This window comes from Lactuca serriola, chromosome 5 (genome assembly GCF_051521515.1).
Source record: "Lactuca serriola cultivar US96UC23 chromosome 5, Lser_US96UC23_V15, whole genome shotgun sequence".
Classification (NCBI taxonomy): Eukaryota; Viridiplantae; Streptophyta; class Magnoliopsida; order Asterales; family Asteraceae; genus Lactuca; species Lactuca serriola.
The window spans coordinates 3,600,223-3,672,311 of NC_136412.1; the positions used below are offsets into that span (position 1 = coordinate 3,600,223).

Below are 72,089 nucleotides of genomic sequence, written 5' to 3' on the forward strand. Positions count from 1 at the left end.
CCCAAGAATTAGAATGGGGTGAGTTATTAGAAATGATAGTGTAAATACCTGCATGGTTGGGTTTAACTTTCCCATCCTTCACATCTTGCTGGTATTTTGGGCAGTTCTGCTTCCAATGAGCTTTTTCATGGCAATAGAAGCATTCAGCCTCTTTTGGGTCAGAAGAAGGAGTAATGAAACCTTTCTTGGTTCCACTTGAAGAAGAGCCATCAAGGGTCCGAGCCTTGGTACCCTTCGAGGATCTCTTTCTCTTCCTCCATCGATTCTTCCCAATTGCCAAAACCGGAGTAGAGTTTTGAGTAGGAGTGATAGCAATCGACTTCCCCTTAAGACCTGATTCTGCGGTCTTGAGAAGTCCCTGAAGTTTGCTGAGGGTGACTTCTTCCTTGTTCATGTGATATGTCATGCGGAATTGATCATAGCACGATGGTAAGGAATGCAAAATAATATCTATTGCAAGATCCTCCGGGAAGTTCACATTAAGCTTCAGCAAACGATCCACATACCTTTGCATTTTCTGCATGTGGCTCGTGACGGATTCCCCGTCCTTCATCATGGTTGTTATCATGGAGCAGATGATTTCATACCTCTCTTGTCTTGCACTTTGATGGTATCTTTCCATCAAATCTTGGTGCATGTCATAAGGGTAGAAATCCTCATAAGACTTTTGGAGTTCCGCTGTCATCGTGGCCGTCATGATGCAAGCCACTTTCGTAGCATCCCTTTCATGTGCCCGAAATTCAGCGATCTCCTGAGGAGTTGCAGTGGACTCATCAATCTCCTTAAGCTCCTTGTCAAGGACATATTCTTTGTCCTCGTAGCGGGTAATCATCCTGATGTTTCTGATCCACTCATTGAAGTTGGATCCATCAAAGGTGACTTTCCCACACAAGTTCATAAGGGTAAAGGAGCCATTAGGATTAGAGCCAGAAGCATTGTTGAAAGACATCTGAAGGAAGGAGGACAAGATTAGTTTAGATATAAGAGAGTCCTTAATAAAACACCCAAATGTAATATTAAGGCTAGGATCCAATCACAATATAATATAACTTAGAAGAGGTATGCCGTAATCTAAGCTATATCATATTTGAAAGGTAGGTGAATGACGATTCACCAATTTCCACCACGAAAACCGCAATATTTTAGTATTAGGTTTTTGAATGGTTCTTAGAAATTCCTAGATTCTTTGAGATTCAATGAACTTTTCAAAGGCATGTTTCAATCTCGAGTGTGCCCTCCAAGTTTTGTGACTGGGATACCGAGGATCACAAAACGAGGTGTGAAGTAACCATGCAAATCACTTGGTACCCTTAAAGTTTATCACTCAATCGATGTGCCGGTTAACCACACACGCTCCATCGATACTATAATAAACCCTAAGTCACCCTTTACCTACCTTGTTAAGTCCGAGTTAGTGTGCCGGTTAGCCACACACGCTCCACCAACGACTTAATCAAAGTGTAAAGTGTAATTTCATGGAATAGCACCTTATTCACATTTTTCCTAAAGTAACTAAGATTGGGAATTTAATAAACATTTAGTTACTTTATAATATTCATCATACTTTGAATGAGAATTAATAAGTCCTTGTCTTACCCGTTCGGCTAACGACCCTCCACCGATCAAGCAAGCGGTGGGTGAGAGTGGACACCCATTAAGTCACCATTTTATAGGCAACAACCTTATACCCACCTTATAGACCGGCTTCGTGAATGAGGCGTACTAGCGGTAAGACGACTTTGTTCTTATACATATATATATAATTATTAAATCATAATAATATAAGTATAAGGGTTGAATTTTAACTTTTAAAATTCTAGGGGTTGGAACTAAAGTTTTAACTTAACTTTACTTGTTCCAAAACTTGAGGGCAAGTTTTGTAAACTTTCAAAACTTTTCATTTCTTGTAACTTATGAGTTTAATAGAGTAATAAAATGAGGACTTTTCATTTTTCCTAACTCTTGTGTTCTTTTAATGGTTTTTAATCCAAGAGACTTTTGGTTTTTCCATAACTTGAGGACAAGTTATGGACTCCATTAAAACACATTATGATCATGAATTAATCTACCACATAGGTTACAAATAATTCCTATGATCATCTAAACATCATAAGAACAAGAATATGAATATGAACACTTTCAAGAATCAAAATCACATTTAATCTTTGTAATTTTGATAACTAGTTGTTGTAAATGAGTTAGAAAAGACATTACACCTTCTAAAACAAGTTTTCAAGTACCAAAACATTTTAGGGTAATGATTCTAATCCATTTCCAGCAACTCAAGTCGAAATTCTGCACTCTGTCGACCCTACTCGCCGAGTGCATAAACCTACTCGCCGAGTAGGTTAAAGATACACATGAACTCGACGAGTCCTCCCCATGGACTCGCCGAGTCCATCAGTCAGACAGCAGAATTTTCGACTTTCTTCAACTTTTAAGCACAAATAACAAACAAACAAGCCTAGGCTCTGATACCACTGATGGGTTTTGAGCATTCTAACACTTCCTAAGTGTACATGCAACCCTAATAACCTTGGATCTATGTTTGTCTAATTATCATGCAAAGTTGAATTCCAAGGTTATATTCCTATCTAGCATACATGGGGAACAATTTTAACTTGAATCATAGATAGAATAACTTACCTTGTTGTTGCTTGTGTTCCTTGAAACCTTGTGAGCCTAGCACCCCAAGTGTGATGCCTCAAATGCTTCACACAACACCAAATGCTCTTGGAAAGACTCTTGAGATAACACACACTTCTCAAAATCGGCCAAGCCCTCTAGTTTCTTTTGTCTAGCCGATTTTGGTGGAGAATATGATTCTTATATAGTGTTGACACATCTAGGGTTACACCATGTAAACCCTAATGTGTCATGACTCTTCATTTCCATGACCCATGGGTTTGTAACTCCCATGGAGCATCCATGGAGCATCCAATGGGTAGAACCCAACTTGATAATCCATGGAGCCTTTTAGCCCACTATACAAGATATGGACGATTTACATAATCAACCCATATATTTAATTAGTTATCCTTTGATCACTTAATTAATTCCAAATTAATTCTTTGATCAACTAATTAAATAATATTATTAATATATTAGAACTTATAATATATTAATAATCTCCAAGTGTTATTTCTCTCATTTAGTCTATCCAATTGCATGGTGCCATGCAACCCAAATGGACCATGCCGGGTCGGGTCAAGTACATACCAGAAATAGTTATGGACTTAGACACCTTATCCAACAATAACAAACAACCTCACTGGGTATTCTCATAAAAACCTTGTCTATGCACCAAATTCTGATATGGCTACCTACGTTACCCACATCAAACTGGGGGAAATCCAGCCAGGAATAGCTCGAGCAAGAAACACCTTTAGAACGGTTATCAATGCTCATGAAGATAGTTATCGATGACATTCCCCCAAGACGATAGAAACGCCACAACAGAGATGTCGTACACCAGCCCCGCTCCGCAATAACATTATTAGTAGCTTTGCTCCGCATAACACTGCCAACAACAGTTACGTGGCATCACACCAATCAGCTCGTACTCTTCTCAATGAAGGAATATCAAGTTAGCTCAAGCAGTACTTGGCTCATCACACAACCCCATGGCTTTCGTGGGCGAGGTTCAGTCGTTCTCTCTATTATTTAATGTATTGGTGCTTTATCTAGTCCGGTCCAATCTTCAACAACCCAATCGCATCAGACTAGGGGGACTTGACGACGCACAGTTTATATGACTAGTCCAGTCCGATGTCATTGGCCGCATACCAATAACACCAGACTGGGGGGACTTGATGATATATGGTCCATTAGCATGGCCCAGACTGCTCTAAGCGCACCAGCCTGGCCTGGCATGCTCCTGCCAGCCATGCCTGGCGTTCCCTTGCTAGCCTCGCTGGGGACTCTCCTGCTGGTTTATATGATTTAGTCCAGTCTGATGTCATTGGCCATGTACCAATAACACTATATGGTCCATTAGCATGGCCTAGACTGCTCTAGCATGCCAGCCTGGCCTGGCGTGCTCCTGCCAGCCCTGCCTGATGCTCCCTTGACAGCCCTGTTGGGGACTCCCTTGCCAGCCTTGATGGGGACTCTCCTACCGGCCCGGCCTGGCGCTCCTTTGCCTAGCGCCCCTTGCTAGTCTTTCCTGGTGCGCGCCTGTCAGTCCCGCCCGATGCCTCCGGGCGGCGTCACCCAACTCCTTGTTAGTTGGGCCTCAATTGGGCTGGACCAAGGATTGACCTAATTCCCCTTAACCTAATTATCCCCTATAATAGTACCTCCTCCCATGGAGGAGGATCTTCCCCTATGGCTCAGCCGCCACTATACTTCGGCCGGGTGGCTCAACCGCCACCCGCCACCGTCTGCCACCATACACCACCACCAGCACCAGGATGGTTCTCTCTAGCTATGGAGGACCATCTCAGATCTTCTAGTTGATCTAACTTGACCGTCGGAGTCCGTTCCCGGGGCACAATCCCTGGGACGGCTCTAACGTATCTCACTGATTGTGACTAGCAGATCTCCGCCGTAGCAGAAGACCAGAAGAATCGTTGGAGGTCCATGTCGCATCACATGACAAGTTAAATCGATACCCAAGGCAAGATAAAGAAATGATGCCCATATGTTCATATGTTTGTACCGAACAATGCAAAAAATATGCATATAACTAATATTTTATGAAACAAAAATGCACTAAAATTTTTAATTAATTAAACTAGAGTACAATTATATATTTATACCCTTCATAGTTAAATACATTACCAATGCACATCCTATGTTCAACCAAAACTAAAACAGAAGTTCAATCCATACAGTGGCTTTCCAAGCCATGCAGGGGCTCCAAACCATAGATCTACTCTTCGACAAGCCATCCATCACGTAAAGTGGCAAACTTTACGTGAATCCAAAGAGATCTAAGCATAAAATACTCTAGGGCTAGGGTTTGGGACAAAAGACCTTCACCAACAACTCTTGAGCATAGACTTTATGGCTTTCTGGATCATTAACAACCTAGATCTGAGGTAGCAACCTCAGATCTTACACCAAACTTGAGATGGATCTCATTTATGCCCCAAAAACCCCACAAATGAGAGATCTAGATGCACAAAAGCTCAAACAGAAGATTATTACATCAAATGAAAGCTCCAACTGATGAATAAGCTAAATCTTTGCAAAGCCTCTTGCTCCAACCTTCTTGTTCTTCAATCCTCCTCCAAGGCTCTAAATGCTCTCCAACTCTCTCACAACCGAAGGCTAGGATTTCTGGACTTCAAGGGAGAGTAAAGAGGCTGGGGAGAGGGTATAATGTCCTTTAAATAGGGCTCATCCTCCGAAATTAGGGTTTTCTCCACTCAGCACCAACTCACCGAGTCCACCCATGCGACTCACCGAGTTGGTCACTTATCATGCAACCTGAGACGTGACTCGACTCGCGAAGTCTAACCATAGACTTGCCGAGTCAACCTTCTTATTTACACTTTTAGCCCTTCAACTCTACTTGTGATTTTCCGGGATGTTACAACTTGCATCACTTCATGGAATTTATCTTGAGTGATCGTGAGACGGTAATATCATATAAATCTTCAAACCTAGAGATATGAGTTGTTGACTATGAGTTGGTTATTCATTGATTGTATGAAAACACATTGGTAGCTTGATGTTATAAAACGTGCCTTTATTAATAATTCAACAAGTAGTTAGTACAAGCATATCAGTCGAAGTTTATCTATTCCTTCTAGAAATATAAGCGATATATGGGCCCCTCGATGATTTGGTTTTGACCTATGTACCGGGCCTGGTCAGAACCTAATTGATGTGTTCAATTTATTTCTATGTCGAAACAAATCAGAGATCGAGAAACAAATGCTAGACAATAAGTAAGACCATGTTCCATGTGTTTCTCCGGCTGATATCATCAGAACAGAGGATTATATGATCACTTATCTTAAATGGCGTATCATCATCATCTCAGTTCCCAGAGACTTTGAAAGAGCTACGATTGCTAGTCGGATTTTGAAGTCATATTTGCAAATATAGTTATTAGACTTATCCAAGTGGGAGACTGTTGGATATAGTGTCTAAGTCCATAACATTATTTGGTATGTACTTGACCCGACCCGACATGATCCATTTGGGTTGCATGGCATTCCAATACTTAGATAGACAAAATGAGAGAAAGTACACTTGTCATTATTAATATATTATAAATTCTAATATATTAATAATAGTATTATTTAATTAGTATTGATCAAGTATTAATCTAGTATTAATTTGGTGATCAAAGTTAGACTAATTAAATATATAGGGTTGATTATGACAATCATCAATTCTTTTATGGTGGATTAATGATCCATGGTTTATGGGTTTGGTTATAACCATATGGAGCTCCATGGATAGTCCATGGGAGTTACAAACCCATGGGTCATGAGAAATGAAGAGTCATGACAATTAGGGTTTACATTTTTAACTCCTAATTATGACACACTATAAAAGAAACCCTATAGCATGCAAAATCGTCACTAGGGTATTCATAAGAGGGCATAACCGATTTTTGAGGCTAAGTGATATTCTCTCAAGTTATTCCAAGTTTGTAGTGTTGTGTGAAGAATTTGAGGCACAACATTTGGGGTGCTAGGCTCACAAAGTCTTGAAGGATTCCAAACAATAACAAGGTATGTATTTCTACTAGTTTTATGTTTTATATGTTCCCCATGCCATGCTAGTTAGGAAATAACCTTGAAAAAGAAATTTGCATGTATATAGAGAAAACATAGATTCAAGGTTATTAGGGTTGCATGTACACTTAGGAAGTGTTAGAATGCTCAAAACCCATCACTTATCCCCAGCCACCATCCCACAAAAAGAAACCCTACGAGAGCTATATCATCGTTCTAAAGCTTGTGTGTGAGTGTTCTTGAGCTAGAAAGTGCCTTTGTGTGATAGTAAAGAAGAAGAGGAGGTTCTTGTGGAGGCTAGAAGTTGGAGTTCAAGCTTGGATCTGAGTTCTACAGAGGGTGGAGCTTCACTTGGAGGTAAAAAGCTCAAAGCTTTCCTTATCACTTTTGATTTGTGCTTCATGGACCAATTTTTAGAGTTTTTGGTCCCAAGGTGGAGACTTTATGAGCAAATTGTCTACATAAGCTTAGATATGCCCTATTTCAGGGTAATATGAGTTGTGGGTTCATAAAAATCCAATCTTGGATGTTAAGATTAAGTCATGCATGAGTTTAGGGCTTAATGGGGAAAGAGGTTATATGTTTGAAGTGAATGGTGACCTTTACAGCCATGTAAAGGCTTAAAGGTTTCAACTTTATGGATTAAGAGGCATTAGTGATCTTAGATCTGGAATATGAGCCTAGGTCTTAATGGATTCAGACTAAAAATGAAGGAAATATGAAACTGGGACTTACGCTGGGTGTAATCCCAGTACGCGCCGTGTAGGGGGTCAAGTCCCTCGATTCTGGTTAGCCGGAGTACGCCCTGCGTACATGAGTTGGTACGCCCCGCGTACTGCTTGCTGTTGACTTTCGTTGACTTTTAGGGTTTTGGTCAACATGTGGACTTTTGAGTCAGGGAAGGGTAAAATGGTCTTTTACCCTTCTGTGGGATTATAGGAAGGGTTTAATCTAGCCTTTGAGAGCTGTTGTTTATCTGAGGAACTTGTTTATGTGGCTAGGCGGAGGCTAGATCAGTATTTGAAAGCGATATTATCCGAGTTACCCGAGGTGAGTCTTCTCACTATACATTACCTAGAGTGGTATCCATGTGTAGACCGGAGGGTCTTGTGTGCTATGTGTATGTATGAGATTATGTGCATTGTGATATATGTATGCTATGTGTTGTATAGATTGGACCGGAGGGTCCAACGATATAGACCGGACCGAAGGGTCCAACGATACAGACCGGACCAAAGGGTCCAGCGAGCTATAACCGAACCAGAGGGTCCAACGAGCTACGAGATTGGAGGGTCCCACTGAGACACATCGACCGAAGGGTCGTACTGTAGCCTCGAGTGGTGTATGTGTTGTATGTGGTATTTTGGGGAACTCACTAAGCATTTATGCTTACCGTGTTATGTTATATGTGTTTCATGTACCAGCGAGGATCACGGGAAGGCGCCGGCATGAGTTGTACACACTAAGGGATTTTATGTATAGAGATCTTGGGATTTGTTTTATTCGGATAATATGGGAAACATTGGATTTTGGGATTTCTTTATGAATGAAATTATGTGTTTAAAATGAAAAATTGTTTTCAAATTTTACGTTGTTACAATGTGATTAACTTGTCACAATCCCAAAAAATCGTAAATACCCTCAAAGTCATCCCTGGTTAAAGTCAAGGTCAACAGTCCATGTTTACCTCAAATCGTCGAGTGCATCCAACAACTCGTCGAGTTCCTTCAGAGTCCATACAACCGAAATCCCGAGTCAACTCGCTGAGTCACATGAGTAACTCGTCGAGTTCCTTAATGTCCAAGGGCCGAAAACTCTAAACCGAAATCTCTTGACCGACATCCCTTAATCAACTCACCGGAATCACTCAGGATCCTGAAAATGGGAAAATCCTCCCCGACTCGTCGAGTTGGCTAAGCAATTCATCGAGTCCCTTAAGCCCTTTTTGTGTTCAGCCCTACCCAGTGGTATCCAAGGCTCTAAATCACAGATCTAACCCCTTATGGTGTAGTTACCACGTAAAGTTGTAAGCTTTATGTGCATGCAAGGCCTCACAAGGCTAAAACCCTAAAACTATGGTTCCTACAAGGTTTTAGTGCATGGAAAGCACCTAAACTGGATAGAGGTGTCCATATTTGGAACCATATCCTTATGACAAGTCCAAATCCGAGTATAACACCCTTTTTGCACCAAAAGTGACCATATTCTTCCATAAGATGAGATCTAAGCGAAAGGAGATCAAGGTAGCAACTTTTTACCTTTAACTGGATGCTAACAACAGGTAGATTCCGGATCCAAAGCCTTCTCCTCACTTTATTCTCTTCACCCTCCAAGTTTCCTTCCAAAAAGCACAAAGTTCACTCTCCAAAGCTCACATACACTCAAGAAAGCACCAAAACGCGACTAGGGTTTCTCTTTGGTATGAACTTGACCTGACCCGACATGGTCCATTTGGGTTGCACTTCACCTAACAATTTGTATGGATATACTTTTGAGAATAAGATGTTTATGATCTATTAACATATTATAAGTTATAATATATTAATTTGAAATCATATTATTTAATCAGTTGATCAAGAATTGATTTTGGAATTAATTTAGTGATCAAAAGAGGCTAATTAAATATGGACTCTTAAATATATATATGGATTGGTCTAAGATTTATTTAGGATGGGCTGAGAGTATATGGAAGTCTATGGATAGTCCATGGAGCTTTTAACTAATGGATCCTAGGTAAATGAAGAGTCATAGGTATTATGGTTTAACCCTAATCCTCCATACTATATACAAAGGTCCTTGGTTCTAGAATTGGCACTAGTGTGCGTGAGAAACAAGAGTTGGCCGATTTTAGTCAGCATCATATTCTCTTAAGTATTTCCAAATTGTTTTGGGTGATTTGTGACACCACTTGAGGCATCCACACTATTGGTGCTAGGCTCAAAAATTCCAAGCAATCAACTACAAAAGAAAGGTATGTTATTCTACTTAAAGTTTTGTATTACAAGTACCCCATAACATGCTAGTTAGGTTGTAAACCTTGGAAAACAAATTTGCATGTATTTTAGAGAAAACATAGATCCAAGGTTTCTAGGGTTGCATGTACACCATAGAGTGTTAGAATGCTCAAAACCCGACAGTACCTACTTGGCTCGGCCGATCATGCATGTTGTACTCTCCTCATTCTCATTCTAAGAAGTTTTTAACTTTTACTTTTTTTAAAACAATTTTACCATTTCCTTAGTTTGAGTCATGACACACCCGAGAGTGTGCCCGAATCCCTCAAACCAAGGCTCTGATACCAACTTGTAACGACCCAATTTTTCAAAGGAATTTTTTCATTTTAAAATAGTAAAAAACATTTTCAATAAACCATAAAATCTCAAGTACATTTGTTTTCTAATTCATAACATCAAAAATATTATTCCAAACATTAGTGTACCCCATAAAAATGCCAGATAGATAGTGCATGCCGCGTCATGAAGCCTTGCCCTTGCCCTTAGGCTCAGATATACCTAAAACAAATCCATAAACTATAACTTAATGCTTAGTGAGTTCCCCAGAGCATACCCCACAAATCCACACAATCACATAATCATAATATCTATAAAAGCTACATAAACCACATAAGCCATGCATACAACATATAGGGATGCTTTGGGCTCGTCCCCAGGGTCTTACTCCAGGATGCGATGGGCTGCCCACATGGTCTTACACCTAAGTGTCATGGGCTCTCCACATGGTCTTACATTCGGGTTCCATGGGCTCTCCCATGGTCTTTAGTAAGAAAGCCATAGGCTCTCCACATGGTTTTACATCCAGGTGCCATGAGCTCCCCCATGGTCTTCCATACAAGCATACCACATATACAACTAGCATACTTCTTAGCACATAACCAACTATCATGTATCATAATATAACTTCATCTAGTGTACCACATATCATAAAATGGTCCGACCTTGGTGCCTTCGACCCGTTAGTATGGTGAGGAGACTCACCTCTCGTGAATGTTTAACTGACAAGATAAGATCATATAAGTCCCAACGCACAGCTCCAACTCAACTGCCTATAATCATCATGTGATTAACTTGTCACAATCCTGAAATACCATAAATACCCATAAGTCAACCCTGGTCAATGTCAAGGTCAATAGTCCATGTTGACCTCAACTCGTCGAGTACATCCAACAACTCGTCGAGTTCCTTCAGACTCCATATAACCGAAATCCCGAGTCAACTTGCCGAGTTACCTGAGTAACTCGTCGAGTTCCTTAGTCCAAGGACTTTAAACCGAAATCTCTTGACCGACATCCCTTAATCAGCCCACCAAATCACTCAGGATCCCGAAAACGGGAAAACCCTCCCCGACTTGTCGAGTTGGCTAAGCAACTCGTCGAGTCCCTTAAGCCCTTTTTATGTTCTGTCATTTCTAGTGGAATCCAACACTCCAAATCACAGATCCAACCCCTTATGGTGTAGTTACCATGTATAGTTACAAACTTTACGTGTATGCAAGGCCTCACAAGGCTAAAACACTAAAACTAAGGTTCCTACAAGGTTTTAGTGCATGGAAAGGGCCTAAACTGGATAAAGTGGGGAACTTTATGTCATTGAAGACCTAGAGATGTCCAGATCTGGAACCATATCCTTATAACTAGTCCAAATCCGAGTATGACACCCTTTTTGCACCAAAAGTGACCATATTCTTCCATAAGATGAGATCTAAGCAAAAAATAGATCAAGGTAGCAACTTTTTACCTCTAACTAGATGCTAACAACAGGTAGATGCCAGATCCAAAACCTTCTCCTCACTTCAATCTCTTCACTCTCCAAGTTTCCTTCCAAAAAGCACAAGATTCACTCTCTAAAGCTCACACACACTCAAGAAAGCACCAAAACGTGGCTAAGGTTTCTCTCCGGATTGTAAGAACGATGAAAGAGGCTACAAATGAGCCATAAGTTCTTTAAATAGGGTACAAACCCCTGAAAATTAGGGTTTTCCTTTACAACGCCTACTCATCGAGTTGGGGCCTTCTGACTCGTCGAGTAGGATCTAAATACCGCGTCCTCATAAATGATATCTACCCCAACTCGTCTAGTCCTAGCACAAAACCCTAAAAAGTTATAGAATTAAACGATACCTAGAACCGACGTTACATAAATAGTTAAAAATGATAAATTGTAGTGATAAATGCAAAAAACTAAATTGTAATCTCAATTTAACTAAAATATTTCCTAAATATATTTTTATAATCGTTAAAAGTTTTTATATAAGTAACTTAAAATAACTTACAATAACAATAGTTAAAAATAACTCTATATAAATGATTATATTGTTACTTTGAAAATTAAAAAAGAATGTTTGATGTTTTAAATAATTATAATGATAGAAATTAAAACATTAAGCAAATAAATTTTAAAAAATTAATTAACAATAACAACAACTATAAATAACATTAAACTTTATATTATATTTAATTTTATTCATGTGTAACTCGCGAGTAGAAGTCATTTTATATACTTAAAAATGAAGCATTTTTCTTTTCACCATCTTCATTTTAAACTCTCATGACTTTTCAGTTTATTTCTAATAATAATTATAAATTGGTAAATAAGGTTAAATAAATAGCAAACCTAAAGTGTAATCATATAAAAACTAAATTTCAATATTAAAATAATATCTTTATTTCAACTTATAAAGTTATGTTTTTTAACTTTTAACATATTATACTTAATTTATCAGTTTTACTATATTGTTGGATGTAAAACATTATTATTTTAAAGATACAATTTTGGAACAATTTGTATAAAATACTTAAATATAACATTATAGGGTTAACTGAAATATAAATTTTAGTTTAACTTAAACAAGTAAAAAAATAATTTGTAAACAATTAAAAATGATAAATTATAGTGTCTTTCTAATAATTATTATAAGTTGGTTAATAAGGTTAAATAAATATCAAACGTAAAATGTAATCATAAATAAACCAAATTTCAAAATTAAAATAATATCTTTATTTTTACTTATAAAATTATGTCTTTAACTTTTAACATTTCATACTTAATTTATTAGATTTAAAATATTATATGTAACCATTATCAGTTTAAAGTTACAACTTTTGAACAGTTTGGACAAAATACTTAAATTGTTAATTTAAATATAACATTATAACGCCAACTTATATATAAAATTTGGTTCCAATTTAAAAACTAAAGAATATTTTGTAAATAGTTAAAAGTGATATATTGTAGCGATAAATGCAAGAGCAAAATTGTAATCTCAATTTAACTAAAATAATTCCTAAAGATATTTTTATAATTGTTAAAAATTTTCAAATAAGTATCTTAAAATAACTTATAATAACAATAGTTAAAATTAACTTTATATAAATGATTATATTGTTACATTTAAAATCAAAAAATAATGTTTGATGTTTTAAAGAATTATAATGTATAAATTAAAACATTAAGCAAATAAATTTTAAAAAATTAATTAACAATAATAAATATAAATAATATTAAACCATATATTATATTTAATTTTTATTCATGTATAACTCGCGGGTAGAAGTTATTCAAATGATTGAGATTATGTAGTTATAATAATTGTATATATATTATCATATAATTCAAAATAATCAATATAGTATATAAATTTAGTATACGAATTATTATATTAAATTTAACAATGTTATTTTATATTTAGAAAAACATATATTTGTAAAGACTTCAATATATATATATATATATATATATATATATATATATGCTTTTACACAACACATGGACATTCGTCTATCTTTATTATAAAAGAGAAAAATTTACTTACACCGTATTGAAACTCCATAACCTTTAAAATTTCTAATAAATTTTCTTGACCTTTCAAATTTCTAATAGTACATATAACTTGCATAATTGGTTTAGTTGATATTAAATAAATACAAGGAAAATTTTATACTAAATAATTCATAACCATATAACTAAGTTGGTATCATGGTTGGGTAGTTTTGGCTTTTGCATGCGTTTGCAAATTAAGCGTACGTGTTATTTGTCAACAAACACCACTTGCGGTTGCCGTAGTCAAACTTTCTACCTGACTCAACTCCTCTTAATTTTTCTCACATTAATAAATGTACACATACAGACACGATGACATGAATATATTATTTAGAGAGCCATTTGTAGATCTACACAGAAAAGAAAAAAAAATGAATGTTGGAAATGGTCGATTATTTGAGACGGAGAGAGGAAAAGGGAGGAAGATATACAGGGTGTTTGCAGCGACAGTGTTGGTGAGCGTTGTATGGATATGGGTTTACAGAGCAACGTTAATGGCGTCGGCTTCCGGGAGGTGGTTTTGGATCGGAAGTTTTGCAGCTGAGCTATGGTTCGGTCTGTATTGGATGTTGACTCAGTCGGTCCGATGGAATCCGACCCACCGTCGGACCTTCAAACAGAGGCTCACCCAAAGGTCCACTTTTTATTTTTCTTTTATATTGTTGTTGTTGTTCAGCATTTTAAATTCATATTTCTTGTGGAAAATCAATCATTTAGCTGTTTAGCTATGCTGTATTTTTCTCTCTAATATTTTATTATTCTTGCTGATCAAAATGTTGAATCAATAGACTCCTTGAAAAAGTATAATTGAAAGTATATTTTCGATACTAACACTTTTAGTTGTTATCAAAAAGTTACTATCATTACTATTATTATTATTATTATATAAATTTTTATGATAAATTAAAATACATATTATATATCAAAAAATAGAAAATGGACACCAACAAAAACCATCTACGGTTTTGTCTCCTACCCTTCGTATCCAAATTTCTAATACATAATCTTATAAGTTTGAACGGAAATGGCGATCGCCGCTTTTAATTTTTGTAGTAAAGAGTTTTTAGATGGTATTTTTTGTAAATTTCGACCCAATTCATGGATTTTTCAGTCCGGCAAGGGCAAGTATCTATAGTGGCGGAACTATGATTTTAGGATAAATGAGACTTAAATCGTAATAAAATGTTAAAATATACAATAACATAATATAGCCTATAAGCTTGAAAGAAATTTGACAAAGAAAGATCGATTTTTGCATGAATGAATCTTCCAAAGTTTCTAAATGACTATAAACACTTATTCATAATCATCATTTAACTTCCTAGTAATAAAGTAATTAGTTAGAATATAAATTCATACCTACAATGGATGCTCCATTTTAGAACACTTACTATTAAATAAAAAGATATAATAGCCAAAGAGCCTTTGACCTAGCAGTATTAGAAATTGAGGAATAGGTGCTCCTCAGCGAGAGTCGAAGTCTCGTTTGAGACGAAAGATGTAGAATATTAGTAGTATATTGGGTGCCTGTGTAAATGTTCTAAAAAAATAAACTGAATAAAAGATATAATAACTAATAAAAATTTAAATTGACATTTTTCTGAAGTCTAAGTTTAAAGAGAGGAGCATTGATTAATTGTCGAATTGAAAACTATGAACTATTTAGTCTTTATCTTGTTAGCCTGTCGAGTGATTTATTTTTTTTTGTAAATTCATTAAATTGTAATTCCTCATATAATTAAAGAATTTGGGCTTCTTGCAGACCGATGGACTTTGACACTTAGATTATGAATATCATATATTTTGTTTGAAACAATTAAAGGAAAATATGACTAATAATATACAAGTTAAATTATATGTTGGGGGAGGCTGAGCACCTTTTAGTCCCCTCATTGTCTCCGCCCCTGTGTATATATGACTATGAGTTTTTGAAGGGTTAATTATGTGAATACTAACAACAGGTTCGGAAACGAGTTGCCCCGGGTGGACGTATTCGTTTGCACAGCTGACCCTGTAATCGAGCCACCAATGATGGTGGTCAGCACTGTTTTGTCGGTGATGGCTTATGACTATCCGCCGGAAAAGCTTTCCGTCTACCTCTCGGACGACGGTGGCTCCGAACTTACGTTCTATGCTCTCACTCAGGCTGCCATCTTCTCCAAGCACTGGCTGCCCTACTGCCGAAATTACAAGGTCGAGCCACTCTCCCCGGCCGCCTATTTCAAATCAGCAGCATCTCCACGGGATCATACAAAACACCGGCAGGATTTCATTGTCATTCAGGTAGTATTTTTTCTTTCTTAGACAATGACATATGGATATGGGAATACAATATGCATTGTTTCTTACGTCTTTAAAAATGAGAATGTTTTCTTTTGAGAGCAGAGATTATTTGAAGACATGAAGAATCGGATTGAAAAGGTGACAAACATTGGAAGAGTTCCCAACAAACTACGCCTAGAACACCAAGGATTTCTGGAATGGGATTCGTTTACATCTCCACGGGATCACGCTGCCATCGTCCAAGTAATTATAATTATAATCAAACGCTAGCTAGCTGCTAATTCACTCTCATTCGTTCGACCTAGCCTACTTCGTTTTCAATTCGAATACTCCCATCCCATTAATTAAATCTAGTTTTATACGTTATCCAGATTTTGCTTGATCATGATGAAGATACAGAGGGGCATTGCCTTCCAAAACTTGTATATATGGCTAGAGAAAAGAGACCAGAACATTTCCATAACTTCAAGGCTGGAGCCATGAATGCACTGGTAAGTATATATCTGCTTCCGTTTTTCATTTTGTACGTGGGTCCATGATTAAAAAAAAAAAAAATAAGACACGATTTAATGCAGATAAGGGTGTCGTCCATGATAAGCAATGGGCCCATAATCCTGAATGTGGACTGCGATATGTACTCGAATAGCAGTGATACCATCAAAGATGCACTTTGTTTCTTCTTGGACGAAGAAAAAGGCCACGAGATCGCTTTCGTGCAGTACCCGCAGTGTTTCGAAAATATTACAAAGAATGAAGTCTATGGTGGTTCTCTTAGAGTACTTCGTGAGGTGAAATTAAGATGTATTTGAATTAATGATTTAGACTGTATGTATATAATATATATGACGTGAAACTAACTAGTTAATGGGTTTTAACTTTTAATTTGTTGGTTAATGAAGGTCGATTTCCATGGTTTGGATGGCATTGATGGGCCTTTATATGTGGGAACCGGCTGCTTTCACCGGAGAGACATTCTGTCAGGAAAAAGCTTCGGTAGTAGTAGTGATCAAGGAAGTAAATTAACTGATTGGAAATCAGAGAAGGATACCAATTGCAATCAGAGAGAGACCGAAAATATACAGATTCTTGCGAGCTGTACCTTCGAAAGTGATACCGAATGGGGCAACGAGGTTTTACTTTACATGTTTCTTTTCAGAAAGTCCATATATATTCATTTGGTCATATCAATATTATATATATTCGTATATCATTCGTCAGAATCCAAAATTATGTTAAATAATTTATGTTGTAGATTGGGTTGAAATACGGTTGTCCGGTTGAAGATGTGATAACGGGGCTATCGATCCACTGTCGAGGATGGAAATCGGTGTTCTACAATCCAAAAAGAAACGCGTTTCTAGGTGTTGCAGCCACCACTCTCGACCAGACCCTGGTGCAGCATAAACGGTGGTCGGAGGGAGATTTAATGATTTTGATGTCAAAGTATAGCCCGGCTTGGTATGGGCTCGGAAGGGTGCACCCTGGTCTACTAATGGGGTATATGATGTATTGTTTATGGGCCACTTCCTCCTTGCCAACCATCTATTACTCTATCGTCCCATCCCTTTGTCTCCTAAACGATGTTCAACTTTTCCCTCAGGTACGTATGTGGCCACTTAGCAGTTATGCCGACCATAAATCCTATAGATTTAGCTCCAATGACTGCTATCACAACTAATTCATTTTTGCAATTATCCTGTTTCAAATACGATAGTTACAAAAGTCAATTTGTATTGAACTATATTTAAACTAAAAAAAAGAGCAATAAATAATAAAAAAAATAAAAAAAAGTCAATTTGTTTAGGTTATTCTCCGGACATATTGTGCTACAAATCATACAATTTTGGTGATATTGATCAGGTATCAAGTATATGGTTTCTCCCATACGCATACATCATAATCTCCATCACCGCATACAACTACTTTGAGTTTCTTGGCTGTGGTGGCACCACGAGAGGGTGGTGGAATGACCGGAGAATTTGGCTATACAAGCGAACAAGCTCCTACCTCTTTGCGTTACTCGACACCATCTTGGGCTCCGACTTATCATTCGTAATCAGTTCAAAGGTAACAGATACCGATGTTCACGAGAGATACGAGAAAGAGATGATAGAGTTTGGAGTGTCATCACCGTTGTCAATAGCGGTGGCTACACAGTCGATAATCAATATGATATGCTTTCTCGGGTTTGCTATAAAATCAATGTTAATGGACACGAGAACTCGGGAAGCATACTACGAGGCCATGGCAATTCATATTGTACTTTGTTTTGTATTGGTGCTGCTTAATGTACCATTGTACTTGGGACTTTTTGTTCGTAGAGATAAAGGAAAGATTCCTAGTGATGTCACTGTTAAATCGATTTTCCTTGCTTTGTTCTTTTGTACCATTTTTGCTGTTCTGTAGTAATCTCGATATGATGAGATTTCATATATTAATGTATGTATCTTTGTGTTGAACTAATACATTTTTTTATTGCTGATTGACTTCTAATATTTTTCCTACGGTTTAAGTTGAAATATAATAAAAGTTTTACATAGCGGGTAAACAAACAAAAATTTGTGCCACTCATAAATATTAGAATTGTAGTCCTTAATTCCCCAAATGTTTTTATTTAATAATAAATCAAAAGCCCAAAGGACGACCCGCCAAAGCGAGAATCGACTACCAAGGACTCGAGGAGTCTTCTCATTCTTGTTTTCCAAACTTCGAAAATGAAATTTTCATTTATAAATCAGCAGTCATCAATTTGAAGTTCAAAATATAATCAACCACACCTTAACTCTATGTATACAATCAACGTATTAACATTTGCATACATAAATCGCACCTCGACTCACGTCACACTAAATCCCATCTCAGTTCCTCAACTTTATAATCGATTTTCTATTAAAAAAAACTTCTATCCACTGATAATCAATCCATAGTTACCTAAAACATGGTACGCTTCGGTACAGGAACGATAAATGAGTATGAGGTTCGCTAAATTGAGTGTATCGGGTACGGAGAGGAGTAGGCTCATTTTGGTATGGACTGGTAGTGTACCTTGTGGTCCGGTACGGTTTACCCAATTGATTGAGCCAAAACCAATAAACATACTAGATTAACCTAAAAAACAACAAACATACTTCATTTTCCAGAATACATGCTTAATTAATACAAAGACAGTAAACATAATTGATTACCAATAAACACGAAACATAGATGATTTTGATTACCAAGTGACAGGAAATAAAAATAGAATTGTAGAATACATAGTACTTGATTAAGCACAAATGCAAGACATAAAACATGAAACAAAGTAACAAACTTAATCACCATCTCTAGTCAACCCGCTACCTTTCCTCTCTCATTCTGTAACACCAAGTTTAAGGTAAGCATCACTTTTGAGTTTGTCAACCTAAGTCTTAAAGGATGAACTTTTGGCCATGATGTAAGCATGATTGTGTCACCGTGGCGGTGCCCGATGAAAATGCGCATCTCATTAGATGTTACGACGTGACAACCCCTACATGCAAAAACCTTAATTTTGGGGTTTGTTCCCCTATGTAAGGGAAGTAAGGGCTAGGGTTTGAACACCCTTAACCTCCATCACCTCCCTTTTACCCTCAACGTAAACCCTAGCCTCCATTTTGTCATTTGAGTGTTATTGGTGCTTTAAAGAAGAAAAAGAAGCACTTGGTGCATAGATTTAGCAAGCTAACCTCCTCTCCTCATCCTTGCTCATATTTTGGACTTTTGTAAGTCCTCAAGTTCCAAGCTTTATGTTTAGTGCTTCTCGATCGAGGTTTCTTGTCCCCTTTCTCCATGACCGTGAGAGTTTTAATGGTTAGGTTCCATAAAGTTAGAAACTTTATGGATCCTTAGGGTCCCTTTGGTGATATATGTTCCAGATATAGAGTGCTATGGTGTATTTTATCTCATGAACAAGTTTGAGTTCATTTCTTCCATGTACCACCTGGTTCCTGGTATGTAATTTAAACTAAGTATTTTTGCATTTTTAGCTGGAACTCGGCGAGTTGTACGCCCGACTCGCCGAGTAGGGTCGGGATATTGAGCACGTTTAAGTTGGCGACTCGACGAGTCCATATCCTGGACTCGGCGAGTCCGCCAGTCTGGAAGAAACCCTAATTTCAAGGGGTTGCACCCTATTTAAACATCGTTTTGTGCCTCATAGCGGCCCCCATTGCATCCAGAACACTCCCACTCGAAACCCTAACCCCTCTTTTGGTATTTTGGGTGCTTTTGGTACAATTCCTTGAAGTTTTGGAGATAAGAAGAAGGTAGATCAAGAGGAGAGGAAGAAGATCTTGAATCTTTGTGCCATTTCAGAGCTTCTAGAGGTATTAGACTCGAAACCCTCTCTGTTCCTTCATTATTATCTCATTAAGAGCTTATGATAGTCATTTTAAGGCCTCTTCTAGTCTTGATCTTTGAGTAATGAGCTTATTGTGTTAAGGGACTTCGGATCTAGGCATGATTGGGCTCTAGGAGCTCGGATCTACTGGCTTTTTGGAGCCATATTGCATGGGAGCCCTAGATCTACTCTTTTAGTGCATTTTGAGCCCTAAAACCTTTATTGGTGTTTATTTATACGTAAAGTTGGAGACTTTACGTTATAATCAAGCCCTAAGAACCCAGATCCATGAATGGAATGCACTGGATTCAAGCAGAATCGAGTATATAGAAGTTTCATGCATGCGACTTGGCGAGTCGTTCTTCGGACTCGGCGAGTCGAGTCGCGAGTCCCCGATTTTCCCCTTTTGAGTTATGCCGAGTGGGACCAGTGAGCTTTAAGTGGACTCAGTGAATCGGAAGCCAGACTCAGTGATGGAGGGACTCGGTGAGTCAATGCCCTGACTCGGTGAAGTCCAAGGCAACCTTCTTGCCTCAAGAACAGACTCGACGAGTTGTTCATACAACTCGACGAGTCACAGACCAAAGTGTTCATCAGATGAAGATGAACTCGACGACTTGTTCATACAACTCGACGAGTGAGATAAAGGACAAATGGATATCAGTTTAGAAAGAGAACTCTTCGAGTCTATGCCTAACTCGGCGAGTAGGAACGGGAGTGAGGTCAATCGACTGGATAAGGAGTCGACGAGTTGGCAAGCTAACTCGGCGAGTCGGGTCAACTGGAAGTTGACTTTGACTTTGACTTTTGACTTGGCTAGGGGTAAAGTGGTCATTTTACCCTAAGGGCGGTTAGCAGTGTTTGATTGAGTGTTTCATGGGAATTGCAGCTGGAGGATTTCCGGAGCAGCAGCAGCAGACAAACAGTTTCCGTGCAGATCAGCAGCTACTTCGAGGTGAGTTACCTTCCAGTAGCGGTGGGTCTACGGCCACAATGTCGGCCCACCAGTAGGGTTCGTATGTTAGGTGATTGTCTTTGTGATATCATCTAGGTTTGCTACTGTAACGCCTGTGTTTCCGGGCTTGCCATTTTTAGCAATATAATAGTCTAGGTTAAACTTTGTAACCCGTTTTGAAATAATAAGAATGTATTATTTGAGTATTATGTATTTTGTGCTTAATTGCTTAATTATGTGGTATGATTAATTAAGAATAAAAAAAATAAGCGTCAAAATTTAAGTGTAAAATAAACTTAATATTCTTGATTAATGTTGTAGTAGTCGAAACGAGGTTTCCGAATATATATAGAACGCCCAAATCTGACTTCGTATGAGGAAGTTATGATTTATCGAAGTTCCGGCTTAGCGGTATACAGCCTGAAATACTCGAATTGAGATCGAGCGGTTGTTAGCCGAAGCAATCTAAATGAGAATCAAAGATCTCGTTGTTGGTATCGAAGCGATAAAAAGTTAGGCGAGAACGGACGTCAAACGAAGAAGTTATGAATTTATAACGAAAGTTTCTGTCGCGGCCTATTAAAAATAAGTAATAAAAAATAAAGTCAAAATTAGCCGACGGAGTCTAAACGAAAGTTGTAGAGCGTAGTCTCACCTTCGCGTGGATATAAAGAACGTCGAAAACGGAGTTCGTATGAAGAAGATATGAATTTCCGAAGTTTATTTAATATTTTGTATTTAAATTTAATTGGAAATTCGGAAGCATTATCCGAAGGAGTCACCGATCTGATCCGAGGTACGCCCCGCGTACTCGAGTACGCCCCGCGTACTCCGAGGGATGTCGACACTCGCACTCGAGCACTTCGGATACGTAAGCAATGACGTTTTGGGCAGTACGCCCCGCGTAACGCAGTACGCCCCGCGTACTCCGAGGCTCCAGCCTCTATAAAAGGGGATCCGAAGGCAGCCATAATTCTTGTTCATTTTCTTCTCTTCTCTCTAGTCTTTTGCATCGTTTTTCGTGCCGAAGCTACCCCGAAGTCCCGGTATCATACTCTAGCCCCGAGGCAAGTCCCGAGATCCCGAAGATCCCGAGAAGCGCGGTTCCCGAGTCGAAGCTCTGCCCGCGAGAAGTTCAATTTTCGAGGAGATCTTCCAGATCTGCTGTGGATTACTACTTCTATAAGCCGTAGTGCTGTCCGATCGTCTTCTGATCAAGTGAGTGTGTAGTTATTTCTTCTAATACAATAATACGAAGTATTTTATATAAAAATACGTGCTATGTGTATATATTTGGTTGTGTTATGTGTGAATGAGTATTCACTCTCTTCTATCTTATAGATCTGCTTATTTCTTTATGAGATATGTGTTATGTGTGTGTGTGCCTCATCTGTTATGTGATATATGTGTTGATTAAAGCATGCTATACAGGTTTTCTTTAAACTACGTATGAAAAAATATATTTTATCTACTAATATGTTGGGTAGAACATGGGTAGATAGTTGGTGTGTAATAAACAGATGAGAGGCCTCGATGTTGTTGTTGTTGTTGATCTAGTTATTCAGCGGAGTATGGATAACGACCACGGACTCTTTCTAGACAGTCCAGTGGAACGCTAGCAGGTTCATAACCTGTAGGTGTTGTGAACGATGTGTTCACCGGTGTACTCTATCCCCCTCATGGTTGCCTTTAGGATATCTATTGTTGAGGAAACCCCTTCGCAGTGATGTCCGTCCCGATGAAAATCCTAGATTAGGTCCCTTGAGATAGTTGTTTTAGGGACGTAAAGTGAGGATAACGGGAATGGGTAATCGGGATAGTGATTGGTTGGTGAAATTAAATATAACTTATTTATTGTGGGTTGAAAACCCTATATGCTCACCAGGCTCCCAAGCCTGACCCACTCAGTTTTATTTGTATTACAGGAAGTGGCACAAGGGCGTAAGATGGATGGATCATCTTGTTGTTTTGTTTACAAGTCTGTATATGTATATATTTGTTGAATGACTTGTAATGTTTATCGTTTATGCTTTATGGTCTGTATCGGAACATGACATCCCGAGTTTTGATTATATAATGAAATGCATCTCTTGATGAAATGCTTTGATAAATATTATTTTATCATGTTTTGTTTTGGGAACAAATTCCGCAACTCTTTCAAATCAAAAGGATTTACTCTGAGAATATTTAAAAGCATAAATGAAAATCGGTCTTTTCTGGCCGAGATTTTGGGGATGTCACAGTTGGTATCAGAGCATTAGTTTAAGCGAACTAGGAAATTGTAGGATTTCTAGACTTAAACTTAGTATGCTAAGTGGAGATTGTGAGATGTGTGTCTGATAAATTTTAGACACGAGCACTAGTTTATTTTAGGAAAGTTGCCTAAAATGCCTTTATGTGCTAAATGTTATATGTTGCCATATATGATATTATTTGTTCGGATCTACGGTTTGTTGCCAACCGGATCTGAAGGTTTATGTGTTTAGGGTTCTAAGCGTATGTATACGATATTAGAACTAGCATGTAATCGTTTGGAGTAATAAGGTGAAATTATTCGGTGTGTAGATCAAAAATGGTGAGAACAAGGAGTGGCGTTGGAAACGCAGATGAAAACAGGAATCAACCGCCAGTGATTGAGCAAATACCTGTTGTAGCAGCAGCACCAGAACCAATAACAATGGCTGCGGTGCAAGCCATGATTCGGGCTATGCTAGCCGAACAAAGGGAGGAGATGCGACAAATGTTGCATAATAATAGGGATGAACCTATCATACCTATTGAGGAACCCGAATTAATTCCCGAGCAATCGGAGGAAGGGAACAATAGTCGCATGATGAGTCAAGTTGGGACTCAAGAGGAACGAAGGAACGATCCGGAAAGGAGAAACAACAAGGATGGGCGTATGTACAAGAATTTCTTGGGCGCCAAACCGCCAAGTCTTTCTGGGAGCCCAAAGCCTGTTGAGATAATGGATTGGATCTCCGAAATGGAGATGGTATTTGAAAGTTGCGACTGTAGCAACAAACAGAAGACCATATTTGCGGTTAGACAACTGAAGACTGGAGTCTTGAGTTGGTGGAAGTTGTTGGCAGATACTATGCCACGAGGAGAAGCCCTGAAAATGTCATGGGAGGAGTTCTTGGAACAGTTAAGGGTGCAGTATTGTTCGGAGATAGATCTGATTGATCTGAACAATGAGTTCCAAAACTTGAAGAAAGGGAAGATGAGCATAGATGACTATGCTACTGCATTTACTGAGAAGATGAAGTTGTTTCCGTACCTAGTGCCGACGGAACTCTCCAAGATTGAGAGGTTTGCTAACGGATTGCCTGCTGACTTTGGTCCGACAGTCAAAATGGCAACCACTCTGAAAACGGCTGTTCGTGCAGCTAAGAATGTGGAGGCCCAGCAGAAGGAAAAGGGTCTGGAAAGAATAGATGTTGGAGAAAAGAGGAAGTTCGATGGAACTTCAGGGTCCAACAAGAAAAACAAGTTCTCGAAGTCTGGTTCGAGGGGAGGTGGAGGTGAAGCGAAATGGTGCGACAAATGTAAGAAGAAGCATCATGGAAGATGTGAGGTGGCGAACACATGCTACAAGTGTGGAAAGCCAGGGCACTATGCCAATGAGTGTACCCTCACAAAGAAAGTTTGCTATGGTTGTGGTGAGGAGGGTCATATGTCGAGAGACTGCCCGAAGAAGAAGGAGGCAGCTAGACCCAACATTCCGCCAAAGCCAAAGGCGAGAGCATTCCAGATGACACTGGAAGCTGCTAAAGATGAAGCTGATGTCGCTTCAGGTACCTTTCTCGTTAACGAATTGCCTGCCCAAATTTTATTTGATTCTGGAGCCAATTACTCCTTTATATCGCATGAATTTGGTAGAAAGCTAGCTTTGCCTGTTGTTAGACTAGATAATGCTTTATTAGTCGAAGTTGCTAGTGGCAAGTTTGTACCTGTTAGCTATCGCATGAAAAACATCTTAATTGATCTGAATGGGAATAAGTTCCACGAGGAATTATTGCCTATCGAACTTAATGGTTTCGACATCGTATTGGGAATGGATTGGCTTAGCGCCAACGACGCCGAAACTTTATGCAAGAAGAAAATAGTCAAAGTAAACCCGCCTGGGAAAGATTCGTTTATGGTGTATGGAGATAAACGCAGAGTGAATTCTGGAATCATTTCATTGATGAAAGCCAGAAAATGTTTGACCAAGGGGTGTACATCGTATTTAGCATTCGTGATTGATGCTAAGAAGGAAAAGAAGGTGATGCAGAATATTCCAGTTGTGTGTGATTATCCGGAAGTATTTCCCGAAGATCTTCCTGGATTACCGCCTGATAGACAAGTGGAATTCCGTATTGACTTGTTGCCAGGAACAACGCCAATTGCGAAAGCACCTTATCGATTAGCACCGACGGAGATGAAGGAACTAATGATGCAACTTCAGGAGTTATTGGACAACGGTTTCATTAGACCTAGTTCATCGCCCTGGGGAGCTCCGGTGTTATTTGTAAAGAAGAAAGATGGAAGTATGAGAATGTGCATCGATTACAGAGAGCTGAACAAGGCAACAATAAAGAATAGATATCCGTTGCCGAGGATTGATGACCTGTTTGATCAATTGCAAGGTTCGAGCTATTTCTCGAAGATCGATCTTAGGTCAGGATATCATCAGCTAAAAGTAAGAGAGCAAGATATCGAGAAGACTGCATTCAGAACTAGATATGGACACTACGAGTTCTTGGTTATGTCATTTGGACTAACCAATGCTCCAGCAGCGTTCATGGATTTGATGAATAGGGTTTGTAACCCGTTCCTTGATAAATCCGTGATAGTGTTCATAGACGACATTCTGATTTACTCGAAAAGCCAGGAGGAGCATGGCAGACACTTGCGAGAAGTGTTAGAAGTCTTGAAGAAGGAGAAGCTGTATGCTAAGTTCTCCAAATGTGATTTTTGGATTCGTGAAGTCCAATTCTTGGGTCACGTGGTCAACCAAGAAGGGATAATGGTTGATCCAGCGAAGATCGAAGCTGTGACGAAGTGGGAACAACCGAAAAGTCCCACGGAGATTCGAAGCTTTTTAGGATTAGCCGGATATTACCGAAGGTTTATCCAAGGCTTTTCTTCGATCGCTAGTCCATTGTCAGCTTTGACCCACAAAGGAGCTACTTATGCTTGGGGTGAGAAGCATCAGGAAGCATTTGAGAAGCTAAAGAAGAAGCTATGCGAGGCACCGATACTTTCTCTACCCGATGGAGTTGAAGACTTCGCTGTCTATAGCGATGCGTCTGGTGTTGGTTTGGGTTGTGTTTTGACCCAAAGAGAAAAGGTGATAGCATATGCGTCTCGACAGCTGAAAGAGCATGAAAAGAACTACCCGACTCATGATTTGGAGTTGGCAGCGGTAGTTTTCGCTCTGAAAATATGGAGGCATTACCTCTATGGCACGAAGTGCAAACTTTTCACTGATCATAAGAGTCTCCAATACCTCTTTAATCAGAAAGAATTGAATATGAGGCAACGACGCTGGCTAGAATTACTTAAAGACTATGACTGCGAGATACTTTACCACCCCGGTAAAGCTAATGTTGTTGCTGATGCTCTCAGTCGGAAAGTCAATCCCGAAAGGAAAAGGCCAAGAGCGTTGAGAATTGAAGTTGTCTCAACTATTTTGGAAAGTATAAAGAAAGCTCAGAGCGAAGCTTCTGAGAAGAATGACAGAAAGGAGGAACGTTTGGGCAAAACGTTGGTGTTCGGTGTAAACAGTCATGGACTGAAGGTGTTCCAAGATCGGATTTGGATACCTAAGACAGGAGGAGTCAGAGATCTTCTGATGGAAGAAGCTCACAAGACCATGTACTCGATTCATCCGGGTAGCACTAAAATGTATATGGACCTGAAACCCTACTACTGGTGGCCGACGATGAAGCTTGATGTTGCAAAGTATGTGGCCGAGTGTGTGACTTGTGCGAGAGTCAAGACACAACATCAGAAACCGTACGGGAGTTTAGAACCTTTGCCTGTGCCTATGGGTAAGTGGGAAGACATTGCTATGGATTTTGTCACTAAACTGCCCAGAACAAAGAATGGTCACGACATGATTTGGGTGGTCGTTGATCGATTCACTAAGAGTGCGCATTTCATAGCGGCCAGGGAGAAATGGTCTATGGAGAAGCTTGCGAATTCTTACGTGAAGGAAATTGTGAGGCTTCACGGTGTTCCGTTAACGATTGTGTCGGATCGTGATAGCCGTTTCACATCGAGGTTTTGGAAAAGTCTACAAGAGGAATTGGGTACCAAGTTGTGTTTAAGTACAGCTTACCATCCGCAGACTGATGGTCAGAGCGAACGAACGATACAAACACTTGAAGATATGCTGAGAGCATGTACTCTAGAATTCCTAGGTAATTGGGATGAACATTTACCGTTGGTAGAATTTTCCTATAATAATAGTTTCCACTCGAGCATTAAGATGGCACCTTACCAAGCTTTGTATGGACAGAAGTGTCGTACGCCGTCTTGTTGGCTTGAGGCTGGGGAAAAGCAGTTTATGGGACCGGAGTTGGTTCATCAAACTGCTGAAAAGTTGAAAATAATTAGGGAAAGAATGTTAGCGGCTCAGGATCGTCAAAAGAGCTATGCTGACAAAAAGCGAAGACCGATGACCTTTGAAGTTGGAGATTCGGTTTTGCTTAAAGTCTCGCTGTGGAAGGGACTTATAAGATTTGGTAAAAGGGGAAAGTTAAGTCCAAGGTTTATTGGACCGTTTAAAGTTCTTCAGAGGATTGGGAACCAAGCTTACAAGCTCGAATTACCCGAAGAACTGAATGGAATTCATAACACTTTTCATGTGTGTTATTTGAGGAAGTTCACGGGAGAAGTTCCCGATATAATTCCAATTTCTGAATTGAGGATTGATGAGAGCAAAAGGTTGATTGAAGAACCAGAGGCAATTGTTGACCGAAAGACTAAGAAGTTGCGACGCAAGATGGTTGGGTTAGTGCTTGTCCGATGGAAACACACGAATGGGCCGAATCTCACCTGGGAGACGGAGAGTGACATGATGGGTCGCTATCCGCATTTGTTTGTTGATGTGTGATTCCGGGGACGGAATCATTCTAAGGTGGAGAGAATTGTAACGCCTGTGTTTCCGGGCTTGCCGTTTTTAGCAATATAATAGTCTAGGTTAACCTTTGTAACCCGTTTTGAAATAATAAGAATGTATTATTTGAGTATTATGTATTTTGTGCTTAATTGCTTAATTATGTGGTATGATTAATTAAGAATAAAAAAAATAAGCGTCAAAATTTAAGTGTAAAATAAACTTAATATCCTTGATTAATGTTGTAGTAGTCGAAACGAGGTTTCCGAATATATATAGAACGCCCAAATCTGACTTCGTATGAGGAAGTTATGATTTATCGAAGTTCCGGCTTAGCGGTATACAGCCTGAAATACTCGAATTGAGATCGAGCGGTTGTTAGCCGAAGCAATCTAAATGAGAATCAAAGATCTCGTTGTTGGTATCGAAGCGATAAAAAGTTAGGCGAGAACGGACGTCAAACGAAGAAGTTATGAATTTATAACGAAAGTTTCTGTCGCGGCCTATTAAAAATAAGTAATAAAAAATAAAGTCAAAATTAGCCGACGGAGTCTAAACGAAAGTTGTAGAGCGTAGTCTCACCTTCGCGTGGATATAAAGAACGTCGAAAACGGAGTTCGTATGAAGAAGATATGAATTTCCGAAGTTTATTTAATATTTTGTATTTAAATTTAATTGGAAATTCGGAAGCATTATCCGAAGGAGTCACCGATCTGATCCGAGGTACGCCCCGCGTACTCGAGTACGCTCCGCGTACTCCGAGGGATGTCGACACTCGCACTCGAGCACTTCGGATACGTAAGCAATGACGTTTTGGGCAGTACGCCCCGCGTAACGCAGTACGCCCCGCGTACTCCGAGGCTCCAGCCTCTATAAAAGGGGATCCGAAGGCAGCCATAATTCTTGTTCATTTTCTTCTCTTCTCTCTAGTCTTTTGCATCGTTTTTCGTGCCGAAGCTACCCCGAAGTCTCGGTATCATACTCTAGCCCCGAGGCAAGTCCCGAGATCCCGAAGATCCCGAGAAGCGCGGTTCCCGAGTCGAAGCTCTGCCCGCGAGAAGTTCAATTTTCGAGGAGATCTTCCAGATCTGCTGTGGATTACTACTTCTATAAGCCGTAGTTCTGTCCGATCGTCTTCTGATCAAGTGAGTGTGTAGTTATTTCTTCTAATACAATAATACGAAGTATTTTATATAAAAATACGTGCTATGTGTATATATTTGGTTGTGTTATGTGTGAATAAGTATTCACTCTCTTCTATCTTATAGATCTGCTTATTTCTTTATGAGATATGTGTTATGTGTGTGTGTGCCTCATCTGTTATGTGATATATGTGTTGATTAAAGCATGCTATACAGGTTTTCTTTAAACTACGTATGAAAATATATATTTTATCTACTAATATGTTGGGTAGAACATGGGTAGATAGTTGGTGTGTAATAAACAGATGAGAGGCCTCGATGTTGTTGTTGTTGTTGATCTAGTTATTCAGCGGAGTATGGATAACGACCACGGACTCTTTCTAGACAGTCCAGTGGAACGCTAGCAGGTTCATAACCTGTAGGTGTTGTGAACGATGTGTTCACCGGTGTACTCTATCCCCCTCATGGTTGCCTTTAGGATATCTATTGTTGAGGAAACCCCTTCGCAGTGATGTCCGTCCCGATGAAAATCCTAGATTAGGTCCCTTGAGATAGTTGTTTTAGGGACGTAAAGTGAGGATAACGGGAATGGGTAATCGGGATAGTGATTGGTTGGTGAAATTAAATATAACTTATTTATTGTGGGTTGAAAACCCTATATGCTCACCAGGCTCCCAAGCCTGACCCACTCAGTTTTATTTGTATTACAGGAAGTGGCACAAGGGCGTAAGATGGATGGATCATCTTGTTGTTTTGTTTACAAGTCTGTATATGTATATATTTGTTGAATGACTTGTAATGTTTATCGTTTATGCTTTATGGTCTGTATCGGAACATGACATCCCGAGTTTTGATTATATAATGAAATGCATCTCTTGATGAAATGCTTTGATAAATATTATTTTATCATGTTTTGTTTTGGGAACAAATTCCGCAACTCTTTCAAATCAAAAGGATTTACTCTGAGAATATTTAAAAGCATAAATGAAAATCGGTCTTTTCTGGCCGAGATTTTGGGGATGTCACAGCTACTACCTGATATGTTATATGCTAGCATGATATGTTGTATGTGTAGAGTTCGGTTGTTAGGACCGAAGGGTAGTCAGACACCCTAGATACGTCTGACAGTATGTGATGATATGTTTGCATGCTGGCTTGTATGTTATATGTGATAGAGGTAGTAGGAGGGGACCAGTCCCTGAGGGTCGGTTGTTAGGACCGATGGGTAGTCAGCACCCCAGAATGGCTCAACACGGGTAGGTCAGCGCCCCAGAATGGCTTGACACGGGTAGGTCGGCACCCCAGAATGGCCGTACCGGGTAGGTCAGGCACTCCAGAAATGCCTGGCAGTATGTATGTGATATGATTGTATGGTATGTGGTTCGATGGGGGAACTCACTAAGCTTCGTGCTTACACTTTTCAGTTTTGTTTCAGGTACCTCTTCAGCGAAGGGGAAGGAGCCGGCGCGGTAGCAGCATATCATACATACACTTTGGTTTTCCGCATTATGATATATTCTGGGATTGTACTCTGACACTATTACTATTTTCATGTGTTGGGTATTTAAACACGAGATATGTTTATTGAAATGATATGATCGTATGACGTTTTAATACAAATGTTTTACAAATTACTTAATTTAAATGAAATTTTTGGATGTGAAATTTGGCTGGTTACAAGTTGGTATCAGAGCCCTGGTTTGAGGGATTCGGACACACCTTCAGGAGTGTCTGGACTCAAATCAAGGGATTAAAAGATTTTGAAAAAGGAAATGTTTTCTAAAAGTTAAGTAAAGAGTTTTATTTAAGAAAGAACGAAGTGTGTGATGTGCGCGACCGTTCGGTGCGAGCATCGACGGTGTTCCAAGATTGTCTGCTAAGGTTATTTGAGGGGCGTTATCTAGTGGATCTGGTTCCCATTCCTTTGCGGGGGAACAAGGTTATTATTGTTATGGACTGGTTAATCCCCAACGGGGCAGTGATCGACTGTGCGCAACAGTGGGTGCGGATCAGGACCCCAAGTGGGGGAGAGCTGGTGGTTCAGGACGAGAAGCCACAACGAGGACCAGCCTATGTTCAGCAGCGCGAGCTAGGCGTTACCTCCAGCGGGGTTGCGCAAGTTAGGTCGCGTATGTTATGGATACCTGGGAGGCGGGTAGAGCAATGGTGGGCGAGGTGCCCGTAGTACGAGAGTTTGTGGACGTATTCCCCGAGGAGCTGCCTGGGATACCTCCGAAGCGTCAGGTGGAGTTCAGGATCGACCTAGTCCCTGGCACGGCTCCGATAGCCAAGGCACCCTATCGGTTGGCTCCTCCCAAGATGCAGGAGTTGTCTACGCAGCTGCAGGAGCTGCTAGTCAAGGGATTTATCAGGCCAAGTAGTTCGCCTTGGGGAGCCCCGATTCTTTTTGTGAAGAAGGACTGGTCGCATCGTATGTGTATATACTATAGGGAACTGAATAAGGTAACGGTGAAGAACCGTTACCCACTCCCGAGGATTGATGGCCTCTTTGACCAGCTACAGGGAGCATCAAGTTCACCAAGATTGATATACGTTCAGGATATCATCAGATGAGGGCCAGGGAGGAGGATGTGCAGAAGACTGCGTTTCGGACGCGCTATGGCTACTACGAGTTTGTGGTGATGCCCTTCGGGATCACCAATGCTCCTGCCGCATTCATGGACCTCATGAATCGCGTATATAGACCGACGTTAGACCGGTCAGTGATAATGTTTATCGATGATATCTTGGTTTATTCCAAGACGCAGGAGGAGCACGAGGAGCACCTGCGGGAGGTGCTGGAGACTTTGAGGAGGGAGAGCTTGTATGCCAAGTTCTCCAAATGTGAGTTTTGGTTGCGCGAGGTGCAGTTTCTTAGGCACCTTGTCAACCAGAACGGGATTTCAGTAGACACTACCAAGGTGGAGGCCTTGATGAGATGGGAGGTTCCGAAGTCTCCATCTAAGATTCGAAGTTTCCTGGGATAGCAGGCTATTATCGGAGATTCATCCAGGATTTCTCCAAGATAGTCGTACCATTGACCAGGCTAACAAGGAAGGTCGTGGTCTTTCGTTGGGGGCCTGAGCAGCAGGCAACTTTCGAGACACTGAGATAGAGATTGTGCGAGGTGCCAATCTTAGCCCTGCCAGAGGGCATGGAGGATTTTGTTGTGTACTGTGATGCGTCCATCTCAGGTTTGGGTGCGATGTTGATGCAGAGAGGGCATGTCATCGCCTACGCGTCGAGGTAGCTGAAGCCTCACGAGGAGAATTACCCGACGCATGAATTGGAGCTAGAGGCTGTTGTGTTCACCCTCAAGATATGGCGTCATTACCTCTATGGGGTTCACTGTACCATTTACACGGACCATAAGATTTTGAGGTACCTCATGGATCAGCCGAATCTAAACATGAGGCAGCGTCGGTGGATGGATGTGGTAAAGGATTACGATTGCGAGATCCTTTATCACCCGGGTAAGGCCAATGTGGTGGTCGATGCGCTTAGCCGCAAGGCGGCACCGATCAGGGGCATCTACATGCGAATGACAGTGGTGACTCCGCTATTGGAGCGGATTCGGGAGGCCCAGCAGGAGGCCATGAAGGAGGAACATCGAAAGAGTGAGCGCATAGTGGGTCAGGTTTCCTCCTTCGACTATGATAGCAGGGGATTGTTGACATTACACCGTAGGGTGTGGGTGCCATACCTCGGAGGCGTGCGCCAAATATTGATGGAGGAGGCGCACAAATCCCGATTCTCCATTCATCCAGGGGAGACAAAGATGTATAGGGATCTTCGTCTGGACTATTGGTGGCCCTGCATGAAGCGGGATGTGGCATGGTACGTGGAGCGGTGCTTGACCTGCAGGAATGTCAAGGCCGAGCCTCAGAGACCGCACGGCAAGATGCAGCCGTTAGATATCACGCTGTGGAAATGGGAGGATATTACGATGGATTTTATCACGAAGCTTCCCAGGACCGCATGGGAGTGGATTCGATATGGGTCATCGTGGATCGATTGACCAAGAGCGCCCACTTTATCCCGATTCAGGAGAGCATCTCTGCCGAGAAATTGGGCGATATCTATATCAGAGAGGTAGTGGCCCGGCATGGAATGCCAGTTTCAGTGATTTCGGATAGGGATGTGCGGTTCACATCCAGGTTTTTAATGAAATTCCACGACGAGTTGGTTACTCGTCTGCATTTTAGCACCGCCTTTCACCCGCATACAGATGGTCAAAGTGAGCGGACCATCCAGACTCTTGAGGATATGTTGCAGGCATGCGTGCTAGACTTCGGTGGTAGTTGGGATACCTATCTTCCTCTAGCTGAGTTCTCATACAAAAACAGCTATCATGCGAGTATTGACCATCCTCCCTTCGAGATGTTGTACGGGAGAAGGTGCATGACCCCTATATGTTGGGGCAAAGTTGGCCAGAGGGTTATGGGGAGCACCGGAGTGGTGCTCAAGACGACCGGAAGTCGAAGGATCTAAGGAACATGAGGGTGGAGCTAGTAAAGGTGCAATGGCAGCACCGGAAGGGTTCGGAGTGGACTTGGGAATTGGTAGATGAGATGAGGGAGCAGTATCCTGAGCTTTTCCAGGAGCGAGCGGCAGACTTCGAGGACGAAGTCTAAAATAAGTGGGGGGGGATTTGTAGTACCTGGTTCCTTGTATATAATTTAAACTAAGTATTTTTTGCATCTTTAGCTGGAACTCGGCAACTTGTAGGCCCGACTCGCCGAGTAGGGTCGGGATATTGAGCACGTTTAAGTTAGCGACTCGACGAGTCCATATCCTGGACTCGGCGAGTCCGCCAGTCTGGAAGAAACCCTAATTTCAAGGGGTTGCACCCTATTTAAACGTCATTTTGTGCCTCATAGCGGCTCCCATTGCGTCCAGAACACTCCCTTTCGAAACCCTAACCCCTCTTTTGGTATTTTGGGTACTTTTGGTACAATTTCTTGAAGTTTTGGAGAGAAGAAGAAGGTAGATCAAGAGGAGAGGAAGAAGATCCTGAATCTTTGTGCCATTTCAGAGCTTCTAGAGGTATTAGACTCGAAACCCTCTCTGTTCCTTCATTATTATCTCATTAAGAGCTTATGATAGTCATTTTAAGGCCTCTTCTAGTCTTCATCTTTGAGTAATGAGCTTATTGTGTTAAGGGACTTCAGATCTAGGCATGATTGGGCTCTAGGAGCTCAGATCTACTGCCTTTTTGGAGCCATATTGCATGGAAGCCCTAGATCTACTCTTTTAGTTCATTTTGAGCCCTAAAACCTTCATTGTTGTTTATTTATACGTAAAGTTCAAAACTTTACGTTATAATCAAGCCCTAAGAACCCAGATCCATGAATGGAATGCACTGGATTCAAGCAGAATCGAGTATATAGAAGTTGCATGCATGCGACTCTGCGGGTCGAGTCGCAAGTCCCCGATTTTCCCATTTTGAGTTATGCCGAGTGGGACCAGTGAGCTTTAAGTGGACTTAGTGAATCGGAAGCCAGACTCAGTAATGGAGGTACTCGGCAAGTCAATGCCCTAACTCGGTGAAGTCCAAGGCAACCTTCTTGCCTCAAGAACAGACTCGACGAGTTGTTCATACAAATCGGCGAGTCACAAACCAAAGTGTTCAACAGATGAAGATGAACTCGACGAGTTGTTCGTACAACTCGACGAGTCGGATAAAGGAAAATTGGATATCAGTTTAGAAAGAGAACTCTTCGAGTCTATGCCTAAGTCGACGAGTAGGAACGGGAGTGAGGTCAATCGACCGGAAAGGGACTCGACGAATTGGCGAGCTAACTCGACGAGTCGGGTCAATTGGAAGTTGACTTTGACTTTGACTTTTGACTTGGCTAGGGGTAAAGTGGTCATTTTACCCTAAGGGCGGTTAACAGTGTTTAATTGAGTGTTTCGTGGGAATTGCAGTCGGAGGATTTCCGGAGCAGCAACATCAGACATACAGTTTCCGCACAGATCAGCAGCTACTTCGAGGTGAGTTACCTTCCAGTAGCGGCGGGTCTACGGCCACAATGCCGGCCCACCAGTAGGGTTCGTAGGGTTCGTATGTTAGGTGATTGTCTTTGTGATATCATCTAGGTTTGCTACTACCTGATATGTTATATGCTAGCATGATATGTTGTATGTGTAAAGTTCGGTTGTTAGGACCGAAGGGTAGTCAGACACCCTAGATACGTCTGACAGTATGTGATGATATGTTTGCATGCTGGCTTGTATGTTATATGCGATAGAGGTAGTAGGAGGAGACCAGTCCCCGAGGTTCGGGTGTTAGGACCAATGGGTAGTCAGCACCCCAGAATGGCTCGACACGGGTAGGTCAGCGCCCAGAATGGCTTGACACGGGTAGGTCGGCACCCCAGAATGGCCGTACCGGGTAGGTCAGGCACCCCAGAAATGCCTGGCAGTATGTATGTGATATGATTGTATGGTATGTGGTTCGATGGGGGAACTCACTAAGCTTCGTGCTTACACTTTTCAGTTTTGTTTCAAGTACCTCTTCAGCGAAGGGGAAGGAGTCGGCGCGGTAGCGGCACATCATACACACACTTTGGTTTTCCGCATTATGATATATTCTGGGATTGTACTCTGACACTATTACTATTTTCATGTGTTGGGTATTTAGACACGAGATATGTTTATTGAAATGATATGATCATATGACGTTTTAATACAAATGTTTTACAAACTACTTAATTTAAATGAAATTTTTGGACGTGAAATTTGGGTCGTTACATTCCATGTTTTGACTTAGAATGGAAGAGACATGCATTAGATGTAACATCCGAAAAATAGTAATAAAATTTGTAATTTTAAAAAACATCAAAACCATACATCATGTGTCTTAAAACCATCATAATACAAATGTATCAAAATCATCAGAGTAAAATGATCTTCGATGTGGAAATCATAAAGGGAAGCTGTGCAATCAAGTCGGGCCCCTCCCATTGGAACTAGAAGTACCTGAAAATGTTTAAACTACAAAACCGTAAGCAAAAAGCTTAGTAAGTTCCACCATATACTACATACCATATAAATGGGCCCAACCCAATGTACATACAAATGGGGCCAACCCAATGTACATACAAATGGGCCCGACCCAATCATACAAATGGGCCCGACCCAACATATAAATGAGCATGTCCCAACATAAAAATGGGTCCAACCCAAGATATAATAAATAGGCCCAACCCAACATATAATAATTGGGCCCAACCCAACATACACATGCAAGAGTCACAAAGACAACTAGCATTCTACATAGTATAATGAGAAGACTCAACTGTCTCATGAAATCGGCTACACTACAACTCACAGCCACGCTACCGGTTCTACAACACACCTATCGAATCAAATAAGGTCAAACCTTAGTCTATGCCATAAAAATGCTTCATGACCAGAAGTCAACTTAAGTCAAAGTCAACACCCAAAGTCAACGATCAAAGTCAAATGTCCAAATGTAACATCCCGACTTCCATGTATAATATTTAATTAATTTGCATTCACGACGTCAGAGCAACACAACGAGTTGGATGTCCCAACTCGCCGAGTAGAGGAGTTAATGATCGTGTGATTTTTAGAGTCTACTCGACGAGTTGGAGGACCCCAACTCGACGAGTAGGAGCTGAGTGAGGAAACCCTAATTTTCAGGGTTTGTGTCCTATTTAAAGGACCTTAAGCCTTCATTTCTGCCTCCCTATTCATCTTATCACTCTGAGAGAAACCCTAATCGAGGTATATCCTTGTGTGAGAGAAAAAAAGGCTAATATTTCATAATTTAGTGCATTTTGGAGGAAGATTGAGGAGAAAAAGGCATAGGAAGAGAGGGAGCTGTTGGATTCGGTGTTCAGTCATTCCTAGCTTCTATTTGAAGGTAAATAGTTACCATCTTGATCATTATTTGGTTAGATCTCTTTTCTAGGGAGTTTAGGGCCTTTTTCCATCCTTCTTTGAGTACTTTAGTTGTTCAAGCTTGCCATGGAGTTGGACTTCAGATATGGACAATATGAGGTCCCTTGAGCCCAAAGGTACAAGCTTTATCAAGCTAGTGACAAGCTTTTATGCACTAAACCCTATATAGAGCTTGTTTTGGCATTTCGAGCCCTAGATGCCATGCATGGACATAAAGTTTGCAACTTTACGTGGTATTTCAGCCTTGGGAGGCTAGATCTAGAGTTCAGGACATTATTTCTGTATAAGAATCGTCTGAATGAGAATTGGTCTAGAGGGACTCGACGAGTGCATGAGCCAACTCGACGAGTCAGCTAGGGTTTTCCCTGATAGACTGGATACGCTACAATTAGGCGAGTTGATGAGACAACTTGACGAGTTGAGTTGGATTTTCCCGATACTTCAGAGAAAACAAAGGAACTCGATGAGTTGCATAGATGCACTCGACGAGTTTAGTCAACATGGACTGTTGACTTGAGTGTTGACGTATGTTGACTTTTAGGATTGGTCAACTGTGGACCTTGGAGACCATGGAGGGGTAAAATGGTCTTTTCACCCTTTTTGAGATTTAGTGGAGGAGTTAGCTTAACATCTCGGAGTGGTTATTACAAATTGCTTATTAGAGATAATTATATGATGTAAGAGGAGTCTAGACTGTTTGTGGGGTACTATATCTACTTGCTTACTTACGAGGTGAGTCTTCTCACTATACTTCTCCGAGCGGTAATACTACATGACCGGAGGGTCTTATTTGAGTTATCGAACGGAGGGTCCTATGTGCTATTATTGAGTTATGTGATATTATGCATTTTGTCTTTTTGATATATGCTATATTATTATGTGCTATACCGAGTTAGGACCGGAGGGTCCAAACCGAGTTGTGAGACCGGAGGGTCTTCACTGAGATACAGGACTGGACGGTCCAACCCGAGTTGTGAGGACAGAGGGTCTTCACTCGGACACATGACCGGAGGGTCCACACAGAGCCGTGCGACCAGAGGGTCCTCACCGAGACGCATGAATGGATGGTCCATGCTGAGCTATAGCAATGAGAGGCTTATTATTTGTGTAAGTGGTATTTTGGGGAAATCACTAAGCTTCGTTCTTACTGTGTTGTGTGTTATGTATTTCAGGTACTTCTCAGGATCACGGGAAGGCGCCGACTTTATTGTACACACTTGTTCGAGATTATGTTGAAGGATTTTGGGTTATTTTCAGTTGTTTTGTTGATTTGTGTTTTTGACAATTGATACATTGTGGTTTTGAGAAAATGTGATATTGAGTTTTATGTGATTTAAAAATGAAAATTTTGTTTGAAAATTTATGGTGTTACAAGTTGGTATCAGAGCCTTGGTTTGAGGGATTCGGATGTACTCTCGAGTATGTCTGGACTCAAACTAAGGATTTGAGAAAGTTTTCTATAAAGAAATGATTTTCTAAAATGAATAAGAATTTTAAAGAGAAAAACGAGACGGAGTAGTGTGTACAATCAGCCAGAGCCCGAACGGTGATTTCCCAAAATACCATTACTTGTTTATATTATGAGATACTTGCGAGATATTAGAGCTTCATGCTACAGGGTGGGCTAGGTATTTCAGAAATTAGGGCTAGAGTTGCCTGATTCATGATGCCTTAGCCTAGGATATGCTATTGATTGATCTTATCGGCTATTTGCTCTGTATGTGTACTGAGTAGGGTGAAACATAAAAGGAATCTTTAGAGAGAGTTTTGAGTAATGTAGGAGAGATACCTAGATGAGCATTGAGGAATCTACCGAGAGAGTAGTTTGATATCCATGAGGGATAGAGTACTGTGAATTAGGATCCTAAGAGGAAGACGTGGGATGACTACAAGTTGGTGTGGTAGGTAGTATTAGGCCCGTCCTACTGAAAGCACCGAATATGTATGCAACCCAAGTAAGAATCTTGGGATACTAGGAAGCGTGTAGGGGTGGGTAATCAAGTGTATGTGTGTGTTGAGCTAGTCTTTAATGACTTTGTGTCTGCAGCTATCAGAGAGGCCATACCAGAGATGTTCGGGTCTATTAAGACCACGTTGATTGAGACATTCGATGAGCGATACGATGCTGTTACAGAGGCTGCTGCTGCTGCAGCCATCACGACCATAGCTGCAGCCATGCCATAAGGAGGTAACTTGTTGTTGTTCAATGAGTTCAGCAACACAAATCCACTAGAGTTTGATGGGATGCAGGATCCGATCTGTAACACCCATAAAATTCATGCCAAATTTAAACTTTTAAAAACATTTCAAATACCAAGAGTTATTACAGATTTGTTTTCAAAATAGTTTCATATCAAAGTATCCCAAAAATCCAAATCAAAATATGAGGAAGTGTCTAGTCACGCCTTCGCCTTCCTGCGATCATCAGAAATACCTGAAACAAAATCAACAAATGTAAGCCTGAAGCCTAGTAAGTTTCCCCCAAAATAGCAACGCCATACAATCATAATCATATCATATAACAAACAAAACAACCACGCATCTCGAGTCTACAATGTGGCTGGTCTGCCTGCACCGGGCCTTCAGTCCACCTGGTCCACTCTCTGAGTCTACAATATGACTGAACCACCCGCACCGGGCCTTCAGTCTATATGGCCCACTCTCCGAGCCTCGATACGTCTGGACTCTAGACCACCCTCTCAGGGCCTTCATCCTATCCGGAGTGCTCGCCGGGCGCTCGGCCTGACTATGTGCCCTCCTGGGCCTGCAGTCTATTCGGTCTGCCCTGGGTATGTTGGCCTACAACACGAAGCAGGACCCGCCTCAACCAAACCCCATACCAATCAAGCAATCATGTGCATATAAATATCATATGCTAGCATGTATAGAACAGATAATCATACCGATCTAACAGATCACTAATGTAGCAACCATCCTATAACCAGGATACCGACCTAACCGGTCACTAAAATAACATCATCCTATATACCCGGATACCGACCTAAACCAGGTCACTAACATAATACCATCCTAACTAACAGGATGCAGATCTAGAAGATCAATAAACATATCAAGCAATTACCCGGATACAAATCCGATAAAGGGCCGACCTTGGTGCCTTAGACCCTGTTGATATAATGAGGATAACTCACCTCGCAAGCAGTACCGAAGTACCGAAAACCTCTGATCGCTGCTTCATCGGAAATCCCAAACTATCACATAATAAGTACCAAGTCATTACATAACATGAAATCTTGACTAAGGGTCCATACAATCCATCATGTCCATTCTCTTCATTGGGCCAAGGCCCAATGCCAAGTCCATAATCTTGAAAGTCCTTATGCAAAGCCCATTATTGGCCCAATTTACCAAATTGGGCCCAATCCCCTAATTGGGCCTAATTCCAAGATCCATTACCAAAACTTGGCCCAAAACATTAAATTCTAGCAAAGGTCCAAATCAAACTAGTCCATAAACAACCGAAAACCTGAAGCCCAATTGTCAAAGGCCCAACAGAGGACGTACGCGGGGCGTACTCCTATTGTACGCTGGGTGTACTCGTCCTGATTTTGATCACCATCAAGGTGGTTGACCCAATATGCTGGGCATACTGGATTTACGTTGGACGTATGTAGTGGTTTGCCAAAATCTGAATAAGTGCTTAATGGCTTAAGCACTTAAGCCCAAACTTCAAATCCAGTGACCAAATGTGCCTAGGATCCATAAAGTCACGAACTTTAACACTTTGGAAGTCCAGAAAGCTCTTAATACTTGGTCATAATCCATTAAGACCTTCTTACTCCATGCATGGGACATCTTAAGCCATTGGGACCTCATTTTTATCACTCAAAACCCCTTCAAGAGTCTAGAAGGACAACTCATTTCGTCCCAATCACATCATGCACCATCTTGGGACTTTTGGGGACAAGAAATGGTTCTTTAAAGCAAAATGGAAAGATCTATACATATATGCATAAAGTTTGAAGCATTTTACCTTCTGGAGCTCCTAAGTCACAAATCAACTTTAGATCTACAAGCTTGATCTTCTTCTCCAACTCCTTGATGCAACACCTTCTTCTTAAAACACTCAGGAAACACTCAATAAGCTCAAACACTCAAGGAAATGGCTAGGGTTTGGGGAAAATGACTCTAAGCACTGGTGGCTGGGGTAAGGGAGGGTGTTGTGATCATAATGTTGCTTATATACCCCCAAACCCTTCTGATATGAGTATACCTAGCGTACTAGGGTGCACCTAGTACGCTCAGCGTAACCTTATGTACGTGCTGCGTACTCCTCCTGGTCCCAAAATTTCAACTGAGCCCTTTGGCTTTTCATGGCTTTACCCTTCCATCCCCAGGGACTATAAGCTACAAATCTTGGGATGTTACACGATCACTGACATGAGATGGATCTCCAACATTGAGTGGTGTTTTTATACATGTTCATGTTCAGAGCATCTGAGAGTCCGGTTCGCGCTGAACCAGCTTCGCTTGGGAGTGAAGGACTGGTGGAAGTTTGTGACGACTAATATTACCCCTGTAGTGTAGTGACTTGGGAGAGGTTCACGAAGTTATTCTGAGATGAGTATGTTCCCCAGGTGGAGAGGGAACGTTTGGCACGGGAGTTTCTGTCTCTCAAGTAGAAGACATAGTGAGTGACAAATATTACGAGGATGTTTCATGATACGGAGTTGTTTTGCCTTGAGCACATGTCCACTGAGCAGCCACATGTGAGTCCGTATTTGAGCATCTCGAGGAGAGATATTTGGGAGTTCATGGCAAACTCGTCTTATCGGACATTGGCTGAGTTGCAGACCAATGCCAGGAGGGGGGAGATTTAGTTGGAGAATTAGACCAGGGAGGAGGGAGAGAAAAAGTGGAGAGATAGGAGACCAGTACAGTCGTAGCCGGCGACAAAGCGGGCTAAGCCCGCTGATTTGAGAGCTGGAGGCTAGAATTGCTGCACTTATAGCAAGTGCGGTGAGAGCCATGAGGGGTCATGCTGAGTAGGTATTTGCTACAAATATGGGAAGGAGGGGCATATGTAGAGGGATTGCCCAAGGGATTTTTATTTTGCATTCACTACAACCAGATGGGCCATCGGAAGGTCGAGTGTCCCCAACTTACTCAGGGATCAGCCCAAGCTGCTACTCCTGCAGCTTTACGTGTTACTGATGGCCGGTCGGAGAAGGCCGAGCCTCCGAGAGCTTGTGGGAGAGCATTCCAGTTGATCGCGGAGGAGGTCTACGCAACGCATGATGTTGTTGTTGGTACGTATCTTCTTATTTATGTTATTTTGAGATTTGTTTATGTTTATATTGTGCTGTATATAGGTATATTTCTTGTGAGTTTTGTGCCTGCTTTGGTGTTATTTGACTTGGGTGCGAGTCGATCTTTCATGTCTTTATCCTTTAGTCATCACATTACTGTCAGACGCAAGACGTTGAGTCGACCGTTGAGGGTTTCCATAGCCGACGAGCATGCGGTTTTTGCCACTGATGTATTTCGGGGGTGTGTATTAGAAATTTTTGGTGTTGATTTCTTGATAGATCTGGTGCTGATAGCGATGGGTGATGTCTGTGTCACAATGGGCATGGATTAGTTGAGCCGATTTGGATCTGTGATTGACTGTAAGCGTCAGATGGTGACCATACGAGACCCTAGTGGGGGAGTACTTACTGTGTATGGCGAGGGGACCGGATCTGGATCGTCTTTATGTTATACTGTCGGGGCAAGGTAGAGTTTATGGTATGGATGTATGGGCTTTTTAGAATATGTGATGGATACGAGAGTTACCACTAAGAGGCCGAGTTCTATCTCCAATGTTCTGGTTGTGCGTGAGTTCCCGAATGCTTTCCCGAGGAGTTACTGGGTGTGCCTCCCGAGAGGAAGGTGGAGTTTCGGATCAATTTAATTCCGGGTGCGGAGCCTATTGCCAAGGCACCTTATCGCCTTGTGTCGCCCGAGTTGCAGGAGTTATCGTCGCAGCTCTCGGAGCTGTTGTGAAAGGGTTTTATTAGACCGAGTAGCTCACCGTGGGGAGTGCCGATCCTTTTTGTCAAGAAAAAGGATGGTTCACACCGGATGTGCATCGACTATCAGGAGTTGAACAAGCTGACGGTCAAGAACTGTTATCCACTACCAAGGATCGATGATTAATTCGATCAGTTGCAGGGGGTGTCTTGGTTTTCCAAGATTGATTTGAGATATGGGTATCATTAAATGAGAGTTTGTAAGGAAGATATCCAGAAGACGACCTTTAGGACTCATTATGGGTACTACAAGTTTGTGGTGATGCCTTTCGGACTCACCAACACATCGGCAATGTTCATGGATCTCATGAAATGGGTGTGCAGGCCCATGTTGGATAGGCCAGTGATCGTGTTCATCGATGACATTTTGGTATACTCGAGGTTCAGAGAGCAGCACGAGGAGCATCTTTGGGAGATTCTTAGAGTATTGAGGATGGAGAGGCTTTATGCCAAATTCGCCAAGTGTGACTTCTATTTATGAGAGGTCCGATTCTTAGGACATCTTATTAACCAGAATGGGATTTTGGTCGAGCCGGCCAAGATTGAGGCAGTTATGCGATGGGAGGTGCCGAGGTCCCCATCCGAGATCAAGAGTTTTCTTGGTCTGGCAGGCTACTACCGGAGATTTATTAGGGATTCTACAAGATTACCGTTCCTTTTACCAGATTGACCACGAAGGGTGTTACTTTTTCTTGGGGCCCCGAGTAGTAGGCCACATTCGAGACTCTTTGCTAGATATTGTGCGAAGCTCTAGTGTTAGCCCTTCCTGAGGGAGTGGAGGACTTCGTGGTTTATTGTGACGTTGTAACACCTTGTTTATTTATTAATTAAATAAATAAATTTATGAAGGTATAGTAGCCCTAAAATAAATAATTTTGTAGCAGGGTGTTGGTTACGAGGAACTATTTGTCATAATTTGGAAGTTGAGGGTTAAAAGTGTAAGCTCTGGACCCCATTTATAAATATTTATGAAGGCAGGGACTCCGTGGTAATTATTTGGAATTAATTTAAAACGAAATGATGTGGGAGGGCTGAACATGTCATAACTAAGATATTAGGTGCTGTCTGGTAAATTTTGTACCTAAGATGTAAAGGATTTAATGAGGAGGGTCTAAATGGTAATTATCATATTTAATTTGAAGAAGATTTCCAAAGTCAGGGTAGAAAGGGTAAAATTCGGATTACATTTGATAAGATCTTATGGGGAGGGACTAGAATGGTTTAAAGGGCAAAGTTAAATATGAACACGGGACAACTCTCGTCACCCTTGCTTAAGTCGAGTATATATGCATCATAAACTCCCGATTCAAACCCTAAACCTAAAAGTTGAAGATAGCCGCCATCGCCGGAGCTCTCCAACTGCCACCATCCTTGTTCTTCGTCTCAGGTGCCGTTACCACGTGACCCCTCCCCTCTCCTTCTCTAATATGGTGAGGTTTTGGACGACAGCCAATGTCCATGCTGCTGTCCGGATTTGTTGCTACTTCAGTCGTCGTCATGGGCTCGCGCGACGCTTCCTGCTTCTGTTGCCGTAGCTCCAAACGATTCGACGCTCTGGTTACTCTCCAGCCGTCGGATGCCACCATAAGGGGTGGTTTGGTTCACTTCTAGCAAGCCGGGTGTGATGCTGCCACCTTTCCGTGTTACCACCTCCACCATACGCCGCCACTTGCAAGCAAGGAAACGTGCGTGTGTGTGCTTTTTGTGAGTTCGTGTAGGTGTGTGTGATTTCTGCTTCAAGATTCGCATGGTGGGCTTTATTGCTTGACGGGGAATTGAGAGAAACCACCGCCACCACGGTGAGGTGGTGGCTGTCGCCCCAAAACTTTTTATGTCGCCGTCGTGGGCCACCGGGAGGGTGGCTGGGGTGTATCTCGCAGATTAGAAGTTTTTATTTGCTACCCGTGTTCTTAAGTGAACTCTGGTCCTCGCTTAGCATTCCAGCGAACCTTTCACTATCGGGATACGACTTTGTTTCTTTTGCTTGCCTTCACTGGGGTGATAACTCTTCTTGGTCGAATGTATGTTGAATGTTTTTGTGGTCTGTGAACATAGTACACCTTGTACCCTACAAGTAGTGTCTCCAGATCTTCAGAGCAATTACCGCTGCTCATGACTCAAGATCACGTGTTGAATAGTTAACTTCCTGTGTCTTAACCTGTCTTGAGGTATAGGTAGTGACTTTTCCTCTTGCTTAAGAACACAACCAAGCCTTTGGTTGGATTCATCGCATTACACCACAAAATCTTCTATCCCCTTTTCGGAGGGATAATTTCGGTGCGGTGCACCAGGCTTACTTTAGCGTTTGGAACACTCTTTCTTGTTTACAGACAAGTCCGGTGCTCCTCCAAGGTGAGAAACTTGGCCTAAAGAATCCCTTTCTGAGGAGTTTGTTAAGCTCGCTAGGAAATTCTTGCATCTAGGTTGGAGCTAGACAATAAGGTGATTTGGTTACTGGGGTAGCCCCTGGAACTAAGTCGATTCTGAATTCGACTTGACGCTGTGGTGGTAGTCTTGGTAGTCCTTCTGGAAAGGTGTTGAGAAAAGCCACGTACGTCTTGGATGTTATGAATGTCCTTCACCTCTCGGCACGTCTCGGCGATGTGCGCAAGGAATGCATGATATTCCTTTCATAAGCATTTTTGAGCTTGCATACACGAAATGATGAGAGGGTTCGTACTTGGTTCGTCGTTGTAAATAACTAGGGCTTCGTTGTTTAGGGAGGTTAGGATGAACTGCTTTATCAAAGCATCTGATGTCGGCTCGATGTAGATTTAACCAACTCCTACTGATTATGATGTCAAAACCTTGGGGTGGATTAGCTGTCGTGAAGATCTAAAAGAAAGTATGACTACTCATGAATTAGGGAAAAGGATAGGTATTTCTAAGTTTATTCTTACAGAAGCACGATCACTTGCAGTCTTGGGCAGTCTCCGTTCCGAAGTTCATAGTAGAACTCATACCTGGTTCATCCATCACAGTCTCGGGTATACGAGTCGTATATAATTAAGATTGAAAAGGTGGATCTTTGGTTTGAACTTTGATGTACTGCACGAGTGGTATTTTGGGGAGGTTTGCTGAGGTTTCTTTGGAAAGGATAAGAAACATGAGGTACTCTATGCATGAGTACTTCGGTGTTCTGGAATGACCGCTTCGCTAGAAAGACGTTTTTCGGAGAAGGAGAAGTACGCACAAAACTGGTATTGCGAGGATCGAATGGAGTCAAGTTGTATGATGATATCGGACTTACTTGGAAATAACGGTATTAGATTTGATCATAAGGGTGTTACAGACAAAACACAACAGTGCGACTTTTAACAGAGTTATAGTACTTTGGTTTTACTACAAGACTATTGTTGCGAATAAGGTATACTACAAAAGGCAAGTATAAGCAGCACGAGGGTCCCCTTTACTGACGGGATCTCTCAAAAGATAAGACTCGAGTTGCAATAGTTTTAAACATGTTTAACAGCATACTTAATGCTGACGATTGGAAGTGAGTCCCTATTATAGTTGGGTCCTTTATTGCCATTTTCCATTCTGAGGTCAAACTCCTCCTGTTCCATTGTCGTTCTTCTCTGTTGGGCAGTCCCTCTTGAAGTGTCCCATTAAACCACATAGATAGCATATCTGAGAAATTTCGACATTGGTGGTTGAAGTAATGTGTTGGACCCGAGTCCTGCAGAAGTGGGTAGTGTGTCCGTTCTTGTTGCAGGTCTTGCAGTGTAATAGACGACAACTACCTAGGTGATGGAAGTTGCACTTATTGCACTTCGGTAGGTTTCCAGCATACTGTCTGACCAGGTTAGGGATAATTGGGATACTAGTACTGTTGGTGGTAGGAGTTGCAGATGTCGTGGCTGCGAAGGGTACCACCGGCGATGGTTTCTTGTTTGCCCCTCGAGGTGATTTGCCTTTAACTCTATCGCATAACTTTTGTTTATTGCTCTTTGGTTTGAGGTTCAGAATGTCATGGTAGTTTATTACTCGTGGGTGTACTTGGTTGTTACTTGGATTGGAATTATTGAAAACCATCCCGCTAACATTTGCGTTGTTAGCGTTAAGGTGAGCCAGAACAGCTGTCACGACAGCTGAGACTGCAGCTTGAAAGGTAGTTGCATCAATCTGAAGAGTTGGTGTTTGGCTGAGGGTTTGATTACTTTTCTTCAGCGACATGATTCTGTAACACGAAAGAAAAAGGAGTTCGTGAGATATTATGGTTGAACCTAGATGTATTTCGATCTCTTAAGTAAAGAGTAAGAGTATGTTCTCGAAAGTTTGACCTACATCCCTATGATGCAGTCCTAGTACGGATTGGAAGTATGTTTGTAGAACGGTCTTAATACGTTTGTCGTTCAAGCCGAGGTATCGTTGGTTGGTGAATAACATGATCCGGCCACTAAAAGAGACTTGGAAATGTCTCCGGAGTTAAATTACTATAGTCCAATGACTTGACTAAAGCATGTTTCAGATAGACTCCAACGAAGGTATGATGAGGGTTTTTGACCAAAGATTGACACGAAAGTTAGCCGACTGTCAATATCATCGATGTTTAAGATGTAATAAGTTTAGGAAAATTTGATCTTGAAGGTCTTACATCATATTCGTATTAGAAAGGTTTTGGCCGCATAAAGGCCTAACTAACAGTACTTACAGTACAAGATAGTTACATAGAAAAATGCTACATAGGACATACACAGGAAAACGATTCCTTTAAAAAAAAGGAAGGGAAATAAAGCATTTCTTACTGGCGGCAGTCATCCTTTTGGGGAACTCTTAGTTCAGCCAATTGACGTCCCATCATTAAGCCGGTGTCTTTCGTACACTCTCTGGCGTACTCATAGCTCTATGACTTCGGCTCGTGTTTTAGCTAATGCTTGCAGTAGGGTCTCATGGTCTCTCTCAGATCTCTCACGAGTGTTTTCAAGACGATTGGTGCGGATGGTAAGCATTCTTGCATTGGCATTTAACCTCTTCAATATAATGGAGAGTCGTCATGCCCTGAATTTCGTTTCGAGCAACTCTACGGATCAGGATTGGTAGAACTTTGTCTGCTGAGCTCCCTTTCCTTAAGTTGTAGCAGCTTCGGTCTCCTTTAGATGGCATAGGTTGATCTTGCTCTTCGCTCCATGTTTCCAAGCATTCTACCCAAGGAAGCGTCGAGCCATGAAGAGCTGGGCGAGGGTTAGGGTTTGAATTGGGAGCTACCGGAGGTAGGTTCTCATCCTTGAGTTCGGAGTTATCATCATCCGAAAGGTATTCAGCATGGTGATCATTCAAAAGGGATTGGATAATCATTCTCGGGTTCTTCTCTGAACCATCCAGCATTGCCTTCGTTCGGGAAGTACGGGTCGTCGTGGGGATGGGGTCCATCTATGTTATCTATGCGATAATTGGGGTATAAGAATCTAACACATAAGTAGTTTATAGTGATACACAAAATATTCCTATAGTATTTTAGGTTTATGTTCTATTGTTCTCATTGTGGTATTGTGGGTAAGTTTTTAGACTTGTTGCAACTCACAGCCACACTTAGGCACATGCTAGTCAACCCTCGGATAATATAGTTGATCAGGCTATATCATCCCAGTTTTGACTATATGTCTCTAAGTCTAATTGTGCTGCTCAACAATCGTAATACTTTTGTTCTGTCCTAGTGACACTGATTTTAGCATGAATGCAGGCACGTATACTTACTTAAATATTTTATTATTTAAAAGTATAGACTCTTTATCAGAGTATTTTATTCCCTATTGTATTTATAGTTTGTATATCTTTAATGGGTTGATATACTTGTTGGATTAGTGTCTAAGTCCATAACTATTTTGGTATGTACTTGACCCGATGGTGCATGGTCCTTTTGGGTTGCCTTCACCAAAGCAACTTGATAGGATGAATTATGGAGAGAAAGGATTAAATATGATTTATTCATATATTATGAGAATAATATATTAAAGGAGAAATCATATTGTTTAATTAATATTAGTCAATAATTAATTGGTAATTAGTTTTGTGACTAAAAGAGATTAATTAAACTTAAGGGACTGGAATTGTAATTATAAGATAATTGCAATTAGGGCCATGGATTGCCTTTTATTATAAGGTGGATGAATTCTAATGGAGAAGCCCATATGAAGTCGTCCAAGGCTTTAAGAAAAGGGCTCCATGGGTTGCTTAGGGCTTAAGCAACCAAATTAGGGTTTCCTTGTTAGATAACCCTAATAGCCTTACTATATAAAGACCCCTTATGCCTCAAAAACGTGGACAAGCAACCTTCTAGGGTTTCACACGTTTTTGGGCAGCCTCTAACCTCTCTCCTCTTCATCCTCTTGCTTTTGGTGTTTGTGAGCCATTAGAGGAGTGACACTTGTGACTCTAAGCCTTCCAAAGTCAATTCAAGGAGGAATTGGGATTGTTATTGCTACATAACAATCAAGGTAACATTATAAACTTATTCTAATATCTAATATGATTACTTGTATGCTAGAATTAGGGTTTATAGTCTTGGATTCAAAGCATGTACAATAGAGAAACCTAGATCCAAGCATTAGGGTTTGTATGAGCACATAGGATGTCTTATGACCAAAAACCCATCAGTGGTATCAGAGACTTGATTGGTTTCTATTGTATTGATGCATATTTGATCGAAATAAGCACTAAAAATCGATTTTTTGAGTTTCTGAATGTTTGACTCGCCGAGTCACTTGGTGAACTCGCCGAGTCAGCTGTACTCGACGAGTCCAGGTCAAGACTCGACGAGTCAAAGGGTTTGACAGCTCAGATTCGCGATTTTCTTCCTGTTTTGCCTTTGGATAATTACCATAAACATGTTTTTGTGATAAAATCCGAATTTTTTCATTATTACGTGATTATCCTTACCTAAATAGAAGATAATTGTTAAAATTTACATAATCACTTGTTTTATTAGATAAAGTTTGATTATTTGTAATTTAGATTTGTATTATCTTGTGAAATAGTTTCATATTTGGCCCTTTAAGTTTTATAGTTTAAATTTGAACCCAAAAGTTTTGTAGTTTTGAAATTTAACTAGTTGAAACCCTAATGGTTTGAAAAAAAGGTTTCAAAACTTGCCCTCAAGTTTTGGAATTTAAATTTTGATTAAATAATTTAATTTTGATGCATATTTAAATTCTAAACCCTTATGGTTTGAAATGTTTCAAAACTTGCCCTCAAGTTTTGGAATTTAAAGGTTGATTAAAAGTTTAATTAGAAATGTTAAATTCTAAAACTCTAGTATTGTTTTGAAAAAGTTCAAATCACACCCTTATGGTTTTATTAATTAATTAAGGTGTATAATTAAAAGAGGTTTAATAAATCCATAAAAGTTTAGGTTAACCATTTAATAGAATTAAAAGTGTAATTGTTAAAGTTAACCACATAGTATTTTAAAAGTTATAAAATACACCCTATACTATATATAACATGAAAAGTCTAACATTATATATATATGTATAACTAAAAGTCAGTCTTACCGTTAGTAGGCCTCATTCACGAAGCTGGTCTATAAGGGGTGTTTAAGGAAATTGCCTATAAAATGGCGATTGAATGGGTATCCACTCTTACCCACCGCACTCTTGACTAGTGGAGGGTCGTTAGCCGAACGGGTAGGATAGGACGAAATCTTCCATTATAAGTATAATGAATTACTAAAGTAACTAAATGTTTTCATAAAATTCCCAATCTTAGTTACTTAGGCAAAAGTGAATTGATGCAATTCCATGAAATTACACTTTGTGCCCTTGCGAAGACGTTAGTGGAGCGTGTGTGGTTAACCGGCACACTAAATGGGTCTAAGCAAAGGTAGCAAAGGGTGACTCAATGTTTGTCATAGTTCGGTGGAGCGTGTGTGGTTTACCGGCACATCGAATAGGTGACTGTAACATGTGAGGGCACCACGTAGTTTGCATGGTTATTCACACCCGCTTTGTGATCCTCCGCATCCCAGTCACAAACAAGAGGGGCATATCGAGATATAAACATGCCATTGAAAGTTCAATGTATCTCAAAGGATCTAGGAGTTTTCATAGATTTAAAACTTAAATTTCTTTTTCGTTTTCCATGGTGGAAATTAGTGAATCGTCATTCACTTACCTTCAAATATTCTGCAACTAGATTACGACATCCCTTTTCTAGGTTGTAGCGTATTGTGTTGGGTCCTAGCCTTGGAATTTCATTTGGGTGATCTACCAAGGACTTAATCTATCAACTAACTTGAATTCGTTTTTCTCCCGTTTTGTAGATGTCAAAGTTCGACAACTATGGTCTTCTCAAATCCCGTGGAACAAGCATTCCACATGAAGATGATATTCCACGATTCGATCGAGGAACAAGAAATCATGCTTCACTTCCTCTACCTCCTCCAATTATTCTCCCTAACCCACAAGTTCAAAGGCTTGAAAAGTTCAAGATCACTCAAGCCCTTTTGGCAAGTAAACATAAAGAAGGAAAGTCCGTGTGTGCACACGTCCTAGGGATGAAGTCACACATTGATAAGTTAAGAATGTTGGGATCCGTTGTCTGTGAGGAAATGGCTGTTGATTGGGTTTTTCAGTCATTCCCAACTCATATAGTGAGTTCGTAAGAGAGTACTATATGATGAACTACGACGTGACCATTATAGATCTCACCTATATGCTTGTTGCTGCTGAATCTGCAATGATTTGGCGCAATAGAAAAGCAAAGTTGATTGGTGAATCTGCCTTCGAGACCTCTATGGATATAGACAATGTCAACGAAAGACATGCTAATGATCGAAAAGTTTGATCATAAGAGAAAGGCGATGTCTAAAGTAGTTCCATGTCCTGTTCCAAAAGAGTCGATTTGCTTTTATTGCCAAGAGAAGGGGCATTGGAGACGAAGCTGCCCCATTTACCTAAGAGATCTAAGAGATGGGAGAGTCGAAACGTATGGCTCTAATATAGGTAAAATCCATTTACTAACTCTTTTAAGCTTCTATTCTAGATTCTTAATACATAATGTAATAAGATTACAATTGATGTTTTGTAGGATCGAAGAAAAGAAAGGGAGCTTAAGGGAAGAAGTGAGCAGAATCTAACCGTGAAGGGATGGATTTCGATCGCGTTTCTCGAAGATTAGATTCTTGAGCTACTAGTTAGAGTTAGAATTAGATTGCTAAGAAAGATGTATTAGCATAAGTTTTTCAATGAATTGCATTGTAAGGACAAATTTTTCCGCATTAAAATAAATTTTGATTTTAAATTTTATTTATTTATCCTTGCAATGGCGTGTATGAAAAATTGATCTTAAAATGTTTCTATTATTAGCAATAATGGATTTGGTTCTTATTGTGTTATTTATGGAAAGCTGAGGATTTACCAAATAGGGAGAGTTTCTCATCGCCCAAAGTTTCAATTGGACAGAAATTTGGAATCATGCAACTTGGTTGCACGATGAATGAGAAATTTCATATTTGGAAATTAGACAAATTCATTGACAAAGTGTCAAGTGAAGGACTAAGAGATCGAGCACACAATGTTGCGTGTTGATCAAGTCAACCATAAGAGTAACAATGATATTCGTCATGATTTACTAAAGGTTTAGTAAATATGATTATACTTACAAGATTAAGTGTAATTTTGAATTGATTAAAGGGTTTAGATCAATAGCAGAACGAATAACAAGAATCAAGTAGGCAGAGAGATAAAAGTTTCTCCATTCTAAGAAGAAGGGAGAGTACCTTTTATGCTTTATGATAGGTCTTAATGATTAAGAACCATATCTCAATTGATCCTCTAAGTGAGTCTTAGTACAATTGTATGTCTAAGAAGAGGAATCAAGAATTGAAGAAATGGTTAAATCAATAAGTCAATCATACTTCGTTCCAATAACAAGTCTTAAAGTTAAGATTGTGACATTGAGTGAAAGGTATTAAGAAGGTTTGTAACTTTCATTAAATGTGGAAAGTTGTGATGTCTTGGATAAGACAAAGACCAACTAGGACCAATTTATGAAGTGTTTTGATAAAAGCTACACTAACTCTTGAATATTTGTTTGTCAAGAAATGGTTATTCACAAGAGAACCTTATATGTCAAGGAGTCAGTGGGAGTCTTGAAAGGTTTCAAGAACAAATCAAATAAACCTTATCGATCATCACTAGCACACGAGTTGAGGTTTACAACCTATCGTGTTAACATTATTTTGATTCTGTGCCAATCCAATCGAGTTAATTATGCATGTGAGTTCTATGAGTTCTCATTTTGAACGCATAAAAGGCAAAGCACCTTAATCAATGAAAGGTACATTGATAGGAAAGGGTGAGCTGCTTAACTACTTGGAAGACATGGTGGGTAGTTGTGCTACCATAAAGGCAAGAAATCGAGATCAAGAAAGTTAGATCCATAAGAGTTTGAATTTGTCGTAGACCTTGGTTTTGACAAATTCACATGGATAGGAACACATACACCGCTCAAATCTAAGTGTCATAAGATTTCCTCCTTCATGAAAATGATTGTGAGGAAATGCTTTCACTAAGAAAGATTTAAGAAGATAGTGATTGTAAAACTGCATTCTCGAATTCGATTATGGTTACGGTATCCCTCTCCATAATTTGAATTGTGAGGTTTGGCAATTGTTTACACACACATATGAACTATCGAAGGCAAAGGTGTATAAGTTCAAAAAAAAAAAAAAAACCTTGATAAAAGATTATCATAGCATTAAGTATTAGAAACATAAACTTAAGAAATTCAATAAGTATTTTTTTTTCTGGAAGTTAAGATGTTTATGAATACATGTCGAAGCTAGTGGGAGCATAAGTGTTATGTTTTATAATAATCATCATGATAGTGGGAGCATAAATGTTATGATTGTATGATTATTAAGGAAAGTATTGCAAGGTTAGCAATATTAATTATAGAAAACATGAGTCATACTTTGCAAAGTCGCAATAGTTGAAGAGTTGTTTTGCTATAATTAAGGGAGAGAATATTATGCTTCATTTCAAATCTAAAGGTTTAGGTTGAGAAATGTTAATAAAATTTAGTCAAAGTTACAAAGTGTGTTCTTAAAATTTCGATTATGATTACGACATCCTTCTTCACAATTCGAATTTTGAGAACATAGCAAATAAAACATTATGCATCGTGTCCCATACGCTTCGGGTATAAGATCGATTGCAAATGCTTTAATGTTTGACCATTCTAAAATTTTCCAAATGTCGAGCGCATTTAGAGGGAAAAGGGACTAGAATTGGTTTTGACTAAAAACAATTAAACAACTATCAAAGGACAATCCAAAGTTCGACGAGGATTGGTCGCTTGTGAATAGTTGGAAGTATAGTATTGGAAAATATGGAAATGTTTCCATATTGGATGGACCGTATCGACATCATTACGAATAGATAAGATTCTATTAAGAATGAGTTGTCATATGGAACATATGGAAGTGTGTCCATATTGGGAATTGAATATTGAGAAATCTATGACTAGATTAGAAACTTCTATGCAAAAGGATGTTCAAAGAATGTACTTTGAGTGAGAGACATTACGTCTATGGAATTGTCTTGTAACAATCTCCAATAGAGGACTTTGTAATATCATTGGCAATAGTCTTTGTGACTTTGGTGCAGTGACATTACGAAAGGATAGTTGCATAGAATGTTAGAATCTAGCATATTCTATAAGTAGCAAGAATTTGATATTCTTTGACTTATGAAAAACGGATTTGGAGTTGTGAAATGAGAAGGATTGGAAATGTGTTCAATGTGATCTATTTCATAAAGTAAGAACCATAGGTAAACATTGTGTGCATGCTAGGAGCATGGGACAAGTGTTGGAATTCAAGTAAGAAGTTGATTAACCGAAACGACAAATAATGAGTAATCGATATGGTGATAAATAAAAGGTGTTTAATTTATACTCAAAGGTTTGAGGCCATATGGGATTAGTATTATTCTTGTGTTTCACTTTGCATGTTTTGACTTCCAGAATAATTGAGTTTATTAAGAATAATCGAATTATTCGAACGGGCCACAGTCATTCATATGTTGGAAGTAGATATGAATGAAGACTGTCGTGAATTGGTGTGTGGATTGTCTAAAGAGCATTAGACATAAGCAAATGTTTGCTGCAACGTTCATGAGTGCTTATGAATATGATTTGAGTATTGGATTAAACCCACACTCACTTGGATCACTCCATGAATTGTATCGCGAGTGATTGGTGAGACGATAACATCTTATATTCTTGAAACCGAGATGTGTGAGTTGTATCTTGCAAATCGGTTGCACATTGATAATATGTAAACACACCAGTAACTTGGTGTTATAAAACATATTGTTGTGTGTAATTCGGTGGGTGAGTGCAAGAAAGCATTGTATCAAAGTTTATCCGTTCCTTTTATTCAAAGTAGAATAAAAGCGATATCTTTGGCCCCCTCGATGGTTTAATGATGACAAACGTAAATGCTCGGCCGGGCTAGGGCTAATTTGATTTGTTCAATTAGTCAGTCGTCATAAATCGGAAATCGAGATATAGTACAAACAGAATGATTTGAAATCATATCTCATATGATATCTAGAATGGAGGAATATATGATCCCTTATCTAAGGACACGCCTATCTGATAGGATCAGAGTTGACAGCGGCTTTGGAAAGCTACGATTGCAGATCAGGATCTGAAGTCATACGCATAATAGTTATTAGACTTATCCAAGTGGGAGACTGTTGGATTAGTGTCTAAGTCCATAACTATTTTGGTATGTACTTGACCCGATGGTGCATGGTCCTTTTGGGTTGCCTTCACCAAAGCAACTTGATACGATGAATTATGGAGAGAAAGGATTAAATATGACTTATTAATATATTATGAGAATAATATATTAAAGGAGAAATCATATTGTTTAATTAATATTAGTCAATAATTAATTGGTAATTAGTTTTGTGACTAAAAGAGATTAATTAAACTTAAGGGACTGGAATTGTAATTATAAGATAATTGCAATTAGGGCCATGGATTGCCTTTTGTTATAAGGTGGACGAATTCTAATGGGGAAGCCCATATGAAGTCGTCCAAGGCTTTAAGAAAAGGGCTCCATGGGTTGCTTAGGGCTTAAGCAACCAAATTAGGGTTTCCTTGTTAGATAACCCTAATAGCCTTACTATATAAAGACCCCTTATGCCTCAAAAACGTGGACAAGCAACCTTCTAGGGTTTCACACGTTTTTGGGCAGCCTCTAACCTCTCTCCTCTTCATCCTCTTGCTTTTGGTGTTTGTGAGCCATTAGAGGAGTGACACTTGTGACTCTAATCCTTCCAAAGTCAATTCAAGGAGGAATTGGGATTGTTATTGCTACATAACAATCAAGGTAACATTATAAACTTATTCTAATATCTAATATGATTAGTTGTATGCTAGAATTAGGGTTTATAGTCTTGGATTCAAAGCATGTACAATAGAGAAACCTAGATCCAAGCATTAGGGTTTGTATGAGCACATAGGATGTCTTATGACCAAAAACCCATCAATACTCAATTCACTATAAACAATGCTCTGATACCAATCTGTCACATCCCAAAACCGAGAACGGCGGAAACGTTCTGGGGCGGAGGACGTCATGTAATGTATCACAACAATGCAAAGTAGTAAACAAGCAACAACATCATCCATTGCATTAATATTATAATTTTAATTACATTTGAGTTCTTTCATAGTATAATTCTACAAAATGAATATTCAAAATAAAAGACGAGTCTTGACCGCTCCGTCTTCACAGAACCTGGTAGTCGTACCTGTCTATCTGTGTCCTGGGAATACAAGTTATTTTAAAAGCGAGTATCAGCAATAATGCTGGTGAATTCATATGTATTTATGTGACTTTGATTTGTAAAGTTGTAAAGAAAAACCTGTAAATGCTTGAAGGAAAGTTTTTACCAATGAACATGTTTGTAAGTAATTGTAAACGTTTGAAAACCCTAGAAAATCCCATATTTTCTACTAGTATAAAAAGTAGCCTTCTACCAAGACCCGACTGTTTTGAATGTTTGCTTTTAGAAATCCAATATTTGCTTATAAGTGGACGGTAGTTTAAAAGTCCCAAAAATAAACTACCATGGTGTTTTTCATGTCTAAAATAATAGATTTGTGTACATATATAATCGCTAAGGTATTTGATAACGCCGTAAATCAACGTGTTTTTAATACTTCATGTGAGTTTTATAACCATGCTAATGACCCAGACTGCCTGTAACAACGTTCTTCAGGCGTTGGAAAGTTATGACGTTTGTCATTCCAGACCTGCCAGTCTAACTGTAGCTAACAGTTTAGGTGCAGGATTGTCAATCCCGTATAGATCTATACACAAGTATCACGCTCCCCCTACAAGGGATTATGGTATATAATACAGGACTTAATAATGCATAATTGAAAGTATGTGAAATGTCTCACAAAACCTAGTATAAAACAGATTTACGTATGAAAATGTCCATTTGTTCTTGTATATGAAAATATCTCTTTGATATGGTACTTGTAATATGTAAAATTTCATGAATATCTAGTACACTATCTTATGTAATCGTATCTCTTCATATAGTATGTAATGTATTTGTATAGACTCATGAATAAACTGACTCTTGTGTGATCCCTTGTACTTGGAATGGTAAGTAGTATCTCCTAACTATACCTATTATAGCTTCTAGTATTGTATGTGTATAACCGAAATATGCCTTTGCTACTCAAAGGTACTGAACCAACTGACGGAAACTTTTATGTCTATATATGTACATATGATATATATATATATATATATATATATATATATATATATATATATAACTAATATTTAGACGACATTCGGACGAATAACCGAAGCCCTAAGGCCACATCCCAACGAGGAAAAGGAAATAAAGCGAGCTAGTCGTCCTAAGTCCTTCAAACATTACATATATAACTATACATATATAGGCATGCATTTGCCAATATAAAAATATAAAAGAAGTTTTGTAAAACCTTTGAAAAGTTTAATAAATAAGAAATAATGACTTGATGTCAGTTTATAAAATGATTTGAAAGCAGTTTGTTTGATAAGAACAGTTTTAAATATAGGAAGACCTTTGTTAGAAACATGATTCTAACAACGTTTGAAAGGAATCATAAAGTATGTAAGACAGTTTCACTACTAGAAAAACAGCCTTTTACGACGCTCATTGCGCGTCGTAAAGGGCTTAGACGACGCGCAAATGCGCGTCAAGGAAGGCCTTGTCATAAAGAGAGATGACGTGCATTTACGACGCGCGTTTACGACACGCAATGCGTATCAGAAAGGCCCTGTCATAAAGGAAGACGACATGCATTCGTGTGTCGTAACCTTACGACGCACGTGTTAATGACACACAATGCGTATCAAGAAAGCCACTGTCAAGAAAGGCTATGTCATAAATGAAGATGACACACATTTTTGCGTATCGTAAATCTAAATGTTTAAAAAAATATTTATATATTTATTAATTTTTAAATTAGATTTTCATTTAATGTCTCATAATAGAAATAAAATACCATATACAAAAAAATACAATCCCTTACATAAAATTTAATGTTATACAATTTTATTTCTTACAATATATAAATTTACATTCATCTAATCTACTATGTTTTTCATACTAACAATTGAAATGAAGAATGCAACACTTGCATTTGCAGCATCTTATCTCTTTTAGCTTGCGCTTTCTTTTCCTCTTCTAACTCGAGAGCTATTCACTTTCATCAACCCTGTAAGCACAACACAAGAAATAATGATATGATTTCCTTCAATGTGGAGACATCCTTACATGCTCCTTCCTCCAAATCTATACCAACTTTGACATTTCCATTGGCTTGATCCGTATATAGAGTAGATATGATCTCCATAGCATTAAGCCCAACATTCTCAGCTAATGTTTTTGGTATCATTTCAAAGCTCTTTGCAAATTTTCCAATTGCATATTAATCTAATCTGCATCATATCAATCATCAATCAAAAAATAAATTTAGTAAAACAAAAACTAATCATTTAGATTACCTACCCTGTCTCCGAGAAAGAAAACTCCTTCAGTTTTCTTGCTAATTCAATTTCAGTGGCTGCAACTCCCAGCACAATTCTACCGTCCTTGCATAACGCCTAAAAAATACAAGGAATAATTTATCCAAACAGTAATGCATTTTATCTTGTTACTAAACGCAAAAACAAGAAGCAACAAAATTATTAACTCTCACTTTAGGTTTTTCCAAAAAAAAATTCCTTTCATTTCCCAAACTACCCTCTCATTGTTTTTGGTGAAAGAAAAAAGGTCCAGATTACCTTGTAAGTATTTACATCATCATCAACAGCCCTTTCCAGATCATCAAGTATGTTATCTGTACTTCCACGCAGCAAAACAGTAGTCACAGAGTTCCCACCTTGTTCGTTTCTTACAACAGTCACCTACACAACAAACAACAGGGGCATTTTTGTCTTTATAAAAAACTGTAATTTTTTTCCTCTTGACATCAGTCTCAGTCACCAAACCAAACAAACGAGAAATGATGTTTCATAATCATACATACCCTAGCACCACCGACTTCCTCTACAGAAATGGAGTCAACATATCCAAGATCATCAGGATTCACAGCACCAAGCTTCAACTGCAATTATATAAATTACTAGCAATTATATATATATATATATATATATATATATATATATATATATATATATATATATATATATATATATTCAAAGTTCAAACAAACACTAAAATATGATACCCATTATAAAAATAATAATAATAATAATACCCATTGTCAATTTGTCGCCTTGGAGCTGTTGTAGCAGTCATGAAATAAAGTCCATCAGGAGACCATTCGCTTGTTACTGACCATTCAGCTTTAGTGGATCCAAGTTGCTTCTTCTCAACATAGTCCCAGAATGCCTGAACAATATCATTACTAGTTAAATGACTAAAATACCCTTCATATATAATCCAAAAGCAACACTATAAGTTATGAAAAAAGTTGTGATAATGGGGAAAGAACTAAGAAATATAGCTACATACTTCTATTTGTTTGTCATTCAAATACAAATTGATTTTCCTTTATGTGATTTAGTAGATTTTTCAAACTACAATTTCCTAATAAGATTTTTTTGAAATACAAAGGTAGAAATAATGGGTAGAATTTTCAGAGTACAATGGGGTAATAAAAACAAAAAACTGAAAATACAATTCTGTAACAGAAAAAATTAAAGTAGGATGCTAAAGTAAACATACAAATGAAAGTACATTGCTATTCCTTGCATTTCCACTATAAAAAGTACGAAAGATCAGACACAACACTCAACAGTCGACAACAATGTCTTCTAGATCTCCCTTTGAGCATGTATAGTGGGCGCCCCCTGAATAGGAAAAAAAATGATTGCATAATTGGGGAAACAAAATAAACAATAAATGAGGTAAAAATTATACAAGATTAGGACTTAACTTTTTTATACATTTAGTAAAAGAAAAAATAAGCATGTATTGAGATGTAGGTGTAGGTCTGGCTTTAATTAAAGTCCTGGAAACAGTGCTCCTATGAAGCTGGGGATTCTGAATGGAATAGAAAAGTAAACTCCCATCCTTAGCTGTTGAAACAGGAACCAAACATTTTTCCTTCCCAATACAAACCTGCATTGATCATCAACATAAGCTTAATGAAATATTTAAAGTGAAACAAAAGAAAACAGAAATCACACGGTTTGTATGTTCACAATTGAGAAAAATGTTTGGATTGTGGTACCTGTTCAACGATCGATAAAACGTCAATATGACAACTGCCTTGAGTAAATCCAGCACCACAATCCCCTTTGGGATTCCCAAAGCTAGCAAAACCAACCGATGAAATTTTCCAGCCTTGATCACATGTCAATCGGAGTTGAGGGCTTTGAGAACTGGAATTGGAATTGGGTTTCCAGAGTTCAACCGGAATCAGATCATCTTCCAAGACATGGCCACAAACTTTCAGCCCGGTTCGTGTGAGCACAGAAATTTTGGAAGGGTCGCCACCCAACTCTTCATGAAGAACAACCAAGTTCTCACCAGGATGCACCAATGTCTGAGGTACATGATATCTACACATATATTATATTATTTGAGAATATATTACAACCAAAATGACAATCACCTGTGTATATTTATAAATTACTTACAAAATTTGGGCTGGCTGACCACATTTCTTCGGACATTTTTGTGCATTATAAGTTCCTCTGTAGTCACAATTATCTGTACACTCTGTTGATGGTGACAGGTAAGTTGACCAATATCTTCCTATGCTCAACCCATTGACCCAAGCTTCACCCTTTCCCATGCTTCCAAGGTTCATTGATAGAGGACCTTTTCCTTTAGGGGCAATGAATGTGGACTGAATATATATAATGAAAAAAAGAATTAGATTATTGAAAGTAGTGGTGTCTTGTTGTTATTAATGATTGAAGGGTTACATACCTTATACCAAATGAGACTCTGATTAGTAGGCAATTCAGTGCCATGGGTCCATAAGGAACTATTAGCAGCATTTGTTTTATCAAGTCCAAGTCTTTCCCCTTTAGTTCCCACCTAAATGCAATTAAAAGTATGCAACAACTCAAAACTATGTGTCAAATGTGAAAGAAACCCAAATAGTAAAAGTTAACAACAAACCTAGTAGGTCCACACATTAGATGAAATGTCTTGTTTAGCATTCTTGAGATCAGCAAGGGTGACTGAATATAGGCCTGCCCCCATGATACCAAACCATGGACCATAGTTGTGGAGAACAAATATACAAGAATAAGAAAAAATAATGATAACGTGATTTAAAAAAACTATAATTTTGGCCACATCTATGATCCTAATTGACTTGGTTATTGCTTATATTGATTACATAAATATGAATAGTATTTTAAGTGCACAGTAATAAGATATGGTGTCACCTATAGACTAATCATCTTTATGCTGTCGGACACTCTGCACCAATCTTCCATCATTAAGGGAAATGAGCTGAAAGCTGTTTTTCCAATTGCCACATGAAACAAGAAAATTGCCAGATGGCGTCTGCATTGTTGTAAAACATTGTGCTCCAAGTTCAATATTTTCAGCCAAAGGGCTACCAATTCTACGAGGCGTCTGCATTGTTGTAAAACTTGGAACAAACTCTCATAGTTTTCATTTTATCAACACTCAAACAGCAAAAATTTCATTTTCTTTTTTAATTTTTTTTGGAATAAGAAATTAAACGAAATAAAAATGAATTACAAAGTGGCGTCTTCTTCTTCTCCTGAATATTGAACTGGTAAAGATGATGATTGGTCTATTTCCCTACGAGAAGCTTCCCAGAGCTGTTGTTCTATTCCCAACTTCCTCAGCTCCGTTAACCCTCTTTCAACTGCAAAATCATATCAATTTAAATTATTATTTTTTTTATTTAAATAAATACTTACATAAAGAAGAAGAATGTTTTTTTTCCTAAATTTTACCATCATCGGCATCATGAGAAATGGGAGAAGTTGCACTGCGACTAATCCAAAAGTGAAGCCTATCTTCAGCTATATCCTCTTCTACACCATGAACTTTTGCTCTTCTCCAAAAGTATGTCAGCCAAGCCTTTGCATTTGCACACAACAACAATAAATATTTATTTTAATAAAAATAAAAATTTATTAAAATAAACAATGAGCAAAGCTAAGCTAACCTCTTTGAAAGAGACATCTTCAGCCTCCTCAAGACTTAACTCTGCAATACAAGTGGAGCAGCTAAATTAGTTAAAATTTGAAGTTGAGAATTTATACAAAGTTTATACGCTTGAAAAACATTACCAAATCCATCCATAAACTTGGTATCACCCGTACATTTTGGATCTGCATGGTAAATATTTTCATATTAAGGATACAAAATAGAAAATGGAATTTATTTTATATTAAATTCAATCCAATTAAAAATAGTATACCAGGGATGGATTGGCGGACTAAATTCGGACGACGTTGTTGACTGCTGGTTTTCCACGTTGTTTGTAACCAAAGATTAAATCGATCCAGTGGTAGACTTTAATGAAACAAGAACTGGAATCAGATACCAACCTCACCAATTCCCATGAAGGCACACATGACAAGTAAGAAAGGAAGTCTGATTTTGGCAGCAATTGGAGTTAAAACCATTGCAACCGACCACCAGACCAAATCATTGGACTTAATACCTAGTTTTGAATATAAACTAGTAGGTGCGCCACAAATTTCGAAGATAGATTAGAAATATTGTTGTACCAATTGCGATTTACAAATGATTCAATTTTGCGCCCAAGAAGGATACAGATGACCTAATTTTATATAAGAACTCTAGAACTGATACGTACCTTTCTCTTTGATAATTTCTTTTAAGATGACTATTTTTTAGGGCTATCAACAACATCGTCATCTCCGCTACCACAGTGTAATAAACAAAGCAACATTGAAGGCCCTTCATCATCTTCCGCTGCCATTACTTCCTTGAGTGACAATTTCGAACTCGACGGGAGAGGAAATGAGTCGCCAATAAGAAATCCGAAATCATAAAATCAGATGAGAAGAAATCTGCAAAAATAGTTGAAGTCATTTGAGATACCGATGTAAATCCTTAGAAAACTCAATCGAGAAGACAATGGAGAGCCGCTTCTTTTTTTGGCGCTGAATCGTTTCACCATCGGTCGATCACCACGAAAGACCCTCGCACATACTGGGTTGAGAGAAAACAGGAGAAGTGGAAGCTTAAAATAAAATAAAACCCTAGACATATTTGTACTCTTCAATCGTCGGATCTAGGGTAGAAGTAGATGGACGATGGGAAGTAGAGCAGATGTGAAAATAACCCCCAATCGCTAGCAGGCTCTGGAATCGTTAGCTTGTGAAAATTTTGTGAGGCAGTGGATGTGGGTAGATATGAGAGTCATATGGAAATGAATGTAGGAGAAGAAGGCGGGGGTTTAAAAAATTTGGGGATTTCATTTTCCCTCTTAGAGACGCGCGTTTCTTAAAAAAAATATAAAACGACATTCACAGAGGACGCACGAGTGCCCTCTGTGTTTTTAACTTTTTTACATGAGACACTAATTTAAGGTCACGCAATAATGCGTGACCTAAATCCTTAAATTTTTTGAATAGACGTCACTCTTTTAATGTCACTCTCTTTTGCGTAACATAAATCACTGAGTGTCGTGGTTTGCGCGTCGTAAAAGGGTCTTTTTCTGATAGTGTTTGATAAAGAGTTTTTAACATGTAAAAATGTTTGTTGTAAACTATTATAGTTTTTCCAAAGTTTGTTTCGTTTGTATAGTAAACCCTAGTGAAATGCTCACTCATTATGTAAAGTGTAACTTTTGTAGTGTCATAAATGAACACATATACTCAAAGTATAGATAAAGTGTTTGATTCGTATATGTATAACAACATATTTAATTTAAAAAGACAAGATGTTATCATGATATATTTTTGTGTACGAAAATTTCCATGTAGTAGTTATGAATCACATATGGTTTATTTGATAAAATGAGTATATAATGAAACTTTAGGTTACACACGATAATAACCGTGTGTTTACTTGTATCCCCCCCTCCTTAAAGTGTATATAAAAAAAAGCATTGATAACACATTTGAAAATGTAGTTTATAGGGGTATGAACTCACCGAAGAAAGTGCGTGATTTGAATAAAACGAGCTTTTTCTCGGGCGGCACCTCGACCGGGAAGCCTCAAGTTTCTCGAAAAACTCGTCACTTTCACCGAAGAAAGAGTTTTTACAAGTCCCCTAGGTTCAGTTGTTAGGACCGGAGGGTGGTCGACACCCCAGAATGGCCGCACGGGTAGGATGGCACCCCAGAATGGCCGCACGAGTAGGTCAGCACCCCAGAATGGGCGTACCGGGTAGGTCGGGCACCCCAGAAATGCCTGACAAGTATGGTATGTTATATGATTGTATTGTATGTTATATGATTTTATGGTATGTGGTATGATGGGGGAACTCACTAAGCTTCGTGCTTACGATTTTCAGTTTTGGTTTCAGGTACTTCGTGTTTAAAGGAAAGGAGTCGGCTTGATCGCAGCGCATCACACTATGTTTTCCGCACGTGAGATCTTTGGGATTGCACTTTGATATGGTTTTATGATAATACGTTTTGATTAATGACACTTTGGTTTTGACATGAGATATCATTATGAAAGTTTTTATACTTATGGTTTTATATAATAACCTATTTAAACATGAAATTTTTTCCTTGAAAATTGGATTGTTATAGACGCATCTATATTAGGGATGGGTACCATGTTGATGCAGAGGGGGCACACGATTGCATATGCATCGAGGCAGTTGAAGTCTCACGAGACGAGGTATCCCACCCACAATTTGGAGTTGCGGGCGGTGGTGTTTGCCCTAAAGATTTGGCGTCACTACTGTAACATCCCCCTCTGGCACGTATCACAATATTGTCCGCTTTGGGCCACTCGGCATGAGGACTTCCCAGGGGGTCACCCATCCTGGTACTACTCCCGCCCGAGCACGCTTAACTGTAGAGTTCTTATGGGATCTGTTGCCCTCACGGCTTTAAAACACGTTGTGATAGGGAAGGTATCCACCCCCCTTATAAGGAATGCTTAGTTCTCCTTCCCAGCCGATGTGGGATCAGATCTAACCCACTTTCACCCCCCATTATAGGGTTCGACGTCCCCGTCGAACACATCGACCCGTGCCCTGGCTCTGATACCATTTGTAACGAACTCTGAAACCAAACCAACAACCCGTTCCCTCTTCTGCATCTCCGGTTGCACAGCCTCGGCCTGTGCCCCACGAATGGCATCCAATACCGGAGCTATCACGGTCAATCTCAAACATAAATCTCGCAGTGGAGTGCTCTCCGCCCTGCGGCTCAACGCATCGGCCACCACATTGGCCTTGCCCGGGTGATACAGGATCTCACAATCATAATCCTTGACCACATCTAACCACCTCCTCTGCCGCATATTTAGGTTGGGCTGATCCATCAAGTACTTCAAACTCTTATGGTCCGTGTATATCGTACACCGAACCCCATATAAGTAGTGACGCCAAATCTTGAGGGCGAACACCACTGCCCCCAACTCTAGATCATGCGTGGGATATCTCGTATCATGAGGCTTCAGCTGCCTCGATGCATATGCTATCACATGTCCCCTCTGCATCAACACCGCACCCAGCCCCAAAATCGATGCATCACAATATACTACAAAATCCTCCATCCCTTCCGGGAGAGCTAATACCGGGGCTTCGCACAACCTTCGGCGAAGGGTCTCAAAGGATGTCTGCTGCTCAGGACCCCACGAAAATACAACACCCTTTCGGGTCAATCTGGTGAGTGGCACTGCGATCTTGGAGAAATCCTTGATAAATCTCCGATAATACCCTGCCAAACCAAGGAAACTCCTGATCTCAGAGGGTGACTTTGGCACCTCCCAACTCATCACCGCCTCAACCTTGGCCGGATCGACCAATATCCCATCCTGATTAACGAGATATCCAAGGAACTGAACCTCCCGCAACCAGAAATCACACTTGGAGAACTTTGCAAAAAGCTTCTCCGATCTCAAAACCCCAAGGACCTCCCTCAAATGTGTTGGGTTTTTAGCATTCTAACACTTCCTAAGTGTACATGCAACCCTAAATACCTTGGATCTATGTTTTCTCTATTATACATGCAAATAAGAACTTCCAAGGTATTATCCTAATCTAGCATACAAATCAATGAATGTAACAAGATAGAATACATACCTTTTGATGTAGCTTGATGTCTTCAAGCTTTAAGAGCTTAGCCCCAATAGCGTGGAAGCCTCAAGTGGAATCACAATCACCAAAACACTTAGAATAGCTTGAGAGAATTCTACAACTCATGAAATCGGCTAGCCCTTTTACACCACACACTAGTGGCCGATTTTGGTCAAGAATAAGAAGCTTATATAGTTAGGGTTACACCATGTAAACCCTAATTGACATGGCCTTTCATTTCCATGATCCATGGGTACAAATACACCATGGAGCATCCATGGACCATCCTATGGGTTTTAGCCCAACTTGATTATCCATGGAGCATTAGCCCACTATACAAGTATGGATGATTTACACAATCAACCCATATATTTAATTAGTCTTCTTTTGATCACTTAATTAATCCTAGATTAATTCTTGATCAATACTAATTAAATAATCTTATTATTCTTATTATTAATATACTAGAACTTATAATATATTAATAACCATAAGTGTCTTATTTCTCTCATTATAGTCTATCCAAGTGCATGATGGTATGCAACCCAAACGGACCATGCCGGGTCGGGTCAAGTCTCATCAATTATAGTTATGGATTTAGACATTAATCCAACAGTCTCCCACTTGGATAAGTCTAAAACTATTATTGCGTATGACTTCAGGAACCAACCGGCAATCGTAGCTCTCAAAAGCTTCTGTCGAACTCTGACCTTGTAGATGAACTCTGACCTTTGTCAATGACTTGTCCATTAGATAAGGGATCATATATTCCTCCATTCTAGATATCATATGGACTGAGACATGGATTATAATCATTCTCTCTGTCCATTTGTTGTTTCCCGATTTCCGATTTATGACGACTGACTAATTGAACAAATCAAATCAGTCCTGGCCCGGCCAAGCACTTCCATTTGTCATCATCAAATCATCGAGGGGCCCACAGATATCGCTTTTATCCCGAAGGTAAAAGGAATGGATAAACTTCGACTCATATGGCTTGTTCTACTACTTGTTGAATCATACACAAAGGCACGTTTTATAGCACCGAGTTACCAAATGCGTTTTCGTGCAATCAATGTACTATCAACTCATAGTAACAACTCATATCTCTAGGTTTGAAGAATATAAGATATTATCGTCTCATGATCACTCGTGATAAAATCCATGAAGTGATTCCAATGAGTGCGGGTTGAATCCAATACTCAGAACTTATGAGCACTCATGAGTGTTGTAGCCCTTTGTCCAACACCTTAGACCTCCACAAGCCAACCCATGACAGTCTTAATTCATATCTACTTCCAACATATGACCGTCTGTGGATGGTTTGAATAACTTAGTCATTCCGGAAGAATAACCCAGTTTATTCGGGAAGTCAAAACATGCAAAATGAAACACAATAATAATTGAATCCAATATGGTATCAACACTTTGAACATAAATAAAACACCTTTTATTTATCACCATATGATCACACATTATTCATTGTATACTGTTTCAGCTATCAACTTTATTCTTGAATTTAAAACAATAGTTGTCCCATGCTCCAAGCATGTACACTATGTTTTCTAAACACTAGTCATGCCATACACCAAGTATGCATACTATGTTTGTCTATGACCTTTACTTTGTGAACTAGATCAATTGAATATAACTTCAATGATTCTCTTTTCACACTCCCAAATCCTTACCGCAAATGCAAGAATTCCAAATTAATGCCATTTACTGAAATCTGTTAGATTCTAAACTTATATGCATTGATCTTCTTGTAATGATTATGCACAAAGTCATAAAGACTTGACAACAAACATTACAGAGCATTCCAAAGGAGATCAACTCCTTGGAAACATCCTTCTTGCATTAAGTTTCCTTAATCTTACACAGATTGAAAATCCTAACTTTGAAACATTTCCAGATTCCATTTTGACTATCACTTCTGAACAAGAGTTGCCTCCTTACAGACTATGTCAATATGGTCCTTCCAGAATTATCACTATACTTCCAACTGTCCTTGAGCAACCAATCTTTGGTAAACCTTAGATTGTCCTCGACAATTGTTTAATCCTTTTATTCATATCCAGTTCTAAACCTTTTTCCCTTCTTAATGCCCTAGGCATTCGGAAAATTTTAGAAAGGATGATTATAGCACATGTAATCGATCCTATATCCGAAGCATATGGGACACGATTCATGATGTCTCACATAAAGACTAAACCAGTCTTTTGCTATTATATGTCCATTTTTATTTGCCAAGTTCTCATAATTCAGATTATGAAAAGGGATGCCGTAATCATAATCGAATTTTAGAACGCAAATAATGGACCCATATACAGAATTTCCTTATGTTGAGCCATTCCAACATGAAATTCATATATATTTCCTTGACTAAATGATTAAAACCTCACGATCTAAGCTTATAGATTTGAGATGAAGTATAATTTCCTCTCCCTTAATTATAGCAAAACAACTCTTTCCCAAATTGAAACTTTTGTTTTCTATAATTAACATTGCTAACTTGCAATACTCATCATAATTATCATGCTCCCACTAACATGATGATTATTAGCATAACACTTATGCTCCCACTAGCTTTGACATGTTCTCAGAAATCACCTGGACTTCTAGAAATCAATACTTCATTGACTTTCTTACCAAAGTTCAAATTTCTGATACTAGATTGTTTTGATAAGACTTTATCAAAATCATACACCTTCCCTTAGATAGCACAATTGTGTGTCTAAACAATTATGAAGAGGTATGCCGTAATCATAATGGTTAGACCTTTTTGCCACTTCTCACAAGTCCAGGTTAGTGTGCCGATAAACCACACACGCTCCACTAACGACTTTGAGAATGCAAATATCACAATTGCTATCTAGCTAAAATCTACTTAGTGAAAGTGTTTCCTCACCATCACTTTCATGAATCGGAGAGAAACCTTATGACACTTAGATTTGTATGGTGTATGAGTTCCTACCCATATGAATTTTTTCAAAACCATAATCACAAGGCAAAGATAATGACAAATCCAAAACCATATGGATTGAACTCAATCTTAATTTCTTGCCACCTAGCAGCTCAAGGGCCTACCATTGCTTCCAAGTTGTTGTGCAACAAATTGAGAACTCTAAGAACTCATATGCATAGCCAACTTTACTGGAATGGGCACAGAATATGTCAACACGATAGGTTGTAAACCTCAAGTCGTGTGCTAGTGAAGAACTTCAGGTTTTATTCTTCATTAGTTCTTGAGACCTTTAAGACTCCCACTGTCCTCTTGACCTATAAGACTCCCTTGTCAAACATCCAAGAGATAGTGCGGATTCTAATCAAGACAAACACTTCACAACATTGGCCTTAGTTGGTCTTTGTTTTATCCAAAACATCACAACTTACCAATTTCAAATGTACAAGAGTAGAAAACTTTTACTCTTAAATTTGACAAGTGTTTTAAACCTTCTTTAAGACATGTCACTCAAGTTACAATCTTGGAGTATGACTCTAAGACTTGTATTGGAACGAAGTATGACTCATCTTCTTGATTTAACCATTTCAACAATTCAAGATCCCTCTTCTTAGTCATAAGAATGCACTAAGACTTCCTTAGAGAACTAATTGTGCTATGGTTTCTTAATCATTAAGATGATCACAAAAACTGATACTAAAGTACTCTCCCATCTTTTCAGATTTGAGAAACTTTTATCCTTCTGCCTAATTTGATTCTTCTTATTCGCTCTGTCATACATTGGAACCTTTTTCCAATGTCTCAGAATTACATTTAAGCATGTAAGTATAATCATATTTACTGAGCTTTAGTAAACTATGATGAATAGTCTTATCAAACTTTTGTGGTGGACTTAATCAGTGCACAAGAATGTGTACTCGATCCCTTAGTCCTTTACTTGACTCACACATCCATGTGAACAAGTAATTAGTCTTAATTTTTCCAAAACTTGAAAGTTCTCATCCATCATGCTTTACAACTTGCATGATTCCAAGTTCCGGTCCAATTGAAACTTGGGTGATGAGAATCTTTCCTTATTTGGTAAATCTAGACATTACCACAAATGAAAGAATCAATTTCATATTTCCACTCTTGCTCTTAATGGAATCATATAAGCAACAATTTTTCCTCAAATGCCATTGTAAGGATATTTTAAAATAAATAAAATAAAAAATTTTCCTTTATTTTAAAACTTTGCGGAAAAAACTTGTCCTTACAATTCATATGAAAACTTGTTGTTATCTATTCCTAAGCAATATCTCATAACTCCTGAGAAGTAGCTCAAGAATCCGATCTTCAAACTATGCGATAGAAATCCATCTATGTGATCAGATTCAGCATATTCCTTCTTTAAGTTTCTTCACTTTTCTTTGATTCTTAAAACATCACCATGTGACCCAGTCACATCATGTATCAAGAATCTCAGAATAGAAACTTAACAGAGTTAGATAGTGGACTTTACCTGAAGTAGAGTCAAACTTATTGACTTTAACATCCTTAGGTAAAATTGGCAGCTACGCAACCAATGCCCCTTCCTTTGGCAATATAAACATATGGACCCTTTGATAATGGTACACGGGACTATCACAGCCTTAGCTTTTCTCTTTACCATTTGGTCAACCGAGTTGACTATGGCCGATCCCTTTCCATTGGGAAGAGAATGCTTTTCTGGATTTCCTGTGTCACTATTGTCAATGTCCATCAAGTGTCAGGAAGTTGATCTTAGCAAATAGATAAGATCATTAAGGGTCTTGTCATAGTCTGTTTCATAGGTGTCCCAAAGGAACTCACTATGTGACTTAGAAAGTGATTGAACCACCAACTTTCTCAAGACTTTGACACCCAACTCTCCCGACTTGTCAATATGTGACTACATCTCCAAGATGTGATCACACCTAGACCTTGCCTTGCCAATAGGGCTTGAGTGACCTTAAACTTTTCAAGAACTTGTGGGTTGGGGAGAATAATTTGAGGAGGTGAAAGAAGTA

The 72,089-nt window shown here is 39.4% G+C and overlaps 1 protein-coding gene across 1 annotated transcript; it reads left to right on the forward strand.

Annotated features, from left to right (window-relative positions):
- Window positions 1-13,837: 13,837 nt before the first annotated feature.
- Window positions 13,838-18,300, forward strand: LOC145051807 (cellulose synthase-like protein E1). The gene is made up of 8 exons (XM_078999631.1): window positions 13,838-14,165; window positions 15,493-15,814; window positions 15,917-16,057; window positions 16,186-16,305; window positions 16,390-16,602; window positions 16,714-16,944; window positions 17,067-17,414; window positions 17,675-18,300. The coding sequence occupies exons 1-8, from the start codon at window positions 13,849-13,851 to the stop codon at window positions 18,218-18,220; spliced, it is 2,238 nt and encodes a 745-aa protein (XP_078855757.1). The 5' UTR covers window positions 13,838-13,848; the 3' UTR covers window positions 18,221-18,300.
- Window positions 18,301-72,089: the final 53,789 nt, after the last annotated feature.

Coding starts and splice junctions, on each gene's coding strand:
- LOC145051807 (XM_078999631.1), top strand. CDS start 13,849: ATGAATATATTATTTAGAGAGCCATTTGTAGATCTACACAGAAAAGAA. Junction 16,306..16,389: donor CTGGAGCCATGAATGCACTG/GTAAGTATATAT, acceptor GATTTAATGCAG/ATAAGGGTGTCGTCCATGAT. Junction 16,945..17,066: donor ATACCGAATGGGGCAACGAG/GTTTTACTTTAC, acceptor TTTATGTTGTAG/ATTGGGTTGAAATACGGTTG.